Here is a 63,313-nt window from a genome sequence, read left to right as displayed (position 1 = left end):
TCTGTTTCACCTTCCACCCTTTGTTTGTCTTATCTATTTAGATGGGAGAGTCTTTGAGTCAGGGACTTTTACTATGTGTTTTTATAGCACCTAGTATAGTGAGGGCCCAGTCATGGCTGAGGCCTTGAGATTCTACTATAATAATAGTAATAATAATAACTGACTAACTATTTGTGATCATATCTCCTTCTAATGGCTGTTCCTCTCAGGATTCGAGCTTGATTGTGACAGCTGCAGAACTAGTCTAATAGCTGGAATGACAGGGGCTTGTGTGGAAGTGTTCTGTGTTCTATCTCAGTGAGGAGGGATAGCTCAGTGGTTTGAGCATTGGCCTCCTCAACCCAGGGTTGTGAGTTAAATCCTTGAGGGGGCCACCTAGGGATCTGGGGCAAAATCAGAACTTGGTCCTGCTAGTGAAGGCAGGGGGCTGGACTTAGGGTAACCAGACAGAAAATGTTAAGGGACAGGACGGGGGGGTAATAGGAGCCTATATAAGAAAAATACCCCAAAATTGAGACTGTCCCTATAAAATCAGGACATCTGGTCACCCTAGCTGGACTCGATGACCTTTCAGGATCCCTTCCAGCTCTATGAGATAGGTATATCTCCATATATTTAGATTCCATGTGTATGCAGACAAAGGACCATCACAATAAACTGAAAACAGATATGCTCTTTATTGGATACAGATCATGGGCCATCAGCAGGGGCGGCTCCAGGCACCAGCACACCAAGCGCATCCCTGGGGCAGCAAGCCACGGGAGGCGGCCTGCTGGTCCCTGTGAGGGCGGCAGTCAGGCTGCCTTCGGCAGCATGCCTGTGGGAGGTCCACCGGTTCGGCAGTAATTCAGCAGCGGGTATGCCGAAGGCGCGGGACCGGTGGACCTCCCACAGCCTGACTGCCATGCTTGGGGCAGCAAAATACATAGAGCTGCCTCTGGCCATCAGGCACCAAATAAAGGGCACATCTTAATATACAGGGAAGGTGGTCACCCCAAAAAAGCCTGAGATGGCTACTGTCCAAGAGAACAAAACCTCAGACATTCTATGCTCAAGGCTTTCTATGAAAGTATTTGCTGCTCCGCTCTTTCACCTACAGCAGCATAGACAAGGTCAGACTGTGTTAGAAAAAACTAGCTGGAACAGTGTTTAAAACTCATTCCTGTCGCCAGCTGAGTGATCAGGTAGGCTTCCAAATGGCGATAGAGAAAGTGGAGCAAAAGGCATAAACTTTCAACATGGATTAACCGCAATACAAACAAAAAATACTTCACCCCAAGTTCAAGCTATAGACCATCCCCGACAGGTGTTTGTCCTACCTGTTCTTACAAACCTCCAATGACAGGGATTCTACAACCTCCACAACTCTGTGGTGATGTTGCCAGCTGTGATAAATGAAACGGGGAGGCAGGGGAGCTCCCTTTTATGGACAGGCAGTTAGCTATAAATCCCTCTTGGTAGTTGTTCTCTACTTGCTTTACCTGAAAATGGTTAAAAAGTCTCCTTGCATAGGTAAAAGGAAGGGAGTGGGCACCTGACCAAAAGGGCGAATGGAAAGGCTAGAACTTTTTAAAATTGGGAAAAACTTCCCTTTGTCTGTCTATGTTGTTCTCCCGGGGAGCAGAGACAGGGCTGGAACTATGCTGTAAAAAGCTTTGGGCCAGGTATGAAAAATCATCAGATCATACCAAGAAACTAATCATTTGAAACCCCAGATATGTAAGTAGATCAGGAAATGTCTAGGAAAACACGATTAGGTTTCTCGCTTTTATTTGTTTATGGCTTGCGGACTCCTCTGTGCTAACCCTAAATGCTTTTGTTTTGCTTGTAACCTTTAAGCTGGACCTCAAGAGACCGATCTTGATGCTTAATCCTTGTAATTTTTTTTTCACCTAGCAAAAGCCTAAGTTCCAAATGTATTTTCTTTCTTTTTGTTCTTAATAAAATTTACCTTTTTTTAAGAACAGGATTGGATTTTTGTGTTCTAAGAGGTTTGTGCGCATGTTGTTTAATTAGCTGGTGGCAACAGCTGATTTTCTTTGTTTTTTTCCTCAGCTCTTCCCTGGAGGGGGGGTGAAAAGGCTTGAGGGTACCCCAAAGGAAGGAATTCCCAAGTGCGCCTTCCTGGGTTCTCAAAGGGGTTTTGCTCTTGCGTGCTGGCAGCATCAACCCATTCAAGGTCAGAGAGAAGCTGTAATCTTGGGAGTTTAATACAAGCCTGCACTCGGAGTGCCAGAGTGGGGAATCAGCCTTGACACCAGCCCAGCTGAAATATCCATCTCAGGCGAAGCTGAGTATATCTGGACCAAGACAGGATCATCATTACCTTCATTGTCATCCTAGAGACCAGCATGGAGGCTCCTGGATGGCTACTCCTGGCTGAATTAATTGGGGGGAGGGGGGTGAAGGGGAGAGATTTGGAAACCTCAGAAAATGCCTCTCCATTTGATAGTAGGAGGCATTGTAAGATGCAGTAACACTGCCTCTGAAAAGCTCATGGCTATTCCATTCCCAGTATCTCCCAGCCAGAGCATGGAATATTGCAGGAACTATTGCTGTAGTTCTCAGCTACTCTGGTCCTAGTGGGAGGCATTATAAGGAATGTCCTAGGAATGCAGGCTGTGGAGGGCTCCCAGCTACTTTAGTCCCAGACTCTCCCAGCATGGAGATCTGTAAGAAACAGAGCCAGGCTGTGGCAAGAAACTGAATTCAGGAATTACAGCAGATACCGAACTTTCCTGAGCAAAGCTTCTTCTTGTGCTGTTAATATCTTGACAGCAGTGCAGGTACAGAACAGAGTGTGTAGGAGGCAGGTTTGGTCTGTGAAACCACAACCACAGTTGGGTTGCTATCATTCTGAAAAATAACTTCATGATGAAATGCTGAGTTTCTTCCCAGATCTGGTAGCTGACTGCAGAAGGCCAGCACTGGTGACCTCAGGTCTCCAGATACCACCAGGTCAAGGGAGATATAGCTGGCTGCAGGGCCAGGCAGAGGGGAGAGACAGACAGCTCTGGAGCAGAGCAAGGCCTTTCGGGTACCTGTGATGGGGTCCCTGGGGTGCAACCTGGACTGTGGCACTGCTCAGACCTCTGTCCCATCAACCTGGCATATCCGTCTCATACTGTGATGCCGTGTCAAGCCAGAAACCTCTGGCAGGTACTGCACTTACACAGACATCCACAGGCAGGGACACACCCAATAGATAGGGCCCTACCAATTTCATGGCCATGAAATACATGTCATAGACCATGAAATAAACCCTTCCCCATGAAATCTGATTTCTCCCTTGCTGCTGGGAGCATTTCAGCCAGGGGGCTCCTAGCTGCAAGTCCTGGCTGGGCTAGGGAGGGACAGGACTTCTCCTTCCCCTGCACAACTGCTCTCACTCTCAGAGGTAGAGCAAACCCACCTGGGAGTGCCTCCCCCTGCTGCAGGAAGCTCCAGCCCTGGAGGTTTCTGCAACTGGAGAAGACTTGTGGACGTGGGTCCAATCTCCCTCTGCTGCTGGAAGTGCTCCAGCCAGGGGGCTCCTAGCTGTGAGTCCCTGGGGAGGGACAGGACTTGTCCTTCCCTTGCATGGCAGCTCAGGGGTTGGGGGGAGGGAGATCAGACCCATTTCTGGGTACCTTTTGGGTTGGGACCCCCATGGTTACAACACCTAGCTGAAAACGTGAAATTGGTCAATTTAAAAACCCTGTGGCCATGAAATTGATCAAAATGGACCGTGAATTTGGTAGGGCCCTACTAATTGAGTTACATGAATGATTTCCCAGACACTCATGAACCATCAATAGGGAGGCTCCAGCCAATTGCCCCCAGCTCCCCAGCCTTGCACCCCAGAACTGTACTGTTTTGCACAGGTCAGAAGCCTGACCAGTGTAAGTTCATTACCCAGTCCTCCACCTCTCGACGTGGAGAGGACACACAAGCCTTTGTAAACTGAACTGAGATTTCCCAAGCGCTTCAACCAAAACACACTGTTTTAGGTAAAATATAATACAGGTTTATTAACTACAGAAAGGTAGATTTTAAGTGATCATAAGTAGCAAACGTAGAGATCAAAGTTGGTTACCTTAGAAACAAAAATAAATTTGCAGTCTGAGGCTACATCTACACTACGGGGGGGGGGGGGGTCGATTTAAGATACGCAAATTCAGCTACGTGAATAGCGTAGCTGAATTCGACGTATCGCAGCCGACTTACCCCGCTGTGAGGACGGCGGCAAAATTGACCTCTGCAGCTTCCCGTCGACGGCGCTTACTCCCACCTCCGCTGGTGGAGTAAGAGCGTCGATTCGGGGATCGATTGTCGCGTCCCGACGGGACGCGATAAATCGATCCCTGAGAGGTCGATTTCTACCCGCCGATTCAGGCGGGTAGTGTAGACCCAGCCTGAGTTCTACAAGCTAAACAGGATTTGAATCAAGCAGCGTCTTCCCCTGACAGTACAAACAGTTCACAGCTCCTCATTACACAAGCTGGGATTCTTTTCCAGCCTTTCTACCCTTCCCTAATTCAAAGTCTTTGTCCTTCAGATGTTCTGCCCGGTGTTGAGTTGTGGGGGGAGAGAGTCCAAGTGATGACGTCTCTTTTCCCTTTTTATATGTTCTTCCAGCTTGCTGGAAAAATCTTTTGCTGTGACATGGGGATCAATCAGTTCCCATTGGTCAAGCAGTCTCCACTGTATATGTGCTCCCTTTGAGAAGTCTCTGGGATGGTGGATTCTTTCCTTGATGGGTGCTGATGAGCTGTCTGGCTACTCCATTGTTGTACCTGAAAGGCTGGTTGTGGGTGTTCCCAAGCTCACAACATATTTCAGTAACACATACATAGCAAAACTTCATATGTTCCCCTACAATGATAACACATACAATCCAACAGGATATTAATGTTCAACCGATCAAGACTTTTAAAATGATACCTCACAAGGCAGACTTTGTACAGAACATATCATAATTATATACCAGTGGTGAATTGTGGGGGTTCCAGGGTGCTGCTTTGAGGTACCAAGTGTCACAGTATCCCTGGGTTGGGCACTATGGAGGTGGGAGCAGGGCCAGCAGAATAGGAAGTTTGGTTAGAGCTGGAGACTAAGCCTGCTGTGTAGCCCCAGTTGCAGGACAGCATGGGGGAGAGGAATGACATCCCATGCTGGAGAGTGAAGGCCTCTGCTTGTCCACTCTATGGTGATTGGGTGGCTGGGCTTGAGCTCTGGGAGGAGCGGGTGGCATGGGAATGCCGACTGAAGCCCGCTGTGTATGGGGAGGGTGTGAGTCTGAGCAGAGAAAGGGCAGAGGTGAACAGTGCTGGGACCAAAGTTCTCTGTGTATGTCCAGGACGGGGTCGCAGAGGCTCTGTGGGAAGGAGATGGGTGAACAGTGCTGGAGACTGAGGTCCTGTGCACAGCCCTTGAAAGTAGCACTGAAGAAACAGCACTGAATAAATGGCAGCAGTTCAGCTGCCCCATCAAACATCTCAGTGCAGGGACACTGTTTTAGCTTTGATTGCTGACTCTGCATTTTTCTTACTGTAAATGAGGCAGACTGTCAACCGCATGCTGCAGCCACGTGCTGGTGAAGACATGTAGGGTAGTCGCTGCACGCTGCCTGGGCTCTAACCACATCCTCCACACCTGTGCATGGTGGACAAATAACTCTCCAGCCCTCAATTCCCACTCCTGCCCCCTCACTTCTTCTTCCCTCCAGCCTGGCATGTGATCTTGGAATTCCTCAATGACAGATAATGTGTCAGCTATCAGATTTCAAGGGCCAAAACCCTTATTGTCCGAAGACACCCAGAGAGAGAAACAGACAGGGTCAGGAGAAGAAGGACTGGAGCATTGCCAGGGCAGTGTGGGGAGCCCAGTACTGGAATAGCAGGGGAGCTGCAGGCAGGGCCAGCTCCAGCATTTCTGCCGCCCCAAGCAAAAAAAAAAAAGCCGTGATCGGCGGTGGCAGTTCAGCGGCAGGTCCTTCGCTCCTAGAGGGAGTGAGGGACCTGCTGCCCCCGAATTGCCGCAGGTGCCGCCCCTCTCCCATGGCCACCCCAAGCACCTGCTTGTTAAGCTGGTGCCTGAAGCCGGCTGCAGGTCAGGACTGAGGGGCATCGGCAGAGCTGGGTGGGGAGCCCGGCACTGGAATAGCGGGGGGACTTCAGGGCAGGATTGAGGGGCATCGGCAGAGCTGGGTGGGGAAAATCTGTACATTGTCTTACTGTCCTATATCTAATTCTAGCGAGGCACTATGAGTATTGAAGAAATACACTCAATGCAGTTAGCAAGCTTATCAGTTTATTTATGTACTCATCATGTTTAGTAGTGAAGTAACCTCTTTTCTCTGCTGTTCTTAGCTTGAGGTCTCAGTGCACAGACATCGCCTTGGTGGTTTCAGCTTCTGCTCCCACTGAGCAGAGAAAGTTTTTCTGCATCTCTGAGGTTTTCACTTGAGGGGAGGGGAAGCAGGTGGTGGCGTTTCTAGCTCTCAGCCAACAAAATTAGCCAACTAGAGCCACTGGCGCTTGATTTAAAATGAGATTTCTGAGCAAGTGGTGAATGGAAAAAACAAATAGATATTTATATCTCTACACACAGATCACACGACTTCCTGTTGACTAAACAGGCAGCCTGCTCTCTGCTTTGGGCTGGATAATTGCTTTTAAATATTTACTAAATGTTAGCTCTAATTTCTCAGACTTTTGCTGTCTGAATCTTTAGAAACAAATCAAGTTTGGTATTTTTCTCTGCGGCTCCTTCTCTTCTCTGCTTGTCTCATTTTATATTTTGAATGTGCCAAGCTCTGAGTTCAAGCACAGGTGCAGGTTTATATACAACATCCCATTACAAATTGGAACCGTGCCCTTTGGTAATAAACACTCTCCCAACACAGCCTGACCCACCAAAATGCTCCCGGCTTCCTCTCCATTAGCTCTGGGGGGAATGGAGGAGTCTTGCAATGAGCCCTGATGGTCAACAAGCTGTGCTGGAGAAAGAAACAGACATGGAGAAGCCTTCTCTGGGAATGACCCATTGCCAGTCCCTTCCCATTTTAATTAAATAATGATGATTGGAACACGGGGAAGAGATGCCTTAGAAATATTAAATAATTGATAGTGGTAATAGTCTCTTACATTTCTCTAGCATCTTCCACCCAAAAGGATCCCAGGTGTGATAAACACTCTGCAGATTACAGAGGGGATTATAGTGGTTAGAGCACAGGTCTGCGAGTCCTGGTTCTGCTGTTGACTCACCCTGTGACCTTGAACAAGCCTTGTCATCTCCTTGTGACTCAGTATCCCCATCTGTAAAATGGGGAAGATACTGCCCATACTGAGAAGTGGTGCTGAAAAATAATTACATGTTTATAAAGGGCTTTAGATCCTCCAATGGAAGATGCTATAGAAATAGTCTTTCTTTCTTTTTCTTTCTTTCTCCCACTGTGCTTCTCTCTGTCTCCCTAGTTCCATATAGAGCAGGGAGAATCTGCCCTGCTTTTAGGTAGTAGGGATAATGTGTTAAACCTCTGAGAACATGTCCCCTTTTGGGGGTTTTAGGTGAAGGATCTGGTTAAATATCATATGAAACGTGACATTTGTTAAACCTTCAGGTAAGTATGTACACCGAGCCGTTGTTTAAACAGAGGGCTAGGCTAACAGATAAAGTTCTTGGACTTCTTTCAGTGTGGAAAACTTGATGTAAGCACTTGGCTATGGAAATTAAGAACCAGAAAAGGAATGGAACTGCAACCTCCTTAATGTAGCTGATGAAATACTGGCAGGTGTGTTCTTGAGAAGTAGCAATTTCTGTGGGGTATATGGACTTTTTTAACATCCTTTGAAATGATTTACCTGTCTTTATCTCCTTCCCAGTTAAAAGGCACCAAATTTAAATGGGAAAAAAGTTGAATTCACTAACACAACATAATATAGGGTCCAAGAGCTTAGAAAGATTCAAAATGGATATATATATGAATAATAAGAATGTCCTCTGCAATTCTATTAGCTAGGGTACATCTTTATAAGGCATATAAACCCTCATGCTTTGGGACATCAATCAAACACTAGGGGATAGGGGATCAGCTGGTGTGAATTGTTATAACTCCTGAAATCAATGGAATATATGACAATTTACACTAGCTCTGGATCTGCCCCATTCACCTGCAGTTAGGAAGAAACTTCCCCAGTATGGGGTTTCTTGCACCTTCCTCTGAAGCATCTGGTATTAGTCACTATCAGAGACAGGGCACTGGGCTAGATGGACCTGGGGTCTGTTTCAGTACAGAAATTCCTACGTTCCTTATATTTTTGCATGTACTGGTTTCATATGACTCTATCAGTCATTCTGAAAGTCAGCTAAACAAATAAAGGAAATAAATCAAGTACAGAAAAGTGCAGCACTTCCTCCAATATTATAAAAACAACCACAGCCCTATCCCAGCAGCCCCCCCTATCTTGTCTTGCCCTAGTGCTGATAATGCACAGTCCATGTTCTTGCGGCTGTTCGTACAACATGGAACATGGTTGCCAAGAAAGAGGGAGAGACGTGGTGGAAAATCTCCCCATCATCCCCGTGGCGCCCATCCTGAGCTGAGCTGCTCTCTGAGAGGTCTCAGCTTTCTGTGCCTTCCCTAGAATGAGCCACAATCCGCAGGTGCTGAGCATCTCCTATGAGCAGCGGGCATTGCAGGGGCTCCTCATCCTCACCCAGGAACAAGCTCTATGACTTCGGGGCAGAGCTCTGGCTGCAAAGCACAATGTGTACATTTATGCTGCTGGAGTCATGAGTCTGGCTTATCATAATGAATGGCTTTATACATCTTCTGCATAAGACATAGAACTGGGGCTCTTCAGCTCTGATCCGGCAATTTACAACCTGTGGGCAGAATGCTACCGCTGCAGCAACTGCACCCACACGTAAACTGGAGAATCATTAAAGATCCCATGCGGCTTTCTGCAAGAGGCTGCCTGATTCTCAGTCTCTCTCATTATAGCTCTCTCATATTTGCTCAGCACCAGTCACCATAATATTTAGGTGTCAAGTTGGAGATTAAATTCCACCACTGAGCATTACAATTTGCATCTCTAAATTCTCATTGCATTTTCAGCTGGAGACAGTTTTCTTCTCCATTTCCTGTACTGATCTGTTGTGTTGTGCTTCTGTGTGCTTTTAAACAGCAGCTGTGTCCCACCCCAGAGATGACTGCTGTTCTGCAGTGAGGGATGCAACTCCTTTGTACACAGTCTGCAAAGCCCTGCGGGATGAAACTGACAACAGCAATGTAGATGACAGTAGTAATCTGATGTTTTCTATGTTCCTTCTATCCAAGGATTCCAGACACTTTACAGACATTGATGAAAAAAGCTTTACAATCCACCTGTGAAGTTGGTCAGCATTATTATCCCCCTTGTACAGATGGAGAAACTGAGACACAGAGAGACTAAGGTCCAGATCATTTAAGGTATTTGGGAACCTAATGCCCACTGAAATCAATGTTAGGTGCCTAAATACCTTTGAGGACATGGGCCTAAGTGACTTTGCCCAAGGTCAAACAATGAATCAGTGGCAAAGCTGGAAAAAATCCCAGGAGTCCTAGCTTCCAGTCCCCTGCTCTAACCATTAGACTACTTTTCCTGTTTAGTTGAATTTTTTTATTGATATTAATTTAGAAATATATCTTAGAGCTAAGAGGGGACCAATGAAAGGTGCAGGGGGTAGAGAGGAGTAGCCAATCAGGGCTAAGCATCTTTTAGAACTGAAGTCCCTTTACATTATAACCCTTTCCTCACTGGTTCCTGTGGCCCCAAAGAGCTCTTTAACTCCTCCCCTACCTAAACCAGACTGAAACCTGGAGGGAGATGATGGGTGGAGGCGACAAATGGGGGAGGGGAGTACAGGGCAGTTCTCATTTCTGTACATCGAGTCAGAGGACCATTCACACGGAGCAAGTGAGCAGGGTGACTCAGAGGACCTCCCTGTGACCCCCATCACCTCAAAGGAGACCCCGGCATGGCCATGGACAGGTACCCCTCTCCCTCCTACCAGAACTCAGGGCTTCTCTCTTGGTATGAATCTGTTCTGCACAGCTGCTCGCTGTCCCTCTCCATTTCTCCATCTGACTCAGTTCCCCAACTCTCCCTCCCATCTCTTTCTCTCTCTGACTGTCCCTCACTACATATTTCTCTCTCTCTAGCTCTTTCTGTCATTTCCCCCATCTCTGTCTAACCTATTCTTGTTCAGAGCTTTCTTTCTTTCTAGAACTAGGATGGGTACAGAGAGCAGAGGGGTAAACATTCAAGTGCTTCTGTGATCTATCTATCTATCTATCTATCTATCTATCTATCTATCTATCTATCTATCTATCTATCTATCTATCACTATAGATTTCTGTCTCTTATTCTCTCTCTGGTGTTCATATACTTGCTCCTAGGTACAGATCATTCCAGATTACAGTAGCTCTACTTGCACTGCAGTTACACAGTGACCAAATGATTACCTAATCACTCTCATGCAATTGCATGCCATTCTCCCATGCAAGGACCTGCACTGTGATTTGAACATTTGGGGAGTGTATCTATAGTAGAGGATATGCTCAACACCTAACCACTTTCTTTAATGACTGAATATAATCATGACTCAGATAGCATCCCCTCTAACTATGCAGGAGCTATACAGGGTGTAAACACCCAGTAATTTGTAACTAGCTATACAGTGTGAACCTGCTCAGTTGCTTTAACCTCCTAGTCTCTGCCCAGGGTTGACTTTTTGATACCCACTTACCAAACATGTTTTGAAGTCATTACTATAGCAGAACTCCCAGTGGAGTCAAAGCCAGAGCAAGAACACAGCCAGAAGTGGAATTAGCACTAGAGCTGGTTGAAATGTTTTGAGTGACAGATTCTCAGTTGAAAAATTGCCTGTTTTTAACATGGGAAGTTTGCATGAAAATGGCTTTTTCCCCCCCATATTTTCATTTTTTCTGATGACATTGGAAAATACTAATTTGAGCATCATTTTGCTTGTTTGGTTTATGGTTGTTCTTTTTTTCCCAATGCACTGCCCTTTTCCAGTGGCAAAATTGTTAAAAAGAATTTTAAAAAGAGGAGAAGGAGGGATGAAAATGAAGCATTTGAAGGTGAAAATGTTCACAAAAATGTTCAAATAAATGAAAATTTCTCCCTGTTCCAATCCCACGGAATGACAATGCTTCAAAATGGTCACATCTGTCATGATTTTCCCCTACACTTTCTCCAGCTAAGATCTCAGTATTTGGTCCTAGATGTTATACTTGCTCCTTAGCCCGTAACAGTGCAGGTAGTGCTACTGTAACATCCTGAGGTTAGTCTACTGAAGGCAAGAACAAAAGGGGCGCCCCCTTTCTGTCCCCTTTTCAAGGGGGATAATGCCACACCTCCCTGCCTCTCCTCTGCTCCCCCACCCCCCGCCCCTCCCGCAGCGGTAAGCCACATTTGAAAGTGAGAGTGGACCATTGGCCAGGAGGTATGTGCTTTGTGGACTAGAGCCAGAGCCGCTTCTGTGGGTCGGTGGATGGGTGGGGTGGTGAAGGGCGGGTTGAAGTTGGAATAAAGTGGTACTAGCCCATTGGGGGCCACAAGCAGGACTATTTTTGCCCCTCCTCAACACATAATAAAAAGTGAATAGGGGGGCCCCTTGAGCAGCTTGGGGCCCTAAGCAATTGTTTAGTCTGGTTATGCCCAGCGCCGGCTCTGGATGTGACTGTTTCAAGTACACAAGATACAAGTGTGAAATAAAAGCAATCATGATAAGGAAGGATGGATGAGGAGAGAGAGAAATGGAAAGTCAGAAAGACACTCTAAGAAATGGAGTGAGACAAACAGAGAAATCGAAACGTGGAGATGTGTGTAGTCAGCTCATTTGTATGGTGCTTCTGGCCAACCTTGTATGCTAAGCAGGGCTGGACTGCAGCCACGCTTAGGTGGGAGACCTCCAAGAAATCCCCAGATGCTGCAGGGAGTGGCAGGAGTAGCTCAGTCGGGGAGCTCTCTCTCCTCTGAGTCAGTATTGAGTCCAATGCCACAGTGGATGCTATGTTGGGGGGAGAAGTGTAGGGTGCTCTGGCCTTTGGGTCATCACTAACACTCCAGCATGGGAAGGAATGCTGTGGCATCAAAATCAGAGGACTGCCATTTGAGCTAAAGGAATAACTCCATTAACTGATAGCAGTAGTAGGCTCTTGATCTTTTTGTGGACCATCCACAAGAAGAAGTCATGACACAACTTAGTGTGTTACATGTTTATGAGTTTAAGTTTATAATATAGACATTGGGATGAAATATGATATGCATATAATGTTCTTTATGTACATTTAAGGTTGTGGGTTTGGAACAAAGGATGTGTGTGAGTGAGGGATGTGTGTATCTTGTGTGAGAATGAGAGTTGTGGGTCTATCTCTGTGTGAATGTGCATGAGGGAGGCATATGTGTGTAAGGTAGGAAGCTTTACATATGTAAAAGTGGGTGTACTGTGGGTATGTAAAGGTATATGACAGAAGGATATGTGAGTGTGACTGTGCAGCTGTGTGTGACAGCTGTAGGTGTCTATGAATGGGGGGGTGTATGCATGTGTGTGAATGTGTCTGAACGAGTGCATATGTGTGTGTGCAAATTAAGGTTGTGTAACATATGTATGTGTATGAAGCTGTGTGACAGGGAAGAGTGTATGTGTGTGTAGCGAGAATGTGATTGTAATTTCCATATTAAATACTGAGTTACTCAGATACTATGGTGATAGGTAGCTAGATGTGTGAGGGAGCAATGTATGTGTGTCACACAGAGAGTGTGTGTGTGTAAGTGTGTGTGTGTGTGTTGAAGAGATGTGTGTTTCCTTGAGACTCTGAGACCTCAGACTAAAATCAGACAAACCTGATACAATAAATCAACACACACAAACTTCCCTTGCCCAACCTTTACTCCACTCTCATCCCCCTACAGACCCAAACCCTATATCAACTGACCTGCTATAAGTCCCTCCATCACACATCAGCCCTTCAGAGCGAGGAGATGACATGCCAGGATTATTTTTAACCCATTCACTTCTGTTTTGCATTGCTGTGGAGGTGGCTAGTGTCTCACCTCAGTGAGCACAGCTGTTCACAGCTCCTGCTGCAACCCTGCATTGAGGCAAAGCCCGTTAGAAAAAGGTCTATGACTTCTGCATCCCCCTGGGCCAGAGTAGGACCCTACGCAGAGTAATGGGCCCCTATGTGTGAATTTATTTGACTTAGGGCTTGTATCCATATAGGTCTCCATCCAGAAATATCCTTCCATTAGACTGAATGGAATCTTTTAGCTAGATTGCTGGTCTCTCCCCTCCCCCATTCTATCCTCCCTGTTTGATTTATTCCAGCATTCCACTGATGTTTGTCATTCCACCATGTTTATCTCTTGGAGGCCAAGGCAAAGTTTTTCCATTCAGCCTGCTCTCCAGAGCTTTGTCCAATCCTAGTTCTAAATCTCCCTAGTGATGGGGCTGCCACCCCTTCCCTTGGAGACTTTGCCACAGTCTCACACTGTGAGGAAACATTCCTTTATTGCCCAGTCCAAAATGCCCCATCTTCTCAATCGCACCCCAGGTCTCCTCCCTTCAGATTCCCAACCAATTGCTCTGCCTCCTTGCTTTTATGCCCTTCCAACAGTTTTATCCCCTCCCACCTTAGTTGTTGTTTAACCAAACTGTAGATTAAATTCTTTCCATTTCCACTTGTAGTGTTCCCCCCCCCCGCCCTGCAGCCCCGTTGCCCTGTCTGTGTCCCTTTTCTGAACACTGCAGTTCTGGTACAGATGGGCCTAGGAATGGAAAGGATGTTCTAAGTGCAGTCACACCAGAGTCCTGTACAGAGACACTGTCGCTTCCCTGCTATGGGATGTGCTATTATAGTTTAATCTTCCCCTCAAATGTTCCCCTGCAGCCTCCTGATGAAGCAGAAGAAATTCCTCTACAATTTCAAGAACCTACGCTGGGCCCGGGGCCGCCATGAGACCTACCTCTGCTATGTGGTGAAACGTCGGGATAGCGCCACCTCCTGCTCCTTGGACTTCGGATACCTGCGCAACAAAGTATGGGCATGACTTGGGCACCTATCAATACAGCCAAGCACCTATCAGCTCACTTACCCAACCATCAGGCCCTCTGTGTACCCACCTACTCCCCACACTATGCATCAGTGCACCCACCAGCTCATCCCCTACCTATCCATGCATCCATCAGCTCACCCGCATATCCATCCATCCATCCATCCATCCATCCATCCATCAGTTCAACCCTATATCTGCCCATACACTCATCCATTCCCCCCATATCCATCCATGCATGTCTCCATCCTCTCTCCCATCGTCTCCCTCTCTGTCTCTCTCTTGCTCAGTCGGGTTGCCACGTGGAGATGCTCTTCCTGCGTTACATCTCTGCCTGGGACCTGGACCCTGGACGCTGCTACCGAGTCACCTGGTTCACCTCATGGAGCCCCTGCTATGACTGTGCCCGGCATGTGGCTGACTTCCTGCGTGCCTACCCCAACCTGACACTGCGCATCTTTGCCGCCCGGCTGTACTTCTGTGAGGACCGCAATGCTGAGCCTGAGGGGCTGAGACGTCTGCACCGGGCTGGGGTCCAGATCGCCATCATGACCTTCAAAGGTGAGACAGTATCTCAGAGGTGGGGAGACAGAGGCCTGGAGAGAGGGGACAGGGGAGAGATGGCGACAGAGTCATGGGGGAGACATATAGAGGGATATGGAGCCCTAATGATCCTTGGGGACAGTTGAGTCCTGTTCTGGGCATCCCTGACTCTGCTCCATGTCTTCAACCTGTCTCCTGCTCCTTGGCAGATTACTTCTACTGCTGGAACACCTTCGTGGAGAACCGGGAGAGGACCTTTAAAGCCTGGGAGGGGCTGCATGAAAACTCTGTCCGTCTGTCCAGGAGACTCCGGCGGATCCTCTTGGTGAGGAACATTTCTTTTCCCCTGTCCATCCAGTGTCTCCCCTTTCTCCACTGCTGCATTTCTTATTTGCTCCTGTGTGTCCCTTCTCTCCCCTCTATCTTCTCTTCTTGACTTTCGTCTGCCCACTTTCCTCACCTCTTCTCTCCTCCATTCCATCTCCCTTTCGTTTTTACCCCACCCTTCTTTGGCTCCTCCCTTCTCCAACCCTCCTCTCCTCTTGTCCCCTTCATCTTCTCCGCCCCTCTCAGCATTTCCGCTTATTGCACAACTAACTCATCTCTTCTCTCCTGCTCTGCACAGCCACTGGATGAAGTGGACGATTTACGCGATGCCTTCAAAATCCTGGGACTTTGAGGTGGGCAGGAGGGAAGGTCACAGACAATCAGAAGACTCTGGAAACACACTGGTCCTACAATGTCTCTCTTTCTCTCCCACTCACACTTTCTCCCCTTCCTTCTTTCCATCCCTCCCTCCACTCTTAAATCCCCATGTCCTGAGAAAAGACCTTTCTTACTTCCCTTCCAAGGAAAATTAGGATGACCCACTAAAGACAGAATTCCCCTGCACTCTCACTCCCACTCCATCCAGCACTACAGCCTTGCTTGGGGAAGCCAGGACTGGAGTGAAAGCCCCACACTGCCCTACATTGATGCTTATAGGGTATGTCTTCACTACAGAGTTAATTCAAGTGATCAATACCCAGGTCTGAGCATCCAGGTTGGCTTAGCCCAGGTGTGGGTGGCCACACTGCAAAGCCCCATCTGTGTTAATGTGTGCTCACCGGTGCTGCACTTACCCATGTGTGCCTCTAGGACTCCTGGGGCACATCCCAGGGTTCTTTGTGCTGCGGTGAGCTGAGCCGCTTCATGATTCTCTGCCAGTGAATCGTGGGACAATTGGTCTGTCCTTCTGGGCACACGGGGGGAATTGTGGGAAGGCATTGGAGGAGGACGAATAGTGATTGAGTCTGTGCCCTCACTGCAGAGTGGGAGTGTTATCAGTCAAGCGCAAGCCTCTCTCAGCCTTTAGCCTATAGTCCCAGCTGGGCCAGCTAGGCCAGGTGTAAAGCAGCACCAACCCTGAGAGGGTTTTGTGTGTAGCCAGGAGCTGGGTTAGGGGCAATACATGAATAAGAGCCTGAGTTAACTCTGCAGTGAAGACAGACCTCTAACATTTCCTGCTGAGAGAGGACAGGACTGGATTAATTGTGAGTCACCCATCCTGTCTCCTTATGCTGCCTCCTGCTGGGAGAGGCATCAACTGGAGTTCATGTGAGACTGCCATGAAGCCAGCTGTCCTGCACTGATCCCCATTGTTCCCCCTGCTATGAAAGGGTAGGGCTGCAGTAGCCGAGAGACTCCCCTTGTCAGCCCCTTTGTCCAGCTCTCTGCACTGCCTTCCACTTGGAGAGGTTGAGACTGGGAGACAGAATCCTAGAAATTTGAGGTGGAGATGCTGTGGCCAAAAGTTTCAAGGGTGTCCACTAATTTGAGGTACCCACCTCAAGATACCTTGGGCCCAATTTGCAGAGGTGCTGAGCACCCACAGCTCTCATTGACTTAATTGGTCCTTGACTTCTCAAGCTGGGCAGTGAAAAAGAGACACCCAGATTTAGTGGAGACTTTTGAAAATGCCGGCCTAAATCTATTTCATCTTCTTTGCGCAGCTCCCTCAGTCAGGGCAGGATTGTCCCCTGCAGTCTAACCTCCAGGCCTTCATCAAATATAACACTCATAAGCAATGGAGCTTCCATTATTTCCTTTTTGGGAGGGACTATTCCATAGTCGATTAGCCGCTGTACGTTCCCCACAACCAGTGTCCCTGCATGATGCTGTACAACACCTCCTTCTGGGAAAGTCTGACACTGCACTATCTGAGATCTCCTTAAGCAGTTAGAGCTCCTACACCATTCCCGGTAGTGCTTCCTTTTGGGAAAGGCTCGAACTAGAGTGGTTGAGAGCTCCCCTACCGTTCCAGTGCCCGCCCCATTCCCTACAGTGCCTCCTGATGGGAGAGGTAGGAAAAGGACTAATTATGTGCTTTCCACACCCAAGTCTCCTGCACTGTTTCCTATGGCACCTCCTGCTTGGAGAAACTGGAACTGGAATAGCTGTGAAAATTCTCTGCAAAGCATTAATTTCCATGCATGGTGCTGTAGAAGTGCTTGATGTGATGCCTGTTAATGTTTGTACATATATATATATATATATATATATATATATAACTACATATATATAAATAAATAAAGTTCTTTGTATGAGTAGGCTTGGCAGAATATGTTTTTTTTTTAATAATTTCAATGTTTATTTTGAAGTACTTTTTAAAGTTTTATTGATTTAGATTGTCACAGTTGCACGAAATTATGGGGCAGGGTCCTCATCACATGTCAAAATATACAAAGTAAATAGCCTTAAATAAAAGTCTAATACGTTTTCAAGCAGCATTTCCCTTACTTTGCCTAGATGTAAATTTTGATTATTATCAGTGGAAATTTTTTCTCACGGGTTTGTGTGTGTGCAGTGAAATCAGCATTTACTGCTTCCAAACCTATGTCTGAGCCTTAGCTTTTGTGGTCTGTTCCAGAGATGAGCCATATAAGGGTTATGAAGCTGGAAGAAAAGCTTGGAACATAATCCAGATGTTAAAGCTGAATCCTAGACATGCTGGTTATTTTAGGGATAAACCAATGGCATCCCCTCACATTTGCCCTTTAAATCATTACAACGTCACACATCAAACGCAGAGCGTTATAGTGGTCAGGCAACCTACACTTTGGAAATATCAATGGAAAGAGGCAAAGTGAGTGATACTTAACATGCAGGCAAGACTTATAATAAATAGACCACAACCCTTCCCCATACAAGGAGGTAAACCTCACTGTCCACAATTTACAGAGGAGGAAACTGAGACGCTGATTTGCACAAGGTCACAAAACAAGGAGGTAGTAGAGCTGGGAAGCGAACCAGGTCTCCTATTTTGAGCATAGCTCAGGGCCTTGGTCAGCAGAGAGCACTCCCTCGCATAATGTCACTACCCTTTTTGGAACATGGAATCCTCTGTAGAGTGATGAGCTATAGAAGTATTACTAAAAGCAACACTTTCTTAAAGTTGGGACACTGGATTTTATTCCAAGTAGCATTCACTAGTAATCCAAGGGGGAAATGAAAAGAGAGGAAATCTCACAGTAGACAAATAAAGGCTCCTCTATGTGCACTGAATGTTCAAAACCCATCACAGGTCATTTCCTTTCAAACCTCTAATAGTATTGACAGTAGCTTTGGTCATTTATCTAATCTAGCTGATCTAGCTATAGTAATCTATCTGATCTAGTTCACACATTTCCAACATGTACTGTAGTAGGTAGGCACCAAACAACCTGGGTCTTATACAAGCAATCCATTAGTAAGATGATTTATCATAAAGGCACTGGCTGCACTAAATTTGCTTTGTAAACTCATCCCAGCAGGATTACACAGGGTGATTCCATCCAGAGTAGAAACAGAGGTGAATACAATGTAATAACTTTGCATTTAATCCCCAAGGATCCCAAATTCTTTTATAGACTGTAAATACACAACAAATCCTATGTCTTGGCAGGGGGTTAGACTAGATGACCCTTGCAGTCCCTTCTAACCCTATGATTCTAATATGGGTTTCACTTCACCAATTATATTCCCTATGGAGATAGTGGGGAATTGATCCTAGGCTTCCTTCCTTATTTATAACTTGGATCAAGCATTAATTCTCAATGGAGATTCCAGGGGATCTACCCCAGGTCCTGCTTGTGAGTAAGGAAGATGCCGGTATTGTGTAGGTGAATCCCAGAGGTATGCTCCCTATGGAGATCCCCGGGGGAAAGCCAGAGCACAGAACCTGTAATGTCAGATCAAGCCCTCATTCCATCTAGTCTGGTATCTGTCATGCTGCAGTGGCCAACATCACACAAAAGTGCCCATGTTGCACCTGAATAACTCTACAATGCTGTAAGTGGGAGAAAAATTCCTTCCTGACACCCCTCAATCCCAGTCTCTGCTATGCATGACAGCTGATGAGTAATACTGCCATTTTAGCTGGCTTAGGCACAATTGTCGATCATGGTCAATAAAATACCCAGTCCTTTTTCAAATCCAGCACATATATGCTGTCAGTGCCACCCTGAAATATACATGTGTGCTCCTATTGGGCCTGGCTTTCAGAAAATCGGTCATACAATTATGTATGCAAAATTTCATGTACATTTCCATGCTTAAATTGCATATTCCATTTCCACAAATGAACATACAAAAGGCTAGATGCATCTCTTGTCATTTGTAGGTGTAATTATCCAGCCTGCCTGCACTATCATGGTAATTACCCATGCGTTACTTACACAAATGTGCCTGCATTTTTGTGCATGCAATTTTGGAACTGACATTTTGCAAATCAGGCCTTTTGGGCACATTGACATCATTTTCATAGCTGACATGTGCTTTATTAGATTTCCAACTGAGATGTAACTCCTCCAAGAAATAGCTAAATCTAAAAGGATGTTTAGGAAACACCTCAGTTAATGAAAGAAAAAGGAAAAGAACAACTATTTGGTGAGTGCTATATAAATGATATACATAGCAGTATATATGTGTGTATAGCTACCTAATAGAAAGAGTGCCATCTACTGTCTGGCCCATAAAAAAAACTAGCATTGTTCATACATTTGTAGGTTAAATAAAGTTGTTGTTAATTGCAAATGGCTTCCTGACTTAAGACAACAGTAACCAAAGCACAGCCATCAAAAAGCAGGGCATTCACATCTTTTCGAGAGCCAAACACATATTACTCCTGGTCATTGTTGTCAAGGCTGATTCCCCACTCTGGCACTATGAGTGCAGAAAGTGGGGGTCCGCAAGGATTCTAAAAATTAATACTGGCCACTCCAGGTTTGTATTAAACTCCCAAGGTTACAGCTTTTTTCTGACCTTGGATGGGTAGATGCTGCCACCACCCAAATGCAAAAAAACCCTTTGAAGCCAGGAAGGTGCACTTGGGAATTCCTCCCTGTGGGGTACCTTCAAGCCCTTTCACCCCCCCCCCCCCGGGTAAGAGCTGAGAAAGAAAACAAATGAAATCAGCTGTTGCCACCAGCTAATTAAACAACATATGCACAAACCTCTTAGGACACAAAAACCCAATCCTGTTCTTAAAAAAGGTAAATTTTATTAAAAACAAACAAAAAAAGAAAATACATCTGAAACTTAGGCTATTGCTATATTTTAAAAGAGCAAATATAATAATTAAGCATCAAGAATAGTTTTCTTGAGGTCCAGCTTAATGGTTACAAGCAAAACAAAAGCATTTGGGGACTAGTACAGAGGAGTCCACAATCCATAAAGAAATAAAAGAAATAAACCTAATCGCATCTTCCTAGACATTTCCTGATCTACTTACATATCTGGGGTTTTCAATACGTAGTTTCTAGGTATGATCTGATGATTTTTCATACCTGGCTTAAAGCTTTTTACAGCATAGTTTCAGTCCTGTCCCTGCTCTCTGGGAGAACAACACAGACTGACCAAAGGGGAGTCTTTCAATTTTAAAAAGTTCTAGCCTTCCCATTGGCTCTTTTGGCCAGTTGGCCACTCACTTCCTTTTACCTATGCATTCAGTCAGACTTTTTAACACTTTCCAGGTAAAGCAACTAGAGAACAGCTACCAAGAGGGATTTTACAGCTAACTGGCTGGCTGGGTCCATAAAAGAGAGCTCCCCCACCCCTTCATTTATCACAATTATGGAATATCATTAGGGATCATATTGAAGCAACATGACCCAAATTACAGCTAAACAATGAAAACATACATTCAAAGCTCTGAGAAATATATTTTCGGAATGTGTCATTCTCATTACCATTAGTCATATGCTCTTCACCTCCTTGATCTCTGGCAAGTGAAGATCTCGTCTAATAAGGCCCTGCCTACATTACAACTACAACACTCCTGGGGACTCTGTTTGCAACACCATTACCCCTAACCTGGTTGCCCCTTAATATTTGGCCCAGTTTTCCAACCACTTACCATGTGAATAAATATACTCAGATGGACCATCCTATTGGCTTCAAAAGTTATTCAAGTTTGTGTATGCAGGATTGGGCTTCTGGGTCCTACTTAGAGAGGGGAAGTTAACTGTGTCTCAGTTGTAACCTGATTATGAAAGTTCTGGCCTTCCCTACAAATTGGAGCAATGATTGTGACTGGTTCAGGGGTCAACTGAGCATGTAGCCAGTTCCCTGGCATGGCTGAATGTCTAGTGTAGATGGGGGCTAAGAACTCATTATAGTCTAAAAGACTAATATTTAGACGTCATTCAAAGCCACTTGCAATTCTGCAGGGTATAAAACTGAGGCTGTTACTCCAATTCACAAGTGCACTCACTTTAAAATCTCCTCTTTGCATCTCCAGTTTGAAATTATTGCTAATTACGGATCATTGATAAGGCACTAGGCATACCTGAGCTGTATCTATAGTAATGTAATTTACTAAAGCACTCTTCCCTAAATGTACCTAGAACAAGGATTGCTCCTTAGGAAATACACACCTCTTCTTCTGCCCGTGATCTCATTTGCATTGGTACAAATCTAGAGTAACTCCAGTGAATTCAGTGTAGTTACTCAGGATTTACACCAATGTAGATGAAAACAGAATCTAGCTCATTTCAGTTAATTCAATAGGAGACATTAGGGTCATCTATTCATGAGATTGGACAATGGTCCAGGTCAGTATAATGATGATGCTGGTCATTCTGTTAATTGGTTGATGGCCAAGTTTTGTATCTGGGTGTGTAGCTGTAACTGGATGCTTGTAGACAGGTAGTTACTTTTTGGAATGTCTACACTGCAAATGAAGGTGTGATTGTACCATGGTAAAGCATATCCATGTTAGCTTTAATCTAGTGGAGTACAGGTAACAATAGTAGTGTAGATGTCATGGCATGGGCTTCAGCATGGGCTAGCAACCAGAGTACAAATCCTCCAGGGAACCTGTCTATATACTCTGGTTGCTAACCTGCTCTGAAGGCCATGTCACCACATCTACACTACTATTGTCACCTGTTCTCATCAGTTTAGAGATAACACAGGCACACCTACCTTTGCTACAATCACAATCTTCACTTGTACTGTAGATATTCCAAAACAAAAACAAAAACCCTACCTGTATACAAGCATCCAATCATAGCTATACACCAAGGTACAAGACTGGGCCAACCCTTTGCCTGGTTGATGGTTCAGGCTTGAACAATGGTTGGTGCTCCAGGATAGTATGTTGGTGTACGCTGTTGATTGACTTGTGTCTAGGCTTGAGCACAGGTCACTGCTTGTGACTGACTGGTGGTCCAGGAAAATACATTGATGGGTACCAGTGCTCAGCTGATGACCTAGGCCTGAAAATCAGTCGCTGCTGGTGACTGTTTGCTGTGTGGAGACTTTGCCAGAGTATTTTTCTATGAGATTCCTGTAAAACGAGTTGGAAAACAGGTGAGCCAGTGTAATTCTTCAGCCAAATCTGTAAACAAGGAGGTAGACCCTGGTACAAACAGAGAAAATGATATTAAAAGAACTTTGGAAGCTAACTGTCCAATGGCATCATGATAGGGTCACTTGGGCTTTTCAAGGGAAGTGGCAACAATAAAGAACCTTTCCCTTGAGCTGCAATCACTGGCCACTTTTCAACAGTGTTACTGAGAAGAAATTTGAAAGGAAATCCATAAAATACACAATGGCCCTATGAACCCAGGTGGCACTCTCCATGTATTAGAGCTGAGCCATGAAAATGGGTCATCAGAGCCAGAGGAGATGTCGATGGAGAGACATGAAATCTCCTAGTGATGGGACATAGTCCTCCTTAGGCTAAATTCCACCCTCCTGGTCTAATCTGGTGCAACCTCACTTCAATGGAGTTCTGCCCATTTACTCCATGGCTGAATTTGATTCCCTCTGTGAAGAGCCAGGAAGAGAGCTCTGGTCTCTTGACTACCAGTTCTATGCTTCAACCACAGGACCATCTCCTTTTACCTACATGTGACTCTGGATCAATTCTCTCCCCACCCCAGCATTAAGCACCTACCAACCTGCAGGATACACTGGAATTCAAGCATATAGAATATCATCCATGGAGTGAAGTAGCAGGGCCAGTAAATATCATCTTCTCTGACTTGGTGGTCGACAAATGTTCTCCAACAGTAGTCATAAGCTGAGTGAATAACAAGATTACTAGTCACACGGTGAAGGATACAACAAAGGGACTGATACACCAATCATCACCTGCCCTGAGTTTGATCAAGGCAAGGGAGGAGAAGCCTTGATAGAGGTGACACTTGAACTGCTGGTGTAACCCACACAGCTCCTGGGTTTGGTGTTCTGTCCCATCTAGTGGCACCAAGACCACTTAGAGAGGGAGTTAAATGAGTCTGCTCCACAGCCTTAGCTACCAGCCAGTTGGATTTTAGCTTATGCGGTAGAGGCTCGTGCACTAAGCTCCAGACGCTCCAGGTTCAATCCTGCCCGCCGATGACAGTAGCTTGTTGGCATTACACTGGCACCTGGAGATGCCTGCCCTGCGTGAAGCTCCAATCTCAAGATGAAGGGGATGTCCTCATTATTGCTCAGGACACAGTGACCCAGGGAGGAGAAAATGGCACTAAGAACAACAACATAAAGACATGCCCACATGCTCAAAAGTGGAAGGGACGCCTATATACCAAAAGCAACAGAGGGTCCTGTATTGGAGCATAAGCTTTCGTGGGTGAATGCCCACTTCATCAGACTAACACGGCTACCCCTCTGATACTATATACCAAAGACTTTCTGAAACTTGGACAGTATGGAGCTGACACCGAGCTCCTAATGGGGTTGGTTTGAGACATAAGTGATGTAGCCTACAGCGCTGTACCCTAAGAGCGTGCCTCATGAGGGTGGCTCTTGTACCTGTGATGGCTGGGGATCTATCTGACTCCAGGTAGCCTTATGGGGGGGATAGTTCTCTCCAAGAGCTTCCCCACCCTCTGAGAAGGGAACAGGCAGAACCAGCAGGAGGATATGGGGGGAGACAGAGAAAAAGCAGGGGGTAAGATAAGTTGTTAAAACTCCACTCTCTCTGCAGGGAATAGCATGTGCAAATATTTGAACCAACCCATTGACCTCCACCCCCACCACATTTCCCTAGAAATGAATCAATGTTTGGCCAATATGGCAGTGTCTGATTGTGGATTGACCCTCACCAGCTCATTTCATATGGCCATCAAACCGGAATGACTTTCATGCACTACTAGCCTGGGACCTAACTGGCACCAGTGGCTTAGAAGTGAAAGGCTTCATGTCCCATTCCCCAGTGTCCAGAACTGAGGTACCTGTAACCTTGGGCAGTGTTACCTGGCAGGCTCATGATGTAAATGTTCACTCCACTGCTCACCAGGTCCCTGAGGCCTTGCCGGTTCCGTTCATCTCTGAGCCTGAAGAGCCGCCCTATGTAGATTTGCAGGGACACTTTGGGATGGGCCCGTAGGAAGTGAATGATCAGTCTGCAACACAGCCCACAGGGGCTCCAAGACAGGAACCAGATGATGGAGCAGCGCACTGAAGGCCTGTGGTGTATCGCCTTGAAGTCATTTTCCAGGCAGTTGATTTCAGCATGCTGGGTGGGGGTGTTCGGGCACCACTTCCTCCAGAACTTCGTGCTGCTGCCCCACTTAATTTCATAGAGTAGGTAGGTCAGCTTGGGAAATGCGCTGGGGTCAAAGATCGCCCTAAATTCCTTTGGCTGTATCTTCCACCTGAAACCCACATTCCATCACTGGTATCTTTAATGACTCCCATGTAGCAAAAGAGACAGAGGGTGAGGATGGGAGAGGGACAGTTTGTATGGTCTTAGTACCGCCTCTTTGCTGTCAGACAAGCTGCCTGTATGACTGTGTGTCCCCAGGTCCTGTCTCTAATAATGGGATATATGATACCTGGGACTTCTGGATCAGGGGTTCAGTCTGAGCTGCAGCTTGATTGTAAAGGAAGGCAATAATTCTGTCTACAATAAAGCAAGGCACCATGGCTGCAGTGTACTGCACCAGGACCTAGATCACTATGAAAAAGACAGAGAGAGGAGAAAGGAAAGGAAAATAGCAAGATGCTTTTGAGATAGCAGAAGTTTAAGGGGAAGAAAATCCACCCTCCCTCCACTCCCTCTGAAATTCTCTGTGGCACCCGTTACGTACCAGACTAGAGCTGTCATTCTTACCTGTGGCTAGCACTTCTGGATGGATGACCTACTGGAAGAGAGAACGGAGAGTCACCTATGAGCTAGTACAAATACAGGGTGGGTTGGGGGTGGAGGCGATTTTTGGGATCCCAGTTCTCATCCCAGGGATCCAGGACAGCATCTTAGGAAATCAGTGACCATTCACACCCACTTATTCCTTACAGTGGAAGTCCAGAGAAATGTGACCCTGCTCCTTCCTAATTGCACCAGCTTTCTGCTATGTACTGTCATCCTTACCTGAGGGGTGCTATGCACGGTGCCCTCTGGGGATATATACTCCTTACGCCTAAGGAGTTTAACTGGGTTGGAAATTGGATGGGAGACTACCACAGACAGCTTTAATATATCAGGAAGCAGTGACTTTGTAGGGGATTTCTTCTCTCAGAATCAGCAGTCAGGTACGTGGATCAGTAGCGGGTGCTCTTCTCTCTGAGTCAGCACTGACCCTAGCATAGCACTAAGGGGCGCTGTGCTGCAGGGAGTGGGGTGGCAGGTTCAGTAGGGGATGCTCTCTCCTCTGAGACACCACTACCCTGTAACCCTGGTGTGGTGCTGGGGATGTCTCTAGATGAGATATAAGACCAAGGATGGGGTGGTTAGAATCCCTTGACACTCTTTGTAGGAGTAGCATTGTTAACCCTGGTGTCCTGGGTAAATTCTCATTTGTGTTACTGTACTTTGTCTCCCAACAATTCTCCCTGTAGTTTCAGCTGGCTACTAGATTTTTCTTCACTCGCAGTCAGCTGTGTGCTGTTGCTGTGCTCTGCTAAACAGTGGCCATGCTCCACCCCAGAGGTTCTCCTCTGACACCATTTGTACTTCAGTGCAACTCCGTTTATTTCAGTGGAGTCCCTCCTCACTTAGAGTGGTGTAAGAGGAGAATCAGGCCCTTTGCATCAGCTCGTGAAACGTTTTGGAAGGGCTCAGCCTGGAAGACATTAGGGTAATGTTTGTTCTTTGTGATGTTAGATCCTGCCAAATTGCCCCATGTTACTGACACGGCTCCTCTTCCCCGTGCTCTCAGTCTCTCCTGTCTGTGATTTTCCTTTGAGTCCCTTTCTCCAGAACCTCGCATGCATCCCTGAGCTCCCGGAATGGAGCTGCCATCCTGCTCTTGTGCAACTGGTTTGGTTCGTAGGAACCTTGAAGGCGATAGCAGAAAGAATGAAAATATAGACCTAGTGACCTTGGTTCCCAGGCCTGGGAGGAAACATCTTGGCGCCTTTGCAAGGGGATTAGATAAAGTTCAAAGGGAGTTTAAGAACGCTCTTGGTGTGTCAGATTTTAACCCTTTTTGTCCCAGAGCAAAGTCAGTTTTCGCTACCCTACTTGCAAGAGGGACTCTTAATAGCAGTGCTCCCAATGATGTGGGTACATGACTGCTAGGAGCTCGATCGGCTAATTCACAGACAGAGAACTATGTTCACTCTCTTGAAGGAATACAAAAATAAATACTTTTCATTCAACACTGGCTGCCATGACATGGTTATAACCAGCCTGGGGCTGCATCAGAAGCAATGCCCTAGGAATGAAAGGCTCCGTATCCCAGCCCCCAAACCCCGGGCCATCCAGTCTCCCTCACCTGGTGCTGGCTCAGGCCCAGTGCTGCAGACAGGTCTCCTATCCCATTCCTTGACTCTCTTGGATCAGCTGGTAACCCTGCCACCCCCTGCTACTACCTGGGGCTTGCTTGCATTTCTTACCCCAGAGATTATCTCAGCACTATTCCAATCTCAGTTCCCCTGAGTCAGCCACCCTCCCCTTGAGACTTGTATTTTCAATAATTTGCATCCTTTAGGGACAAATCTTAACACACATTTTATACCTAGGCATGCAAGCATAGACACATATGCCCCTGCACCCAGAAACACATACACAGAGATTCAAATACACACCGATAAAAACATATGCATTATACAAAGAACCCCATATCCAAACATCCACTCCTACACATCCCTGCATGATCACAAGTGCTCACAAACACATGCAAACATACAACATGCACACATATACACAATCATTCACCTCAAATAATCACACAACTCGGATACACATAGACAGACACACACATTCTCTCTTTCGCCTACACACATACCGGTCTCTGTGGAAGAAGTCATGGCTTCCTTTTCCTTTCTTCTAGCCTCCTGGTCTGTGGGATGGTCTTTTTCTCTCTTAACTGAGACACTTTATCTCTTTCAGTTCCTGTTCATGAGAGCTGGCATTGCTCAGAGCGAAGGGATGGTAACCACTCAGCGCCCTGGAGATTAGACTGCAGGGAACAATCTTGCCCTAGAAGCGGAGGGGCTGGGGGCTAGTGGGAGGAGCATGGGAGGGAGTGGGGAAAGGGAATGGATGAGTGACCTGAGAAGTCTTCCCCATTTCTAACCTCTTTGGCTGTCCTGGAGGAAGGGGAGTTTTCGCAAGTGATGAAGGACAGAGCAGGGACACAGAAGACTTTCTTTATACAGGCACAAAGGTATTTGCCAGCCTGTTCTCTTTCTATGCCCCCTTTCCAGTGAAGGCAGCTTCGGACCAGATCCATTTATAAGCACCCCCTTTCCCTACTGAACACAGAGGTTGCTGTGGCCACACAAAGGGCAACTGCCATCCGGCCTTGGGGCCTTTATGGCCTGTGCATTGTGGAGAACTCCTCCAGCAAAGTGGTAGGGAGGCTTTACTCCCTGAGAGAGGAGAGAAGTGATTTATTTGGCGAGGAGGGGAGTCTCTCCCACCCTTTCTAAATCAGTCATTCGCTGGCCCCAGACATTCCAGAGCTCCCCAGCTCTGGGTGCTGCATCTGCCCTCCCCTCCTGCCTGGGGCTTTGCTGGTTTCCAGGGTCATTTGGTCAACATACGATGATACATTATCCACCTCGGTCTGCAGCTTGGAGACCTGGGTGTGGCTCCCTCTCCCACACAGCCCCAGGAATGCCACAACCATAAATCACTGGGGCAGAGGAGGGGAGAGAGGAATAGCCACTGGAAACCCCCCACTCATTTTTCAGCCAAAGCTTTGTACTTCCTGCTATTGCTGTTTGCAGACCCAGGAGAACAAGTGATTTTTCCATGTTACACAGTGGCAGTGCCAGACAGTGCCCCCTGCCCAGAATATCTGGGAATCACGTAGGTGGGTGCTCCCATCGACTCCCAGTCAGCAGTCTTTCCCCATTGCCAACGGCAAGAGGCTGGGAGTGGAATATCTGGAAGCTCCCACAACAGCCAGCACTCCTGTACCTTCCCTTCCTGTTGAGAGAGGCTGGGAGCAGGTAGCTAGGAGCTGCCCACCGCCTCTATTCCTGCACCATTCCCTTCTGTGCCTCCTCCTGGGAAAGCATGAGACTGCAGTAGCACTGAAGTCTTTACAGTTCTTACACTGTTTGATGTGGTGCCTCTTGGAATTACATTGGGATGGAGGCAAACGACACATTAAAACTTCGGTAAAATATAAGCACTAACAGCAGCGCTTCCTCTGAAGGAACATTTTGTGTTTCATTCTGTTCTTTCTTAATGGTCAGAAATAATACAGAAAATAAAACCAAGAAATCCAGTGAGAGAAAAATAAACTCCAATAATAAAATAGCAGGAAAGATTCTCTCTGAAATACAAATCCATATAAAAATGATCTGCTTGTGAATTCCTGATGCAAACAGTTAATTGCTTTGACTTGATAATGGTAATGTCTCAAGGTGCAGTAAATATGATTGAGACAAGGTGGGTGAGGTAATCTCTCTTATTGAACCCAACTTTTGTTGGTGAGAGAGACAAGCTTTTGAGCTACACAGAGCTCTTCTTCAGTTCACAGAGCTCTGTGTAGCCTGAAAGCTTGTCCCTTCTACCAACATGAATTGGTCCAATAAAAGAAATTACCTCGTCCACCTTGTCTCAATCATTCCTGGGACCAACATGGCTGCAACAACAATGCAAACATAAATACTGTTGGATTGTCCTGATCACCGAGGTGGAAGGCACAGAGACATCTCCAACTGCAGATACAAAGGGATCTGCTCCAGCTCCTGTCCCCTACTCAAAGAGAATACAGGGCTGGTGAGGAGACTCGATCCCCCCACCCTGGTGTGTTGCATATGGAGACCCAAGGTCCTGTTAAATATCGATTGGCTGCTTCTTCAGAACTTCTTGCTGGCTGTTTCTGAGTGGCTCCTTTTGCAGCCCTGTTGTCTGGCGATGATTGGCTGGTGCTTTAGGCTAGTAGATCAATAGATGTGGGTGTGAAGCTGGCAAGTCAGGATTCTAATGTAAGGGCTGCCAATCATTGGCTGCTGCAAGGTACTCTTATAAAAGCATTTGGCACTAGTTGTCTCACAGGATGAGATTGAAGGTGTGCTGCTGATACTCAGGGGTGTGCATGTCTTGCTAACAACGAAGGGAGACCCTGGTGGGAAAAGAGAAAACTGGGTGTTAAAAGTGAAAGGCCAAAAGCCAATTGTTTTATCTTTAGCATCAATCAGAGGTTTAAAATTAAGTGTCTTTCACAGGAAATCATTCTTAACTCCTTCCAGCAGGAAGTGTCCCTCACATCCCTGTGAGATTGTAAGGGAGATCAGTGGTCACCTGCAATCATAGGGCTTACTGTGCATTATAACTCAGCTATGGAAACAGAAGCAGGGGTGATTTCAAGGCAGGCAAAACTCCCAGCTGTCTCCAAGGAAAGCAGGATACGGAACCATATTTTGCACTTTTATCTGAGACATATTTTCAGCAGATGTGTTCTGAATTTCTTAGGGTATGTCTACACTATGAGAGTAGTTCGATTTTACTTAAATCGAATTTGTGGAACCGATATTAAAAAGTTGAACGTGTGTATCCACACTAAGGACAGTAATTCGATTTTGTGAGTCCACACTAATGGGGCAAGCGTCGACATTGGAAGCGGTGCACTGTGGGCAGCTATCCTACAGTTCCCACAGTCCCCGCTGCCCATTGGAATTCTGAGTCGAGCCCCCAATGCCTGCTGGGGCAAAAAATGTGTTGAGGGTGATTTTGGGTAACTGTCGTCATTCAACCGTCACTCCCGCCCTCCCTCCCTGAAAGCGCTGGCAGGCAATCACTTCGCGCACTTTTCTGGTGAGTGACAGCGCAGACACCACAGCACTGCGAGCATGGAGCCCGCTGCGACCATCGCTGCAGTTATGGCCGTTGTCAACACCTCACACCTGTTGTGGTCAAAGACACCCACGCAATGATTTTAGTTCAAAGACTCAAGCCTGAGGCCAGTTTATTGACATACATACCAGTGCACTGGGGTGCAGTCCGAAGACTGACACCCCAAGGGCCGCTCGCAGACGGGTTTTTATTTCATTAAACCACAAGCAAAGTACAAACAATACGTCATGAGTTAAGAAACTGGGGTTGGGGTCAGCCCCTCCACCAAACCACAAGTTAAGAAATTAGGGTTGGGGTCAGTCCCTCCCCTAAACCGCGAGTTAAGAAACTAGGGTTGGGGTCAGTCCCCCCCCCCCTCCCCTGGTACCTTCCTCATTATTTTCCGAGAATTGGGTGTTTATTTGGGTAGAGGGGCGCTTGGTGGTTTTCTCCGGGGTGGTACTTGGCACCAGTTTGGGTACATTTCTCAAGACACGTTATTTTCCGGGGTCTTTTGGTTAAAGATTGGGGGGTGGGGGTTCCATGGGACGCCTAAAGAGGATCTATGATTGGCTATTTTTGCAGATAGCTGGAATCACAGAGTGGGTCACAGATCACCCAAAGCATGAGTTAAGAAATTGCATTTAGCTAAAGTTACCTATTGCTTCACACAAGTGGTTATTATATTTCATTAGTCATGAACATATTTCATTAGTGCTGCTGCTGGGGCTTTTTCATTCTTTGCCTCCTTGCCCCCCCCCCCCTCCTCTGGTCATGACACTTGACCGAGATTGGCAGGGAATTGTGCAGTCCAGTCTAGTTCAGGCCCTGGCCTGGGCCCTGGCCTGTATTGCTTTGTGTAAGGGTAGTTAGCATAACAGATCTCTGTTGGAGGGTTTATTTTGGGGCCTTCAGATTCACAGCTCTGGCTATTAAAAAGAAGGCCCCCCTGCTCTATTTCCCCACAATTTCCCTCCTCTGATGCCCTATCGGCATCACTACTATCATTAAACAAAGGGGCCATAGGACAGTATTCGGATTTAGAAATGACACTAAGGTGGTCGATTTCCGGATCTGAGGGACAATATAGTGTGGGGTGGGGAACATCTGTGAAAATAAAAAGGGCTTTCGGTGGTGGTCGGGGCTGAACCAGGAGCCGGGGCAAATGGCAAAATTTACATAGACAACAAGCAACAGCCAACATTAATTCGCAACAAATTGCTAGAACAATCCAAAATAGAATGGGAAGGGCAGAAGAGGTTAGCCAACTGGGCGTAACTTGGGCGATTTCCTTAGAGGCAAAGCATGCAATGGCGTGGGAAGAGCATAAGGTATGTGCTTGATAAGCAGTTTGGAAGGCTTTGGCCTCTTTGTTGTATTCTATTACATGCATTTGGTCTTGCAGGTGAGATAAGTTGAAGAGCAGAGGGAGTAGAGAAGTGAGGTTTAGGAAGCGGTTAGGGATAGGGGAAGTCCAATCAAATGTAAAAGGAACACTTGGATGGAGGGTTACATAAACCTGAGGATTAGCAGGCCATACATGGGGGGAGGGATAGCTCAGTGGTTTGAGCATTGGCCTGCTAAACCCAGGGTTGTGAGTTCAATCCTTGAGGGGGCCACTTGGGGATCTGGGACAAAATCAGTACTTGGTCCTGCTAGTGAAGGCAGGGGGCTGGACTTGATGACCTTTCAAGGTCCCTTCCAGTTCTAGGAGATAGGATATCTCCATTATATTTATTTACAATAAAGCGGCTTCCTTGTGCAGTGGTTAAGTTAAGGTGAAAGGGAATAGGGATGTGGGGGTCTGATGGCAGAGCACATCCATGGCTCTTACTAAATAGTAATTTTCCCTCTGGATTTTTACCTATCGCTTCTCCTTCCCAACATGCCAAATTAAAAACGTTAACCACTTTTCCAGGATACAATTTATGGAGGCAAAATAGCTGTGGGGTAACAAGGGCCATAATGACCACAAGGTTCCGATACCCACCCAGATAAGTTGAGCAGCGAAATTATAGGGAGTGGTGATGAAACGGCTAGGTTCATGGGGTGGTTTAACTTCCCATATCTGCCGGTGGATAACCCAGTCCCATAGACAATTCGCCCAGGGTTCTGGCACAAATAAGTGCACTGGAGCCCAGGAGCCATTTACCGGTCCCGAAGCATGGAAGGAGCATGCCGAGGAGTTGCAGGCCCAATCAGATAGGGTCCAGGTATGCCTCCACTTCCATAGCTTGGATGGCACTCCTACCGTGGTGGTAAGGGTTTCAGGCCACCGCTGATTTAAAACATCGGTTCGCATTTTTGCCAAAAGGTTGTTAAAGAAATCTTGCATTTGGCTGCACGCTAAATCCCACCCAGTGTCTTTTCCTATTAAAACGAGGGTGTTTATTATCCTTGTTAAGAGGATTTGGGTTGTTGTTCCCAACCCTGATAAGGTATGGAGAGTTTTTATATCTGATTGGGTGTTAGTGAGTCCTGCCTCAGTAATAAGGCCCGATGCCCTTTCTAAATTTCCCAGGCGTTCTTTATGGTCTTGGGCTTTGTCTATATTCCAAATAGCAGCAGCTCCAGTAAGACCATGTAAGACTCCTTTCACCAAGCCCCTTTTTCCCCGATGGAAACTTTCCCACTGCACAAGCTGGGCCAGCCGAATGGCTGCTCCCTGGGAGCAATTGGGGTACAGAGTAGTTATTTGGAAAGCAGAAAGGGGAAAGGAGAAAATAATAGTTCCTACAGTAGCATTTAGCACAATCCACTGTTGGAAGCGATAATCCCATCGGTAGGGTGTTCTATACCACATTTGCTGTCTGAAACTTGAATTTCTTTGAGGCCATGGCCAGACAGATTTGTATGGGAACTGGAGAAGACACGAGGGGGAGTAGCTGGGGAGCGGGGACTACAATGATGGGCAACCATGTAGAGCCGGAGTACATTGCAATATGACACAGGCCAAATCGGAGGTCACTGATTGGCTAAAGTTTAGACTTTTTCCCTTCCCACCCCAAGTTCGTCAAGGAGGAGAGGCTGAGGAATATTAAAAGTCTTATCCCCAGGCAGCTCTGGCTTCATTCTCTTTTGTCAAACTACCTGAAGATAAAACGTCCAACACTCTGTCTCAGGTAGTTTTGGCTAGCCTCCACAAGCTATTCTTTAAGTTTTCGTAGTCTTAGTTCACTTAGCGGTCCGGCAATGAGGCTGCAAGGGAGGGGTTACTAGCACAATCACCTTGCTTGGTTGGAGGCTTTATTATGGCCTCAGGTGGAGAAGTTGTTTTCTTAGCAAGGTCCGAAGGCTTAATGGATTTGTCAGTGGACAAGAGTCCCTTAGCATGGGGCCACGGCAGTTCTTTGCTGATGGACCCCTATGTAGACCCAGCCCTCCAGTTCCCCACCACTTACTGAAACTAGAAGACTGGGTCCACACAAGGACCCAACACAATTTGTTAGTGCCTGGCTATGGTGTAATTTATTAAATGACTGAACATTTGAGCTAGGGCCAGCAGGGCACTGTCGGTAGCTGCATTGGGTGCTCTGGTAAAAATTTTTATGAGGGCTGAATTTGGTCTTTTGATTGGGAGTGGCCTTCAAAGGGCATTTGGCCATACTGGATCTGTGAAGCTGCACATAGCTCTTTTATAATTAGTTCAGATATGCCAGATTGTGATACAAAATTCTTAAGCGAAAGCTTTACAACAGCCCCCGCATGACATATTTTACCAATGCAAAAACTGCCGCAAAACCTGCGCCCAAGATCCTGCATTTGCCCTTTTTACAAGAAAATACCTTACTAAAAGTAACACATACTTACAATTATAACATTTAAACATTTGAAGAAAATTAATCCAAATATTTAGAAAGAGTTCCCAAAGAGGGAAAAGTGCTGCCTACCTAATTATTACGTCGCTGGCAGTAGCGCTGGGCCACAGAGGAAAAATTTTACTTAACTGCAGCAATCAACGGTGCACAGTCATCCGGTGATGCACGCAAGCAAATAGGGCCAGAGCACCTGAGGTGCAACCATCCAGAGAGCGCCAAAGGTGATCAGGGTATAAGGTGTACCCAGCATCACTTCAAGATTTCTATTTGTGGCTTTTTAGTTGATATTAGCTTTTACTTTCTATTTGTTACCAAAACAGATTTAAAATTTTTCATTCTCCTGGCTTTGACTACCCTGCTGCAGCCACAACTTTGGTCTTTATTTAAAACAATTTATATCTTATAAAGCATTAAGTTACCTTAAAGATTAAATGCTAAATACCAAAACTAAACAACACTAGTTTACTTTGTTTGGCAAAAGTATTTTTCTTGGTTCTATAACCCCAAAACAACATTAATTTATTTTAAACTTATAAAACAAAAAATTATACACACCAGGAGTGTTTCTTAACAAATTTAACTAACTTTTTCATAGTCAATTGATTTTACCTATATAACCTTTTGCCTGGATTATTTACAGACACTCCCAAAGGAATGGCTGCAAAGAAACCAAGAATTTCTTTTTTAACATTTATTCATAGTTTTACTGCTTATGCCATTATTCAAGCAATTACTATTATAAAAGAAAGAAAGTAAGAAGCCAACTCTGCAACTATTTAATTTCCACCAACAATTACAGAGTTAACCCCTCACCCTCCCTCTCCTAACTTCCTTAAACTGCGGTTGCCTGCCCTTTTGGGCCCAATCCTTCTTTTCATGGGCACAGGCATTGTTTTACCATCAATTCAGCAAGGAGGGTGGGCTTTTGCTAACTCTCCTTGTAGGAGAGGATTAATTATTTAACAAAGCAATTACTATTATACACAAAAGAGTGGTTAAACAACACAACAACACTAGAACACTGCAGTAAGCCTTGGTCTCCTTTCCAGGCGAGAGCAATTTTCCTAGCCTCTATTGCTCGGGGTGAGGCCAATCCCCCCAACATTCACACCACTGGGGAGGATTTACAAGGGGGGTCTTCACATGCACCCTGTCCAGCAACGAGTTACCAATCCGCCTCTGAGAGGAACAGGGTAGGATGCCCGATTGCTCCAGGTTTTGGCAAACGAATTCCAGGGGCTGGAGCTCACTCCATACGCGAGTCCATGCTCCCAAAGGAAGATTTGGGGAAGGGTTTCGGTCGTAGGCCAACCACACAGAAGATTAGGAAAGGCTTGGTCCCCGTACACCCCTCCCCCAGTAGAGAGCACCGGCCGGCCTTCAAGAGAACGGGATGGGATACTCTACTACCTAGGAGTATGCGGGCGGATTCCCTGGGGCCTCCCTGCTCTCCGAGCAAGGAGGTGGTCCCCGTACACCCCTCCCCCAGCAGAGAGCACCGGCCCACCTTCAGGAGAATGGGATGGGTTGCTCTACTGCCTAGGAGTATGTGGACGGTTTCCCCGCTCTCCGAGCGAGGAGGGACACAATCGTCTTAACGGATAGAAAGGATAGGGACTTACTCACCCAAAGCGGGGGTCTCCGCTATTTCGGTACCTTACCCCGCTTGCAGCAAGTCCCTGGACCATCTTACGACCCACAATCACAACCACGTTTACACCTAATCGAGGATCTTTGCTATAACAGTCCTACCCAGCCACACAGCCTACTGCTGGTGGTGAGGGCTGCCAATCCTCGGGCCGCAGGACCAACCCGGCCACTCAGCCTATTGCTGGTGGGAGTCCTGCCTGCCCCTTAGGCTGCTTCAGGATTCCCTGAAGTCCTGCCCTACTACTACTTACTTAAGTGGGGGTCTCCGGTTTTCCCAGTCCCTTACCTCACCCGTAGTAGGCTCCAGGGTGCCCTGGCCTCGCCCCACCACTGTCACTCTAGGCGGGGATCTCCGCTATCCTCAGTCCCTTCCCCCACCTGCAGTGGGTTCCAGGGGGTGGATTCCTTCCCCTACTCACTTCGGGGTCCACCTTCCCGGGGTTCCTCAGCAGCCGGCCCTTCACTCCCCCCTGGGGAAACCACCTCCCAGAGGGCGAGGGACAATAAGGGTGCGTTTCTCAGCTGTGCTAGCTTGGTGGAGTTACCTTAATATGACTGGAAAGTCTCAGTAAGCTGTAGACTAACACACTTGAAGCTCTATTCCCCAGGCTACACCAGAGTCAATTAATACAGCTTCAGATGTGTTAGCCTGCAGTTGAACGGGGCTTGTCAATCATGCTAAGCTAACATAAATGAGCTAACACAATTGCAAAACACCCCTTTCAGCCTGTCAAGAGAGGGCACAAGGGGCTCCCTGCAGGCATAGGGGTCTGCCCATGCTGACTGAGTTGCAGGATCTGGCTCTTAAAGGAAAAGAGACTAAGAGCAGATTTACACAGCAGACAGATTAATGCAGGAGGTGCTGTTTGTCTCCACATGCAAAGCTTGGTTAACTCAGGCCTGGTCTACACTACGACTTTAATTCGGATTTATCAGCGTTAATTCGAATTTACCCTGCAACCGTCCACACAACGACACCATTTAATTCGAAATAAAGGGCTCTTTAAATCGATTTCTGTACTCCACCCCGATGAGCGGAGTAGCGCCAAAATCGATTTTAACATTTCGAATTAGGGATAGTGTGGCCGCAATTCGATGGTATTGGCCTCCGGGAGCTATCCCACAGTGCATCATTGTGACCGCTCTGGACAGCAATCTAAACTCGGATGCACTGGCCAGGTAGACAGGAAAAGCCCCGCGAACATTTGAATTTCATTTCCTGTTTGCCCAGCGTGGAGAGCACAGGTGACCACAGATAGCTCATCAGCACAGGTAACCATGCAGGCCGATAATCGAAAAAGAGCACCAGCATGGACCGTACGGGAGGTACTGGATCTGATCGCTATATGGGGAGAGGATTCAGTGCTAGCAGAACTTTGTTCTAAAAGACGAAATGCCAAAACTTTTGAAAAAATCTCCAAGGGCATGATGGAGAGAGGCCACAATAGGGACTCAGATCAGTGCCGCGTGAAAGTCAAGGAGCTCAGACAAGCCTATCAAAAAACAAAGGAGGCAAACGGTCGCTCTGGGTCAGAGCCGCGGACATGCCGCTTCTACGCCGAGCTGCATGCAATTCTAGGGGGGGCCGCCACCACTACCCCACCTGTGACCATGGATTCCGGGTCGGGGATAGTCTCATCAGCCACACCTGAGGATTCTGCCAATGGGGAAGAGGAGGAGGAGGAGGAGGAGGATGAGCTTGCAGAGAGCACACAGCACTCCGTTCTCCCCAACGGGCAGGATCTTTTTCTCAGCCTGACTGAAGTACCCTCCCAACCCTCCCAAGCCAGTATCCAAGACCATGACCCCATGGAAGGGACCTCAGGTGAGTTTACCTTTTAAAATATAAAACTTGTTTTAAAAGCAAACGGTTTTTAATGATTACTTTGCCCTGAGGACTTGGGATGCATTCGCGGTCAGTTCAGCTACTGGAAAAGTCTGTTAACGTGTCTGGGGATGGAGCGGAAATCCTCCACGGACATCTCCATGAAGCTCTCCTGGAGGTACCCCAAAAGCCTTGCCACAAGGTTTCTGGGTAGTGCATCCTTATTCCGTCCTCCATGGTAGGACACTTGACCACGCCATGCTTGCAGCAAGTAATCTGGTATCATTGCCTGACAAAGCCTGGCAGCGTATGGTCCCGGTGTTTGCTGGCATTCAAGCAACATCCGTTCTTTATCTTGCTGTGTAATCCTCAAGAGAGTGATATCACTCATGGTAACCTGGTTGAAATACGGGAACTTAATTAAGGGGACAGAGGTGGCCGTTCCTACTGGGCTGTTTGCCTGTGGCTGAAAATAAATCCTTCCCTGCAGTTAGCCAAGCGCAGATGGGAAATTGGCCCTGAGCTTTTCGCGTTTGGCGAAAAGAGATCTTCCCTGATACCAGCCACGCGGTGGGGGGAGGGGTACAGCGATCATCCCAGAGAATTCATGGCGGGAGGGGGGGGGTGGTTAGTTTGTTTTCTGCTGCTGCTGAATGTTAACAGAAAAACCGCAGCACTCTACGGGCTTTGCTTGGTATGTGGGAAAGGAGGGCGCAGAAGCCGAAAGACAATGGCTTACCATGGCCGCATGCAAGCCGAATTCTGTTGCCCGGACCTGTGATCTCTAGCAGCAAAGCCACAGGCACTCAGAATTAAGAGGCAAAATGCAACCTTGCACAGAAATCACATGTGCTATGTAATGTGAATAGTGTTGGTCACCGTGAAAGAGTATAAGCATTGTTCTGCAAAATGTATCTTTTTAAACAATTCTCTCTTTTTTTCCCTCCCTACAGCAGCTGCAAATTCCTCAAGCCTCCCTCCTCCATCCCGAAGGCTATCACAGATAAGGCGTCATAAAAAGAAGACGCGAGACGAGATGTTTGCAGAAATTATGGAATCCACCCGCAGTGACAGAGCTCATCTGAATGAGTGGAAGGAAACGGTTTCAAAGTATAGGAAAGAAGCCAGTGAACGTGAGGACAGGAGGGACCAACGTGAGGACAGGAGGGACCAACGTGAGGAGAGGAGAGACGCTCGAGATGAGAGGTGGCGGCAGGAAGATCAGAGGAGGCAGGATGCAACGCTGGGGCTGCTGCGTGAGCAAACAGACATGCTCCGGCATCTGGTGGAGCTTCAGGAACGGCTGCAGGAAAACAGAGTGCCGCTACAGCCCCTGTACCCCCCTCCCCCCTCCCCATGTTCCATATTCTCCTCACCCAGACGTGTAAGAACGCGGGGGGGGGGGGAGGCTCCGTACACCTTCCCATTCCACCCCAGTGGACAGCCCAAGCAAAAGGCTGTCATTTTTTTAACCTTTTTTTAGTGGCCTTTTCCTTCCCACCGATCCTCCTCCCAAATTCAACCCGGGTTCCCTCCCTCTTTTTATAATCTATTAATAAAGAATAAATGATTTTTAAATGATAGTGACTTTATTTGGTTTGAAAGCAAGCTGGGGGAAGGGGGAGGGTGGGTTCCTTACAGAAAATGAGTCAATAAAGGGGGCGGGTTTTCATGAAGGAGAAACAAACAGATATTTCACACTGTAGCCTGGCCAGTCATGAAACTGGTTTTCAAAGCTTCTCTGATGCACAGCGCTTCCTGGTGTGCTCTTCTAATCGCCCTGATGTCTGGCTGCGCGTAATCAGCAGCCAGACGATTTGCCTCAGCCTCCCACCCCGCCATAAAGGTCTCCCCCTTACTTTCACAGAGATTGTGAAGCACGCAGCAAGCAGAAATAACAATGGGGAGATTTCTTTGGCTGAGGTCAGAGCGAGTCAATAATGAACGCCAGCGACCTTTTAAACGGCCAAATACACATTCTACCACCATTCTGCACTTGCTCAGCCTGTAGTTGAACAGCTCCTGACTCCTGTCCAGGCTGCCTGTGTATGGCTTCATGGATCCCCAAGAATAACTATTGGCATTTCAACATCCCCAACGGTTATTTTCTGGTCCGGAAAGTAAGTCCCTTGCTGCAGCCCTTTAAACAGAGTAGTGTTCCTGAAGACGCGAGCGTCATGAACCCTTCCCGGCCAGCCCGCGTTGATGTTGGTGAAACGTCCCTTGTGATCCACAAGTGCTTGCAGCACCATTGAAAAGTACCCCTTGCGGTTTATGTACTGGGTACCCTGGTGCTCCGGTGCCAAGATAGGGATATGGGTTCCATCTATCGCCCCACCACAGTTAGGGAATCCCATTGCAGCAAAGCCATCCACTATGGCCTGCACATTTCCCAGAGTCACTACCTTTCGTAGCAGCACCTGAGTGATTGCTTTGGCTACTTGCATCACAGCAGTCCCCATAGTAGATTTGCCCACTCCAAATTGATTCCCGACTGACCGGTAGCTGTCTGGCGTTGCAAGCTTCCACAGGGCTATTGCCACTTGCTTCTCAACTGTGAGGGCTGCTCTCATCTTGGTATTCTGGCGTTTCAGGGCAGGGGACAGCAAGTCACAAAGTTCCATGAAAGTGCCCTTACGCATGCGAAAATTCCGCAGCCACTGGGAATCGTCCCACACCTGCAACACTATGCGGTCCCACCAGTCTGTGCTTGTTTCCCTTGCCCAGAATCGGCGTTCCATGGATAGAACCTGCCCCATTAACAACATGATCTCCGAAGCACCGGGGCCCGTGGTTTCACAGAATTCTGTGTCCGTGTCCGTGTCCATGTCCATGTCCATGTCCTCATCATGCTTGTCACTGCGCTGCCGCCGCCGCTGCCTCCTCGCCTCATTTTTCTGGTCCTGGCTCAGCATAAACTCCACGAGAACGTGCGAGGTGTTTACAATGTTCATAACTGCTGTCTTGAGCTGAGCGGGCTCCATGCTTGCCGTGGTATGGACTCTGCAGTGTTCACCCAGGAAAAAAGGCGCGAAATGGTTTTCTGCCGTCCGTTGCTTTCATGCAGGGAGGGAGGGAGGGAGGGAGGAGGTGAGGCTGTACCCAGAACCACCTGCGATGATGTTTTTTGTCCCATCAGGCACTGGGATCTCAACCCAGAATTCCAATGGGCGCGGGAGACTGCGGGAACTATGGGATAGCTATGGGATAGCTACCCACAGTGCAACGCTCCAGAAATTGACGCTAGCCCCGGTACTTGGACGCACACCGCCGAATTAATGTGCTTAGTGTGGCCGCATACATTCGACTTTATACAATCTGTTTCCCAAATTCGAATTATATAAATTCGGATTAATCCCGTAGTGTAGACATACCCTCAGTTAATGTTCCTAGTCTGCACATCCCACCAGCATAGACCCCAAAGAGCAAAGGAATAAGCAGTTAAGTCTTTTAATATCCTATCTCCACTCCTGTGACATTCTATACCTTGGGGGAGTGTGCTGTAACCCCCATATTCCTCATTTTCATATAATCGTGATCTTACATATAAAGCATGCCTTGTAAAGTATCGGGGGAAAGGTTATGATCTGCAAATGACCCAACTGACAGAGAGGGGGCGTTTTCCCCCAGGCTGATGAGACACAGAGAGCAGTTATGGGAAAGCTGCTGGGAAAAGGTGCATCTGATCAAAGGATAAACACACCTGGCCTAGAGAGCACAGATCACAGCCCTCCAAGGGGCAGGGAAGGACTGAGTGCTGGGAGGGGGAAACACAGGGTAACCCCAAAAGGGGAGCTGGATTTTCTACATATGTACAGTCCTGGAGTTAGGAGACCATTCCCCAAAGGGCCAGCCAATGTGCAGGATCCCCCTGGACCCTTATCTTGCCAGAAACATGATTAAATTAAGAGCCCACACAGAAGGGAACACTGGAGGGAAAGAAAAGCCAGTGATTGATTACATGGGAGAGAGTCAAAGGATACCATGGGTAAAGAACAAACTAACCTCAAACTATACTATCTGAACAGAGGGTGTGGTATCATAAAGCTATTGTAAATGCACATCTGTGATAAAAAATTTGGTATTAATATTAAGTTTTGGGGATTTTGACACGGATATTAAACCTTATGATAATGCTACTTACTCTTGCAGTAAACTAAGGGGGGAGGTGTGACATTCTATACCTTGGGGGAGCGTGCTGTAACCCCCATATTCCTCATTTTCATATAATCATGATCTTACTTATAAAGCATGCCTTGTAAGGTATCAGGGGAAAGGTTATGATCTGCTGAAAGTCATTTCTCTATATATGTATATCATTAATGCATATGAAGTTATGAAAGTTGTGTAGTATGGTTGTCACTAAAACATGCTGTAAGTTGGGGGAATTAGCCAGATATTAGCTTCCCAGAGGCAACAGCAAGGAAAGTAACCAAAGCCCGGGCAGGGTGTCAACCCATCAAGAGCCATTGTCCAGCAAGGGAGCTACAATGCAATGACTCACCTGCATGAGGCCACACCAGGGGAATTGCTCAACCTTGCTTGGAGAGACTCATTAATGCTCACCTGACTCTGAAGGGGGAGGAGGGGTCAAAGCCAAGAGGGAGGAAAGGACATGATAAAGGAAGAGACGTTTGCCATGCTCTTCCTCTCTCTTCCCCCTACATCTACAGACACCACACCAAGTGACTGAAGCGCTGATCAAAGGGGAGAGCCTGGCTGAAGAGCAACCAGCCAGCCTGTGTGAGAAGCATCTAAGTTTGTAAGGGCATTGAAAGTATTAAGATCAGCTTAGAATGCATTTTGCTTTTATTTCATTTGACCAAATCTGACTTGTTATCACTTAAAATCTATCTTTATAGTTAATAAATCTGTTTGTTTATTCTACCAGAAGCAGTGCATTTGGTTTGAAGCGTGTCAGAGGCTCCCCTTGGGATAACAAGCCTGGTACATATCGATTTATTTGTTAAATTGATGAACTTATATAAGCTTGCAGCATCCAGCAGGCATAACTGGACACTGCAAGATGGAGGTTCCTAGTGTTGTGTCTGGGACCGGAGATATTGGCAAATGCCATTTGCTTGCAAGTAGCTGGGAGCAGCTTACATGCCAGAGGCTGTGCGAGAACAGCTCAGGAGTGGGGGTTCTCACAGCAGAGCAGGGTAAGGCTGGCTCCCAGAGTCAAGGATTGGAGTGACCTAGCAGATCACCAGTCCAGACAACACCAGAGGCGAACGTCACAACTCCACTCACCAGTTACCTATATCAAACTCCACTTCCTCCCACCCTCCATAGTGCTCATATCCCCACCCTCATCCTGAACAGGCCAAACTCTGAGCACTTCCTCTGAACAATCTTGGGGCGGGGGACACAGTTACGTTATTCTTATAAGGGCTAGAAAAAGGCTCTTGTATAATACTTGATGTTTATATCACCCACAGGTAATTCCGAAGAATTATATTCATGACAGATATTACAGTGATAAGTACCGCATAAGTACTGATATGGAATAGAGCAGAATTCAGCCAGCCAAAAGTATACTGAACACAAAATCATAGCAAGAAGAGGAAAAATCTGAACAGACTCCTGATGCAGATAAATTGCTGTTTATAGTGCTTCTTGTCTAAAAGGAAATTAAAAAGCTACTGTGGTTACATTTTAACCATAGTGTTCTCTTGAAACTCCATTCGAAAATCTCACGGAGGAGCATCCGATTGACAAAAAATGCACAATTCAGTGATTAGAAAGGCATCTCTTCATCTAGACAAAATAAATATTCTCTGTGGGTATCACCCTTGTCATAAATATACAGCTAACGGTAGCATAAAATCTCTCCTTACCTGTAAAGGGTTAAGAAGCTCAGATAACCTGGTTGGCACCTGACCAGAAGGACGATTGGGGAAAGAAGATACTTTCAAATCGGGGGGAGGGAGGGGAGGCTTTGTATTGTGCTCTGTGTGTGTTCTCCCCGGAGACAAAGGGAGAGACCAAGCAAGTAATCCAGCTCCCACTGAAATGATACATCTAATATTACAGAAATACTAAGTAATAGCAAGGAAATGCGTTAGAGTATCTTTTGTTTTAGCATGTGAATTTTCCCTGTGCTAAGAGGGAGGTTTATCCCTGTTTTTGTAACTTTAAAGTTTTGCCTGGAGGGGAAATCCTCTGTGTTTTGCATCTTTTTGTTACCCTGTAAAGTTATCTTCCATCCTGATTTTACAGAGGTGATTCTTTTATCTTTTTTTAGATGAATTCTTCTTTTAAGAATCTGATTGATTTTTCATTGTTCTTAAGATCCAAGGGTTTGGGTCTGTGTTCACCTGTACCAATTGGTGAGGATATTATTCTCAAGCCTTCCCCAGGAAAGGGGGTGCAGGGCTTGGGGGAATATTTGGGGGAATGGGACTCCAAGTAGTCCTTTCCCTGATTCTTTGTCTAAATCACTTGGTGGTGGCAGCATACTGTTCAAGGACAAGGTGGAATTTGTGCCTTGGGAAAGTTTTTAACCTAAGCTGGTAAAAATAAGCTTAGGGGGTCTTTCATGTGGGTCCCCACATCTGTACCCCAGAGTTCAGAGTGGGGAAGGAACCCTGACATGGTGGCAGAGCAGTGGGATCATTTTGAACCAAAAGCACAATAGGATTTTAAAAGGGCATTTTTTTCCCTTTTGGCTGCTTGGAAAGCAGGGAGGTTTTTTTTTTTTAAGTTGTGAGCAGCTGGAGGTTTTTTTTCTCTGCCTGAGGGCAGGGTAGTTAACTTCTTGCAAGGGAATTCACAAGTGTTTTTTTTTTTTTTCTCTTTCTAGCTCTCGGGTTAGGCTAGGTTAAGCACAGGAAGGCTAGGATGATGGACAGTGAAGTCCAAAAGAAATTAGAATTCGCCAGATTCAAAGCTGAAGAGAGACAAAAAGAACATGATAGACAGATGGCCTTAAGGCGCTTGGAGATGGAGGCAGAAAAAGCCAGGGTGGAGGCAGAAGAAGCTGCCCACAAGAGAGCCATGGAGAATAAAGAAAGAGAGAGGAAGCATGAACTGGAGTTAGAGATGGCAAGGGCTAAGCAGAATATACCAGACAACCCTAGCAATCCTTCTCCAGGTACCGCTTCCCATCCCAGAAAGTTCCCCACCTACAAGGCAGGCGATGATACAGAGGCTTTCTTAGAAAATTTTGAAAGGGCCTGCCTTGGATACAGCATCACTCCAGACCAGTACATGGTAGAGCTGAGGCTGCAGCTCAGTTGACCCTTAGTAGAGGTGGCAGCTGAAATGCCTAAGGAACACATGAACAGCTACAAACTTTTTAAAAACAAGTCCAGAATTAGAATGGGGCTAACACCCAAGCATGCCCGTCCGTGGTTCAGAGCCCTAAGGTGGAAACCAGATGTGACATTTTCCCGACACACCTACCACATTGTAAAAAATTGGGATGCCTGGATATCAGGAGCAAGTGTTAAATCTCTGGAAGATCTGTCTTTCCTAATGCAAATGGAGCAGTTCTTTTAGGGTGTTCCTGAGGAAATAGAAAGGTATATCCTAGATGGGAAGCCCAAAACTGTAATTGAGGAGGGGGAGATTGGAATCAAATGGGTAGAGGTGGCAGAAAAGAAAAAAACTAGTAGCAGTTGGAGTGAATATCAGAAGGGGCAACCTGAAACAAAACCTTACCACCGGGGGCAGCCCAAGGCCCCACCTACATCCCAAGGAAAACTCCAAACCCCTTATCGTCCCACCACACCAGTCTCCAGCAATCCACCTCGCCCCAGTGACCAGTCAGCTGGGCGATGTTTTAAATGTAATGAGCTGGGGCATAGAAAGGCCAACTGCCCCAAGAACCCCAACAGATTGCAGTTCATTACACCAGAATCACACCAAAGGTCCCCAGGCCCAGATGCCTCCCAGATACCCTCAAAGCGAAGGGAAACTGTGAGTGTCAGAAGGAAGAAGGTTATCACGTGGAGGGACACTGGAGCACAAGTGTCAGCTATCCACCAATCCTTAGTGGACCCCAAATTCATCAACCCAGAGGCTCCGGTGACAATTCAACCCTTCATGTCATACTCTCTAAACTTGCCTACAGCCAAGTTGCCTGTCCAGTACAAGGGCTGGTCAGGAATGTGGACTTTTGCAGTCTATGATGAGTATCCCATTCACATGCTGCTGGGGGAAGACTTGGCCAACCATGTGAAGCTAGCCAAGAGGGTGGGAATGGTCACCTGCAGCCAGTCTAAGCAAACCTTCAAACCTAGCTCCATTCCTGTGCCTTCTACAAGGGCCCAGTCTCTGTTACCAGAGACCTAGACTGTGGTGGTGGAGCTGGACCCCATGCCCATGTCTGCAACAGCCATAGTGGATCCAGTCACAGAGACCCAGACAGAGCCAGTCCCAGAACCGGAACTGGCGGAGCAACCAGCACCAGAACCATTGCCAGCACTGAATCCAGCGATTGCAACCCCATCTGCAACTCCAATGCAAGAGGGCACCAGCGAGCCTGCACTGGCAGCAGCACATAAACCTGCGCAAGAGGGTCAGCAGGAGCCTGAAATACAACCTAGTGTGCCAGCGGAGAGTAGTTCACAGTCAACGGAAACAGCCCCATCACCTACATCGCTTCCAGAGGGACACAGCCCAAGTCCACAATTCAATGAGGAACTGATGTCTCCAGCATCAAGGGAACAGTTCCAGGCCAAGCAGGAAGCAGATGACAGCCTCCAGGGAGCTTGGACGGTGGCACGGAGCAACCCACCACCTCTCAGCTCTTCTAACCGATCCCAGTTGGTTTTAGAAAGAGGACTTTTATATAAGGAAACTCTTTCTGGTGGACACCAGGAAGACTGGCATCCCCAAAGACAGTTGGTAGTTCCAACTAAGTACCGAGTAAAGCTCTTGAACTTAGCTCATGATCATCCTAGTGGCCATGTTGGGGTGAACAGGACCAAAGACTGTTTGGGGAAGTCATTCCACTGGGAGGGAATGGGCAAGGACATTTCTACTTATGTCTGGTCTTGTGAGGTGTGCCAAAGAATGGGAAAACCCCAAGACCAGGTCAAAGCACCTCTCCATTCACTCCCCATAATCGAGGTCCCATTTCAGCGAGTAGCCGTGGGTATTCTGGGTCCTTTCCCAAAGAAGACCCCCCAGAAGAAAGCAGTACATACTGACTTTCATGGATTTTGCCACTCGATGGCCAGAAGCAGTAGCTCTAAGCAAAACCAGGGCTAAAAGTGTGTGCCTGGCATTATCAGACATTTTTGCCAGGGTAGGTTGGCCCTCCGACATCCTTACAGATTCGGGAACTAATTTCCTGGCAGGGACCATGAAAAGCCTGTGGGAAGCTCATGGGGTGAACCACTTGGATGCCACCCCTCACCGCCATTAAACAAATGGCCGGATGGAGAAATTTAATGGAACTTTGGGGGCCATGATACGTAAATTCATAAATGAACACTCCAATGATTGGGACCTAGTGTTGCAGCAGTTGCTTTTTGCCTACAGGGCTGTACCACATCCCAGTTTAGGGTTTTCACCATTTGAACTTGTGTATGGCCACGAGATTAAGGGGCCATTACAGTTGGTGAAGCAGCAATGGGAGGGGTTTACGGCTTCTCCAGGAACTAACATTCTAGATTTTGTAAGCAACCTACAAAACACCCTCCGAAACTCTTTAGCCCTTGCTAGAGAAAACTTAAAAGATGCTCAGGAAGAGAAAAAAGCCTGGTATGATAAACATTCCAGAGAGCGTTCCTTCAAAGTAGGGGACCAAGTCATGGTCTTGAAGGCGCTCCAGACCCATAAGATGGAAGCATCGTGGGAAGGACCATTCACGGTCCAAGAGCTCCTGGGAACTGTTAACTATCTCATAGCATCCCCCACCTCAAACCTAAAGCCTAAGGTATACCATGTTAATTCTCTAAAGCCTTTTTATTCCAGAGAATTAAAGGTTTTCCAGTTTACAGCCCAGGGAGGAGATGACGCCGAGTGGCCAGAAGGTGTCTACTATGAAGGGAAAAGTGATGGTGGCGTGGAACAGGTGAACCTCTCCATGATCCTTGGACGTATGCAGCGACAGCAGATCAAGGAGCTGTGCACTAGCTTCGCGCCGATGTTCTCAGCCACCCGAGGACGGACCGAATGGGCATACCACTCCATTGACACAGGTAATGCTCGCCCAATTAGAGCTCAACCTTACCGGGTGTCTCCTCAAGCTAAAACTGCTATAGAACGGGAGATCCAGGACATGCTACAGATGGGTGTAATCCGCCCCTTAACAGTGCATGGGCATCTCCAGTGGCTCTAGTTCCCAGACCAGATGGGGAGATATGCTTTTGTGTGGACAACCATAAGCTAAATGCTGTAACTCACCAGACAACTATCCAATGCCACGCCCAGATGAGCTATTGGAGAAACTAGGATGTGCCCAGTTCATCTCTACCTTAGACTTAACCAAGGGGCACTGGCAAGTACCGCTAGATGAACCCGCCAAGGGAAGGTCAGCCTTCATCACCCATGCAGGGCTGTATGCATTTAATGTGCTCCCTTTCGGGCTGTGAAATGCACCCGCCACCTTCCAGAAACTTGTAGACGGTCTCCTAATGGGATTGGGAGAATCTGCAGTTGCCTACCTTGATGATGTGGCCATTTTTTCTGATTCATGGGCAGAACACCTGGAGCATCTGCAAAAAGTCTTCGAGCGCATAAGGGAGGCAGGACTAACTGTTAAGGCTAAAAAGTGTCAAATAGGCCTAAACAGAGTGACTTACCTTGGACACTAGATGGGTCAAGGAACTATCAACCCCCTACAGGCCAAAGTGACTGCTATCCAAAAGTGGCCTGTCCCAAAGACAAAGAAACAGGTCCAATCCTTCTTAGGCTTGGCCAGATATTACAGGTGATTTGTACTGCACTACAGCCAAATCACCGCTCCACTGACAGACCTAACCAAAAAGAAACAGCCAAATGCAGTTCAGTGGACTGAAGAGTGTCAGAAGGCCTTTAACCAGCTTAAAGCAACACTCATGTCTGACTCTGTGCTAAGGGCCCCAGACTTTGACAAACCGTTCCTAGTAACCAGAGATGTGTCCGAGCATGGTGTGGGAGCAGTTTTAATGCAGGTCAATCAGCAAAAAGGAATGTTACACCATTGTGTACACTTTGGAAAAGCTACGCCTATACGTTTGGGGACGGCGTTTCCACCTGCAAACCGACCATGCTGCGCTGAAGTGGCTTCATACCATCAAGGACAATAACAAAAAACTTCTTCGATGGACTTAAGCTCTCCAAGATTTTGATTTTAAATACCACACATTTCAGTAGCTTCAGAGTTCAGAGTGGGGAAGGAACCCTGACAACCCTCTACAACATATCAGTGGGATAGCAGAGTGGCGCAATATACATGATATACTTAATTAATCCATTGAAATGTACATTTAAACTGCCTGATCTTACATTGTCCCTTTTATGAAATGTAGTCAATAAAGTGGGGAAATCCATGAACTTTCTATAAACTCTACATTTTCAGTATTGTTGTGAACACTTCAGAAACACAAATCAAAAGTTTTGATCTTCATCATTGTCATCATCACTCTGTAAAACATATGCAGCTAAATCCTGTGACCTTTGTTCAGGTGAATAGCCCGACTGGAGTTTGTCCTTGATCATTCATAATAAAACTGAGCCAGATCAGTCCTTAGTCAGGCAAAATTACCATTGACTTGATAAAGACCTCAGGATTTTGCCCAGTGTTTCTACCTAACAAATATTTATGTTACCAACAGCAGCAATAGATTTACAATGTGTGAAATCCTAACTCACATCAAAGTCAATGGGAGAACTTGGCCCTTGACTTCCATTGGACCAGGATTTCACCCAATATTTATTAAGTTATCCACAGTGGTCCCCTGAGTTTTTGGGGGTTAAGCAGTGAATGTTTACATGGACTGTAAAAAATTTCTTGACAAAGATATAATAGGAAAAAATGAATAGGTGACAAGTCAGCTACTGGATTTCACCATTCTACAGCAAAGGTAGTGATTTCAAATGCGTGCAGAGGACAGCCATTTCTTAGTGCCGCATTCATAAGTGGCCGTACAGACTATAATAAATCATTGGGAGATAAGGCTGGGGGACTTATCCTCTGAACCATTTGAGACTGCCCATAAATATATTCAGCTTGAATGATATGAACATGCTACAACAATGATGCTATCCTAGATGCTGTGCCTTCTTTCAGGCTGCCTCCCATGCCGGAAATACCCTTCCTGAGCTGCTCCACAATGCCACTGTCTCCTCTGCATTCAGAGTGCTCCTGAACACCCAACTCTACCTTGATGCCTTGTTACACTTTGATGCGCCCTGGAACAGCAGTCCCAAAACACAAAGAAACCGAAGCAGGACACGCAGGTAGGTGGTCAATCAAAGCATGTAATAACCACGGACCAGCTAAGTCAGCAACAGTCCGAATAAAACATGAGAACGATCCAAATGGTAGGTATGTAGCAGCAGGCCCTGAATAACTATGCACACCCAACACTGTGCACACATACACACAAACACAGGAACTGGAACACTGAGCTCAGGGAGCAGGAACCAAACAGGAACAGGGAGCAATAAGCAGGAAGGCATCACACACACACACACACACACACACACACATTGCTGTAAACTGGCTTAGTTCCACTGAAGTCAGTAGAGTTCTTATATTACCTAACAGAAACCCTAAAACATTATCCCCAGTGGCATTCTCAACTATTGTTTTACCTAGACATGATCAGTCACCACCCTGACCTCTTTTATGTTGTACTTCTTTCTCCTACCTTTCACCGGTTGTCTTGTCTTGTCTCTTTCGCTTGTCTGTGGGACAAGAATGCTGTCTTCTTACATTTTGTGTGGTGCCTAGCACACTGAGAGTGCGACTGGGAGCAAATAGGTGAACAGAATAATAATAGAAGGAATGATATAGAGGGAGACTTTAACCTAAGGGATGGGGTGTAGTTTGCTGTGACTATGGCATGATCAGGGGATGCCAATATCTCCTTTAACTCTGCACTTTCTGGGTTCTTTGGTTATGTACAGACCATGTGCCATATCCACAGCGGATGTAAATTGGTGTAGATTGTCACAGTCCGTACTCCCCTGCTCAGATTGTGTTTCCAGCTATACGGCACAGGGGGAGAGCTCGCTCCTGATACGCCCTCCTGCCAGCAAGTGGGTGGAGAGAGACCAGTGGGCAAGGAGTGAGAGGCAGGGTGACTGGAGAGAGTGGCAGGCTGGGCACATGGGGCAGTAAGCTCTTCCATGAGAAGGGGTGCAATAACTTACCCTCTCCCTAGAGCAAGGCGGGAACGCAATTCATTTTCTGGGCTGCCCCTGCACTACTCAGAGCAGAGTGTGACATTTCAGTTCTACTGGGCTGCCCTGCCTCTCCTGTTTAGGAATTGACCTTGTACAATGGAGGCCCCAGTTCTGATTGGAGCTCTGCCTGGTCCTGCTGCTAATATCAGGCTATGTGCACACTACAGCTTATGTCAGTATAAGTTATGTTGCCCAGGGGTGTGAATAGCTCCCCCTTCCCCCCCCTCCCCCGCGACATTATACTGATCTAAGTGCCGCTGTGGGCAGCGTTATGTGGTCAGCAGGAGAGCTTCTCCTGCTGACATAGCTACCGCTGCTCGCGGGGACTGGAGTGATTAAATTGACAGGAGAGCTCTCTCCCATCGGCTTAGAGCGTCTGCACTAGCAGTGCTACAGAGGCGCAGCTGCATTGCTGTAAGCTCTGTAGTGTAGCCATAGCCTCAGTGGAGATGCCCACAGCTGGGTCACTTGAAACTTAACTCTCACATGATTTAGGATTGTTCTTGGATCCAACATTTTCTCCAAAATGTCTACTCACCCAAAGGACATGCTGGAGTTCTAGACAATAGAAAATGATCCACAGAGAGGGCACCAAGGGGCAATAGTCATCTTCCTCTCCATTTGGATGGGCAACAAATGTTCTCCAGCAGTATCTGTAATCTGAGGAAATAAATATCCCATCACGCCTGTTGACGGACATGTCCAGGGGATCAATGAGCCCCTCCTTGCTCAGTCAGAGATCAGTAAAGATCAAGGCAGAATCTGAGTTTTACACTGAACTCAGTGTTGACCAAAAGGTCTAAGTTGTCAATTAGTAATCAGTTAGTCACATTGTTCATGTAAGCTGTGATATCTTCTAAGCCAGGGATTCTCAAACTGGAGGTCGGGACCCTTCAGGGGATTGTGAGGTTATTATGTGGGGGGTCGCGAGTTGTCAGCTTCCACCCCAAACCCCGCTTTGCCTCGAGCATTTATAATGGTGTTAAATATATAAACAAGTGTTTTTAATTCACAAGGGGGGGGGGGGGGGCTCGCACTCAGAGGCTTGCTATGTGAAAGGAGTCACCAGTACAAAAGTTTGAGAATCACTGTTCAAAGCTCACATGTCTCCTGGAAGGCCCATCCACTATACAACAAGAGTGGAATCAATGCATCAGGGTTCTGCACTCTGTCTGAAGGAAAGGATAGTTTCAGCAAAGAACTGTGCAAGCTCCTCATTCATCATCAGCCTGAGAGAATAGCAATTACATCCCGGGAAAGGCCCAGTTTGGGTTGTTCCACTTACTCTTCCGTCATTCTGCCGCTTACGAGATGGGGAAGGAATGGGGAGAGGACGGATGTGCTTGGGGTTGTTTGCTGGAGCCAAAGAGGATGTAGATGGGAGGGGCCCGGCTTTAGAGAGAGGTTGCTCCTTTGTGCACATGCTGCCCCACTGCTCTGCAGAGTGGACAGAAGGAGCTGGGATGATAGGCAGCGGTGCTGCTCTTGTGGCTAGGTTAGGGGGAGGAAAGGAAAGCAGGCAGAAGGGAGATTTGCTGATGCACCTTCCAATGCCTCCCTACTCCCTGCTATCAACTTGCCAAGGAGCCCTTCTGCTGCAGGGAGGGGGTCGCTTGGGGGCTTACGTTGTCACTCCCCAGGCCTGCACTGCACACCTCACTCTCCCACAGGAATGCGGCAGGCCAGGTATCCACCACACTGGTCCTGGTCAGTTTACTTGTTTGCCCCCTGCTGTGATGCAGCTTGACGCAGCAGAGGAAACAGCAGGGAGGTGCAGAGGTGTGGGCCTGCTGTCAGCCTGGCACTGTGCCATGCAGCTACATCTGGCATCCCGGGCAAGGGTGGAGAGACTCTCTGCGCTCCTGCCAAGCTTAGGCCTCTTCACTCAGATTGCCAACAAGGGCGTGACACTAGGTGCTTGACTTGTCCATGCCCAACCACCAACTCATGTCACACAACCCACCCACAGAGAGTGGCGATTGCTGGTAACACTAGGAACTCAGCAGTGTCTGTGACTGGTTAGTTTTCAGTGGCTGCTGCTGACTTGCTGTTTTTTCAACTCTGTTCATTGAACTGTTCTGATTGGCTCCTTGCTGACCTGAACTTTTGGTCACTACAGCCCAGGAACAGAACTGGAACTGCTGCCCTATAGATTAAAGGCTCCATGTTCCATTCCCCAATTCCCTCCACCCAGCCAGTCTCCCTGGCCTGGAATTGGATTGGAAATGGTGCCCTATAAGTTAAAGGCTGCATATACCATTCTCTGACACCCCTGAGCCATCCAGTCCCCAGCTATAGCAAAGGCCTTGTCTATAGGGTTGCCAACTTTCTAATTGCACAAAACTGAACACCCCTGCCCCACCCCCACCCCGCCCCTTCTCCGAGGCCCCAACCCCACTCGTTCTATCCCCACTCCCTCTGTCGCTCACTCTCCCCCACCCTCACTCACTTTCACTGAGCTGGGGCAGGAGGTTGGGGTATGGGAGGGGGTTCAGGGTGTGGAATCCCAGCGGCGCTTACCATGGCTCCCAGGAAGCGGCTGTCAGGTCCCTGCAGCCCCTATATGCATGGGCAGCCAGGGTGGCTCTGCGCACTGCCCTGGCACCCGCAGGCACCACCCTCGCAGCTCCCATTGGTCACAGTTCCCAGCCAATAGAAACTGTGGAGCCGGCACTCAGGCGGGGGCAGCGCGAGGAGCCTCCCTGGCCGCCCATGCGCCTAGGGGCTACAAGGACCCGGCATCCGTTTCCAGGAACCACACAGAATCAGTTCAGGTAGGGAGCCTGCTTTAGCCCCGGGCCCCTGATGTGCCGCCAACCAGACTTTTAATGACCCAGCCGGCACTACTGCCAGGGTCCTTTTTCGACTGGGCGTTCTGGTTAAAAACTGGACACCTGGCAAATCTACTTGTCTAGACTGGCATAAAAGTTGTGATAATGGAATGTGTCTGCTAATATGTACTCAGTAACATGTTCTAAAAGCCACAGAAATGTACACTTTAACACGTGGAAAACTGGTCAAGTTAACGCCTTGGCTCCCTCCGAGACCTCATCTGGATCAGATTAGCACAGGTTAAAGGCTTGTTTTTCTGCTCTAGGTTTTTCAAATGTGTTAGTACCTGTCAGCTAACCTATTCTAGCATCACGCCTTTGATCCTGGCCTAGACAGGGCCAAAGCGTGGGTAGGATACCTGGCAGGTTCATGATGTATAGGGCTACTCCATTCTCCATCAGGTTCCTGAGGCCTTGTCGGTTGCGTTCATCCATATGCCTAAAGAGCCACGCTGCTTTTATCTTCAGAGTCACACTGGGGTGTGCCCTCACAAACTCCACTATACTCCGGCAGCATTTCCCACAGGGGCTCCAGGACAGGAACCAGGTGATGGAGCAGCGCACTGATGGCCTGAACTTTAACTTCTTGAAGTCATGTTCCAGGCAGGCGATTTCGGCGTGCTGGGTTGGGGTGTTTCGACACCAGTGCCTCCAGAACTTGGTACTTCTGCCCCACCTGATTTCGTAAAGCAGGTACGTCACTCTTGGACATATACCTGGGATGTAATTCACCTTAAAATCATTTGGTTGTATCTTCCACCTGAAACACAAATGTCATGATGGGCTCAGATGCCTTTTACTGCCCCCTTTTCATCCTGTGTATTATATGCAAAGCCCTCACAATTCGCAAGTGCTCTTCATCCCAGAGGAACCCAAAACACTCTCCAGGCTGCATATACAGGTATCACTCTCTGGAAGGAAATAATAGGTACAAAATCCAGTTGAAAGTGTGGAAGGAATTTTAGCAGAGTTGGAATCTAATGAGCTCAATCTGGAATTAGACAAGGACACCTGAGGGATCCTTGTCATGTACTTCTGTACCAGCTATGGACTGGTTGCAGAGCTGGCTTATACACATCAGATGTGATCATCATAGGATCCTTTAACACTCTGCAGGGATGGCTGAGGTTCATTTAAATAAGGTATTTTCACACACAGTGTCACCTAGCGGCTGAACAGTATAATACGGTTTAGCCTTCCATTACGATCTTTCTGTAGCGCCCCCTACTGAGTCACCCACATTCAGGGGGTGATGTGGGAGCAGCAGAAGCGAATGCTCTGTTACGTAGCCGCAGCTGAGGAACTGTGTCACTGAATAAAGAGGATCTCTTTGAAGCACCTTAGACCTTGAGGGATTAGTGAAAACCACATGGTATCAGGAGTAAATAGAAATTTCAGAAAGAACCTGGTGGAAGAATGGAGCAGCTGAAAGCTCCACCAGAGCTGAAAGTCTCTGGAAAGGTGGAAGACAATTGGAAGAGTTCTTCTTGACCTGCTGCTCACAAACAGGGAAGAATTAGTAGGGGAAGCAAAAGTGGATGGGAACCTGGGAGGCAGTGACCATGAGATGGTCGAGTTCAGGATCCTGACACAAAGAAGAAAGGAGAGCAGCAAAATACAGACCCTGGACTTCAGAAAAGCAGACTTTGACTCCCTCAGGGAACTGATGGGCAGGATCCCCTGGGAGAATAACATGAGGGGGAAAGGAGTCCAGGAGAGCTGGCTGTATTTTAAAGAATCCTTATTGAGGTTTCAGGAACAAACCATCCCGATGTGTAGAAAGAATAGTAAATATGGCAGGCGACCAGCTTGGCTTAACAGTGAAATCCTTGCTGATCTTAAACACAAAAAAGAAGCTTCAAGAAGTGGAAGCTTGGACAAATGACCAGGGAGGAGTATAAAAATATTGCTCAGGCATGCAGGAGTGAAATCAGGAAGGCCAAATCACAATTGGAGTTGCAGCTAGCAAGGGATGTTAAGAGTAACAAGAAGGGTTTCTACAGATATGTTAGCAACAAGAAGAAGGTCAGGAAAAGTGTGGGCCCCTTACTGAATGGGGGAGGCAACCTAGTGACAGAGAATGTGGAAAAAGCTAATGTACTCAATGCTTTTTTCACCTCTGTCTTCACGAACAAGGTGAGTTCCCAGACTACTGCACTGGGCAGCACAGTATGGGGAGGAAGTGACCAGCCCTCTGTGGAGAAAGAAGTGGTTCAGGACTATTTAGAAAAGCTGGACGAGCACAAGTCCATGGGCTGGATGCGCTGCATCCAAGGGTGCTAAAGGAGTTGGTGGATGTGACTGCAGAGCCAATGGCCATTATCTTTGAAAACTCATGGCGACTGGGGGAGGTCCCGGATGCCTGGAAAAAGGCTAATGTAGTGCCCATCTTTAAAAAAGGGAAGAAGCAGGATCCAGGGACCTACAGGCCAGTCAGCCTCACCTCAGTCCCTGGAAAAATCAAGGAGCAGATCCTCAAGGAATCAATTTTGAAGCACTTTGAGGAGAGGAAAGTGATCAGGAACAGTCAGCACAGATTCACCAAGGGCAAGTCATGACGCACTAACCTAATTGCCTTCTATGACGAGATAACTAGTTCTGTGGATGAGGGGAAAGCAGTGGATGTGTTATTCCTTGACTTTAGCAAAGCTTTTAATATGGTCTCCCACAGTAGTCTTGCCAGCAAGTTAAAGAAGTATGGGCTGGATGAATGGACTATAAGGTGACTATAATAGAAATATAATAGAATATAATAGACTATAATAGAAAGCTGGCTAGATCATCGGGCTCAACGGGTAGTGATGAATGGCTCCATGTCTAGTTGGCAGCCGGTATCAAGCGGAATGCCCCAATGGTCGGTCTTGGGGCCGTTTTTGTTCAATATCTTCATTAATGATCTGGAGGATGGCGTGGACTGCACCCTCAGCAAATTTGCAGATGACACTAAACTGGGAGGAGTGGTAGATACGCTGGAGGGTAGGGATAGGATACAGAGGGACCTAGACAAATTAGAGGATTGGGCCAAAATAAATCTGATGATGTTTAACAAGGACAAGTGCAGAGTCCTGCATTTAGGACGGAAGAATCCTATGCACTGCTACAGACTACGGACCGAGCAGCTAGGCATCAGTTCTGCAGAAAAGGACCTAGGGGTTACAGTGGATGAGAAGCTGGATATGAATCAACAGTGTGCCCTTGTTGCCAAGAAGGCCAACGGCATATTGGGCTGTATAAGTAGGAGCATTGCCAGTAGATCGAGGGACATGATCATTCCCCTCTATTTGGCATTGGTGAGTTTTGGGCCCCACACTACAAGAAGGATGTGGAAAAATTGGAAAAAAGTCCAGTGGAGGGCAACAAAAAATGATTAGGGGACTGGAGCACATGACTTATGAGGAGAGGCTGAGGGAACTGGGATTGTTTAGTCTGCAGAAGAGAAGAATGAGGGGGGATTTGATAGCTGCTTTCAACTACCTGAAAGGGGGTTCCAAAGAGGATGGATCTAGGCTGTTCTCAGTGGTAGCGGATAACAGAACAAGGAGTAATGGTCTCAAGTTGCAGTGGGGGAGGGTTAGGTTGGATATTAGGAAAAACTTTTTCACTAGGAGGGTGGTGAAGCATTGGAATGGGTTACCTAGGGAGGTGATGGAATCTCCTTTCTTAGAGGTTTTTAAGGTCAGGCTTGACAAAGCCCTGGCTGGGATGATTTAGTTGGTGTTGGTCCTGCTTTGAGCAAGGGGTTGGACTAGATGACCTCCTGAGGTCCCTTCCAACCCTGATATTCTATGATTCTATGAGTCTAAGAGATTTGAACAGTGCCTCATTCTGTATCTGCAAGCAACGAGAGCCACTGAAAAGGAAGCCACTCAGAAGGCAGCCTTATTTCTGATGATAGCAAGTTCTGAAGCACTTGATGTGTTCAACTGTGTTCAGTTATCCCAGGCAGAGAGGGCCGGCTTTGAAGGTGCAATACAGAAATTTGAGGAGTTCTGCACACCATGAGAAAATGAGACATAAGGGTGAGATTACAAAGGCTACGAAGAGAAAGTAAATCTATAGAAGAGATTGTGACTGATCTAAGACTGAAGAACCAGCCTGGCAGTTTGTGGGGGGGAGGGAAGGGGTTAACTGAGCCCCTGATAAGAGGCAAGATTGTGATTGGAATCTGAACCAAAAAAACTCAAAAAAGCTACTGGGAGACCCAGAATTAACCCCTGTCAAGGCAATTAGAATTTGCCAAGGAATGGAAGACACCCAGTCTAGAATGAAGCTTACGGAGGCTGGACAGTGCTCTGACACTGTAGACATGATAGAGAATCCAAAATAATGCAAAAATATATACCTGAGGCAGAAAGACACAGGGAGCTCAAGTCAGAGTCAAGCAAGAGTAGCACATGGAGCTCCACATGCTGTGACAGCCAGCACAAACCAGGTCAATGCCCGGTATATGGGAAAAGATGCAGGAAATGCAATGAATTACATCACTCTGCAGGAGTTTGCAAGCAGTAGCAGAATGTGCACAGCAGTTCTCAACCCGCAGTCTGTAGGCCGCATGTGGCCCAATTATCACACAGCTGTGGCCCAGCTGTGTGCTAATGGCCACCGGGCTGTGTGAGGTCTTGGTTCCTGGCTGCCTGGACGCCCACTGCAGTGCTTGTATGGGTTCCAGGCTGCTCAGCCCAGCGTGGTGGGTTTGGGGTCACCGGCCAGCCCCGCATGGTAGGGGTCCGGGGCTGCCGGCTGGCCCTGTGGGGTCCAGGGGGCTGCCCCACGGGGTCAGGATCTGGGTTTGGCGTTGGGGCAGCAGGCTGGCCCCGTGAGGTCGGGGTCCGGTCTGCCACCCAGCTGCCCTGCCACCCAGCCCCAAGCAGCCAGGTCCAGGGTCGGGGCTGCCAGACGGCACCGCACAGCAGGATCCGGGGTCCCTGCCACCTACCTCCCCGCCCAGGGCTCCACTCCTGGCCCCACTTTGTGGAGGGGTCTCTGGGTGGGAGGCTCTGGGCATAGGGGTCTGTGAGGGTGGTTCGGGGGGGAGGGACTGCTGTGTTTCTCAACCTGCGCCCAGATAACATAATGATAAATGGGTTGAGAACCACAGGCATAGACAAAGAGAACGACCACAGACGCACTAGCTCAGCTGAATTCTTCGCAGGAGCAATGGGCAGCATTGCAGCAGAAGATGATTGGCCTGCCAGCCTGCAAGCAGATGGGACATATGTTAATAAGGTGGACATAGGTACACAAGCCAATGTGGTGCCAAAACCCCCCCAGTGGTATCAACACTATAAGAAATGGCACAAGTACTGAAAAATAAACAGGTACAATTCATGGCTTACAATGGTGAGCTTATCCCCACTAAAGGCATATGTGAACTGGATGTACGGGTAAATAATACATAGGAAAAGGTAAATTTTGTAATAAAGAGCCCCTGTTATTGGGTTAAAAGCATGTCTAGTCCTGGGTTTCATCAAGTGGTGCACTCATTGGAGGGCAGGGGATCAAAATAATTGAGAAAGAGTTTGAGGATATCTTCCAGGGGACAAGGACATTCTCAACAGAATACAGAGTAGAGCTGAAAGAGCCCAACCGCCCCACAACTCATGCCCCTAGGAAAGTTACCCTCGCCTTAAGGAAGAGGCTAAAAGAGGAGCTGGTTAGGCATTTTGCTCTGGGAATCGTAGAGGAACCAACAGAGGGGTACACTCACTGGTCATTTGGGGAAAAAGGAGGGAACCCTTCACTTCTGTATGGCCCCCAAAAGAGTTAAATCAATATGTAAAAAGGGAACATTTCCCACAACCTCAGAAGAGGAGACATTTGGGGCAATGTGGGTGAAAGGGATGTGAACTCTTTTTCAACATTGGATGTGTCAGCAGGTTCTTGCTGACTTATGAGCTCGAACCCAATTGCAATTGAAATAAACGGATCGCCCCTCCCGGGGCTCCCTGCTTGATTAGCTGTGTCCGTCTATCCTTATTCCTCAGCTGGAACGGACAGGAATTTCTATGACAACAGTAAGCACAAAACAAAGTTATGCTTGAGACACCTCCAAGGAGGGTATGGGGGCAGGCATTTTACAGCAGCAAGGCCAAAACTGGAGACCAGTGGCTTACGCATCATAGACACTTGTAAAATCTGAGTTTCAAGATGCCCAAACAAAGGAAATGGCTTTGGCCTTAGCACACGGGTGCAAAAAGTATCATGTCTTTATTTATAGGAGGCCTGTGTTAGCTGAAAGTGACCATAAACCACCCATTGCCACTGCCAGCTTGGCCTGGGAAACACCCTTCCTCACACCCCACACATTTTAGAATACGGAGATTATTTTTTAGCCCCAAATTAGAGCTGTCAAGAGATTAAAAAAATTAATTGTGATTAGTCATGCTATTAAAAATATTAATTGCAATTAATTGCATGATTACTTTTATTACAAGTATTTGCACTGTAAAAAAACAAAAGAAATAGTACTTTTCAATTCACCAGTACTGTAGTGCAATCTCTTTATCAGGAAAGTTGAACTTACAAATGTAGAATTATGTAAAAAAAAACCTGCATTCAAAAATAAAACAATGTAAAACTTTAGAGCCTACAAGTCCACTCAGTCCTACTTCTTGTTCAGCCAATCGCTCAGACAAACAAGTTTGTTTACATTTGCAGGAGATAATGCTGCCTGCTTCTTGTTTACAATGTCACCTGAAAGTGAAAAAAGGTGTTCTCATGGCCCTGTTATAGCCGGCGTTGCAAGATATTATGTGCCAGATGCTCTAAAGAGTCATATGTCCCTTCATGCTTCAACCAGCATCCCAGGGGACATGTGTCCATGCTGATGATGGGTTCTGCTTGATATCAATCCAAAGCAGTGCAGAATGACACATGTTCATTTTCATTAACTGAGACAGATGCCACCAGCAGAAGGTTGATTTTCTTTTTTGGTGGTTCGAGTTCTGTAGTTTCCACATCAGAGTTGTTACTCTTTAAGACTTCTGAAAGCATGCTCCACACCTCGTCCCTCTCAGATTTTGGAAGGCACTTCAGATTCGACCTTGGGTCGAGTGCTGTAGCTATCTTTAGAAATTTCACATTGGTACCTTCTTTGCATTTTGTCAAATCTGCAGTGAAAGTGTTCATAAAATGAACAACATGTGCTGGATCATCATCCGAGACTGCTATAATATGAAATATATGGCGGAATGCGGGTAAAACATGGCTGGAGATATACAATTCTCTCCCAAGGAGTTCAGTCACAAATTTAATTAATGCATTATTTTTTAATGAGCAGCATTAGCATAGAAGCATGTCCTCTGGAATGGTAGCCAAGTATGAAGGGGCATACGAATGTTTAGCTTATCTGGCATGTAAATACCTTGCAATGCCAGCTACAAAAGTGCCATGCAAATGCCTGTTCCCACTTTCTGATGACATTGTAAATAAGAGGGCAGCATTATCTCCTGTAAATGTAAACAAACTTGTTTGTCTTAGCGACTGGCTGAACAAGAAGTAGGACTGAGTGGACTTGTAGGCTCTGAAGTTTTGCATTGTTTTGTTTTTGAATGAAGTTATGTAACAAAAAAAATCTACATTTGTAAGTTGCACTTTCACATCAAAGAGATTGCACCACAGTACTTGTATGAGGTGAACTGAAAAATACTATTTCTTTGGTTTATCATTGTTACAGTGCAAATATTTATAATAAAAAATAATATACACTTTGATTTCAATTACAACACAGAATACAATATATATGAAAATGTAGAAAAACAGCCAAAATATTTAATACATTTCAATTGGTAGTCTATTGTTTAACAGTGTGATTAAAACTGTGATTAATCGTGATTAATTTTTATAATCGCAATTAATTTTTTTGAGTTAATCACGTGAGTTAACTGCGATTAATCAACTGCCCTAGTACAAATGTAAGCTATGCAAATCAAATCCAAACCTGGGAGAGATTTGGTGGTTGCATACACACCCTTTAGAGCATTTGACAATCGTGCAGTAGTGCAAAGTCCAGCGCTAGGCATTGTACATGTCAACCTGATTAAAAAAACCTTGTCCAATCTCAGTCAAAATGGGGCTGTGATCGCCAGAGTTGGTGCTCAGGATGAGACTCTGTAGAAAGCGATGAAGGCTCTTAGCACAGGGGGACTGGGACAGCATGTTCACTAGCCAATAGCTACATATTGAGAGGCAATTTGAGCTTGCGGTTGCAATTTAACAAACCTTTTTTTGTTTAACAGCACATACAAAATATTACAATTAGGCAAGTACAGGATAGTACCAATACAATTAACAATGGATGAAGCATTATTGACAATATGCCTTTGAAGTGGGCGAACAGGCTGTAAAAACATTATACCAATGATATGCAGTGAGGTTTTTTTTAGAGTTGACAATTTTAATTATATTTTTATTTGTATATTTGGAGAATTTGTTTTTTTATATTTTTTTGCAAAAACTGTTATTTTGGCTTTTAAAAGATGATGATTAGCTGACTTTTGCCAGTTTAAATAGAGAGATATGGAGAAATTTATTAAGGGGGCAATTATAGTACTTTGGGCTTTTTTTAGCTTGGGAAGGTAATAAGTGTGATTTTTAGTGTATAAAATGCTTGCATTGCATTTCCACTTATTTACTGGTGGCTGGCACAACACATACACATTGTTTATTATATACTACACGAGTAATATTTTTTAGTTTATTTTAGACACATGTACCTTGTGATGTGTTCCTACTGCATGGTTTTGTGGTGGCAGGCAGGGAGAGGTATACCCATTTGCAAGGGTCCCACTTTATACACTGTTGTGTGTTTAATAATTTCTTTTTTTTTTTTTGGCCCACTGATTTATAATGCGAGGTAACCAGAAAGATTTGATGGCCAATTTTGGTAGTGGACTGACTTTTTATAGCTTTGCCTTTACAGATTGTTGATGGGCAATTTTGACAATAATTTTTTTTAGTAATAGTTTAGGCTTAATTATGCTTGAGACATATTGTATTTATTTATGCTTATATGCATTAAACAAAGATTTTTTTCATTGTTTTAAAAGGAGTTTTAATACTTTAATATTTTTTGATATTATTTAGAACATTTTATGTTCAAGTGATGCTAAACTGAGAATTTGCATTTCAGTGCATCCCATGGCTAAAGCAGTTTTATTTTTTAATTTTAGCTGTTTTTGTGATGTTCATAAAGGTGAACCTTAAGTTCCACTTTCCCATTCCAGGCATAAATATTGGTATTTCCTAGTGGCCTTAGAATTTGATTTGTATTTTTATTGTATTATTTTAAGAGGATTTTTGGTTTTCTGACAGGGATTTATGATTGATTAGTTAGGAAGAAATTATTTTTGATCAGGGAAGAGATTGCGGTGGGCTCCCCCAATATATTTTTTAAATATCTGGGACATACAGATCCCCAAGAACAGGGACTGCCAAACCTTACACTGTGGTTTTATGGGTTTGGAGGGTACTAGTGGTCGAGCAGCGTTTTA

General features: G+C 46.6%; 3 protein-coding genes across 9 annotated transcripts; 1 reads left to right on the top strand and 2 right to left on the bottom strand.

Moving 5' to 3' along the window:
* Positions 1-10,002: 10,002 nt before the first annotated feature.
* On the top strand, positions 10,003-15,393 carry AICDA (activation induced cytidine deaminase). The gene is made up of 5 exons (XM_054016353.1): positions 10,003-10,016; positions 13,943-14,090; positions 14,396-14,666; positions 14,858-14,973; positions 15,274-15,393. Exons 1-5 carry the CDS (start codon positions 10,003-10,005, stop codon positions 15,325-15,327), a joined length of 603 nt encoding a protein of 200 aa, XP_053872328.1. The 3' UTR covers positions 15,328-15,393.
* Positions 15,394-20,146: 4,753 nt separating this feature from the next.
* LOC128843321 (C->U-editing enzyme APOBEC-1-like) lies at positions 20,147-27,587 on the bottom strand. 7 transcript variants are annotated; one of them, XM_054040141.1, is made up of 6 exons: positions 27,347-27,587; positions 25,231-25,261; positions 24,372-24,772; positions 23,928-24,004; positions 23,072-23,193; positions 22,371-22,455 (listed from the first exon to the last, which is right to left on the bottom strand). In XM_054040141.1, the coding sequence occupies exons 1-5, from the start codon at positions 27,366-27,368 to the stop codon at positions 23,107-23,109; spliced, it is 618 nt and encodes a 205-aa protein (XP_053896116.1). In that variant the 5' UTR covers positions 27,369-27,587; the 3' UTR covers positions 22,371-22,455; positions 23,072-23,106. The 7 variants fall into 7 exon arrangements, with proteins under 7 accessions (XP_053896081.1, XP_053896072.1, XP_053896065.1 ...); XM_054040132.1 differs by having other exon boundaries at positions 22,438-22,527; positions 23,068-23,193; positions 27,347-27,586; XM_054040124.1 differs by having other exon boundaries at positions 22,440-22,527; positions 27,347-27,583.
* Positions 27,588-44,530: 16,943 nt separating this feature from the next.
* Positions 44,531-54,683, bottom strand: LOC128831576 (C->U-editing enzyme APOBEC-1-like). Its single transcript, XM_054018166.1, has 4 exons — positions 54,664-54,683; positions 54,182-54,582; positions 51,530-51,651; positions 44,531-44,536 (listed from the first exon to the last, which is right to left on the bottom strand). The coding sequence occupies exons 1-4, from the start codon at positions 54,681-54,683 to the stop codon at positions 44,531-44,533; spliced, it is 549 nt and encodes a 182-aa protein (XP_053874141.1).
* Positions 54,684-63,313: the final 8,630 nt, after the last annotated feature.

Source organism: Malaclemys terrapin, chromosome 1 (assembly GCF_027887155.1).
Source record: "Malaclemys terrapin pileata isolate rMalTer1 chromosome 1, rMalTer1.hap1, whole genome shotgun sequence".
Taxonomy (NCBI): domain Eukaryota; kingdom Metazoa; phylum Chordata; order Testudines; family Emydidae; genus Malaclemys; species Malaclemys terrapin.
This window is presented reverse-complemented; position numbering and strand designations above follow the sequence as displayed.

Coding starts and splice junctions, on each gene's coding strand:
- AICDA (XM_054016353.1), top strand. Junction 14,091..14,395: donor TCGGATACCTGCGCAACAAA/GTATGGGCATGA, acceptor TCTCTTGCTCAG/TCGGGTTGCCACGTGGAGAT. Junction 14,667..14,857: donor CGCCATCATGACCTTCAAAG/GTGAGACAGTAT, acceptor GCTCCTTGGCAG/ATTACTTCTACTGCTGGAAC.
- LOC128843321 (XM_054040090.1), bottom strand. CDS start 27,368: ATGACTTCTTCCACAGAGACCG. Junction 23,194..24,371: donor TTACATCATGAGCCTGCCAG/GTAACACTGCCC, acceptor TTATTCACTCAG/CTTATGACTACTGTTGGAGA. Junction 22,528..23,071: donor AATTCCAGTGTATCCTGCAG/GTTGGTAGGTGC, acceptor TGTTTGTACCAG/GGTCTACCTCCTTGTTTACA.
- LOC128831576 (XM_054018166.1), bottom strand. CDS start 54,683: ATGAAGAGCACTTGCGAATT. Junction 54,583..54,663: donor ATGAAGAGCACTTGCGAATT/GTGAGGGCTTTG, acceptor TTTGTGTTTCAG/GTGGAAGATACAACCAAATG. Junction 51,652..54,181: donor ATACATCATGAACCTGCCAG/GTATCCTACCCA, acceptor TTATTTCCTCAG/ATTACAGATACTGCTGGAGA.